Raw genomic sequence first — 72,089 nt, forward strand, 5'->3', positions numbered from 1 at the left:
AGGTCTTGACAATTCCTAATTAAACAATAATTTTAAATCTAAGTTATATCTTCTAAAGGTATTATTTTCACTACATCTGGTTATCTAACAGCAATCTTAAAGCTAGGTCCCATTATTCAGGGGGGGGGGGGAGTCCTGACAACTCCTAATTGAATCCTATCTTAAACATGCAAACTTTGAAACCAACTTACATTCCTTTATGCTAAACTATGCTATTCATGATTGTTTGAAATGTAACTAAGACACATTTTCCAGGAGGGTCCTGAAAGTTTACGATCAAACCTATTTGGTGCTTGCTCTTCCCCTACGGAGAGTTCCTCCGAAACAAAAGAAATTTCCTGCCCCTGTTTCAATCAAAGGAAAATCTTGTCAGTTTAAAATGGTGGTTAGTTGATGGCATTCTTGCTGAAGGTCTTTCCGCTGCCGTGCTTTGTTTTGACCTGCTTCCCCTGAACTGGCCCTGAACCGCTTGTCTTTCTGACTGGCTTTCAAACCTCATGACCTTTAATGACCCGAGTGTTCTATACCCAAACCGTTTTTTTACATCTCTGATCCCTTTATCCGAACCTTTGCATCTCCCATGAAATTATCAAGTCATTCCACCGATGAAACTTCTGGTGATTCCTTATATCCCACTTTACATCATGCTATCTTTGGTATGTTCTGGCCACACTGTGCTTTGCAATTTCGGAAGTTGGTAGTGAGATTTGAAATCCTTTCTTATTTGCTTTGAACAAGACTGACATTGAAACATCTTAGAGAAACAAAACCCCAAAAGAAATGAAATGAAATGACCTTAAGAGTTAAGGATAAAGAAATCCAAAACAGGACGACTTGCTAAAAGGAAAAAAAAAGAAAAGAGACTTATCTGAGTGAAACAGCTGGTACCATTGATCATGACATGCATTTTGGATTAACCGGCCCAGCCCGTCCAGCCAACCAACTTTCAGTTGCCATACTTTGTTGCCCCGGAATTCCACAACCTGATTTCTTCACCCAAACCTTAACCTTGTTTATCCTGCGGTGCCCGGAAAGGTTTTCACCCATAGACCTCTCTCATTTGTTCAACTCTCAACTCATTTTCGCCTTAAGGTGCCCGTGAGGGTTTTCACCAATAAGACTCTCTCATTTTTCATTTTTCTTAGCTCCCGTCGCCTTACAGTGCCTGTGAGGGTTTTCACCAATAAGACTCTCATTTTTTATTTCTCTCAGCCCCCGTCGCCTTACGGTGCCCGTGAGGGTTTTCACCAATAAGACTCTCATTTTTCATTACTTTTCCTGCTTGGACCGGAGTGTTGCCCCTGATATGAATCACCTCTTCTTGCTCGACTTGGCATTTCTTGAAGACTGATCAGAAGGTCTTTCTTTGGACCGTAATGTGGGCTTTTGGATAGGGTTAGAAAGAAAGGGTATTAAACGCTCAAAGCAATTCAAATGGGTTCAAAATTACAACTTTCGGAATCCGATTTCTTACAACAACCACAACTTCTGCCCCAGTTTCTTACTTGGGGACTTTTGAATTTTTATTTTGATGGGACCGAACCGTGAGGCTGCCTACGTAGTCGAACATAGTTCATGTCATAGAAATTACTTTGTTGTTGTGATTCTTCTTTTCTTTTTCTTCCATTTCTCTTTCTTTTGTTTTTTCTTCTTCTTTTTTTTTCTTTTTTTTCTCTCTTTCTTTTCTTTTTCTATTTTCTTTTCTTCTTCTTCTTTTTTTCTCATTTTCATTTTTCTTTTCTCTCTTTCCTTTACTTATCATTTACGCTTGCGTTTCTGATCTTTGCTACTGATTCCAAAAGAGGGGTATGAAAGGAAATAAACAAGGCTCAAAGGGGGTAATCGAAGGATAAAGTGTTTAGGTAGCAGAACAAATTGCCTTCGTCATTTCAATCTCCAAAACATGCCAAGTACAAACAAATACAATTTAACCAGAGAAAATCATACATAATATCTCTTGACCGCATCGGAATTGATGGCCATTTCCACATACTTGCCTTCTAGGTCTGTTAAATACAAAGCACCATTGGACAACACTCTCGTCACGATGAACGGCCCCTAACAATTTGGGGCGAACTTGCCTTTGGCCTCAGCCTGATGTGGAAGGATACGTCTCAACACTTGCTGACCCACTTCAAACTTACATGGACGCACCTTCTTATAATATGCTCTTGCCATTCTTCGTTGATACCACTGGCCACGATACACTGCTGCCAATCTTTTCTCATCGATCAAACTCAATTGTTCCAGGTGGGTTTTGACCCACTCGTCATCATCATATTCCAATTCATCATCACACTCAATTTCTTGTATTACTATTTCAGAATTAGATTGGCTTTTAGGACTGGGCCGAAGATTCCTCATGCATGTCATGTCATTGAAACCAGCATAGAAAGAACTGTACAGGAAAGAAAAGAAAAACAAAAATAAAACTATCAGGAATGAAGAAGAAGGGAAATTACATTTCATTGAAATTAAAGATAACAAGGTTTAACATATCCAAACGGGCGGAACATAGAATCTGAATTGTAACCCTGGAATAATCTAGAAAAACAGAAAGAAAATCAAAGCCGACTACCAAAACTCCCTCCGAGTAGGGAGAGGAGTAACTTCCCAATTGTTAATCTTTGCACTTGGCCCGACAAATTGCACATCCACCTTGCGAGAACCCTCTCCAACTTCCAAAATGTTCACATCGTCGAACAACTTCTCGAACCTTTCAATCAACTCCTTATCAAGATCAACCACAGAACTAGGAACTGTTGTTAGTGGGCGCTTCCCAGCGCCTGGCTTGACAATGACGGGATCTGTGTGGGCACCCTCCACAATCACGACAGGCTTGTTCGCCACTCCTGGCACAACCACTTTTGCCCTTTCTTGTTTCGTTGCAACCTTACTTGAGGACTCCTTCTCAACTACCCCAACTGGTTTACTGTCTGTCCCCTTCAACTTGATCTATGACTTCCCACTTGTTGACTTTTCACTCCGCTTGACTTCACTGGACCGGATCATCATTACAGTCTGCGAGGGCTTTTTAGGCTCTCCTCCTTTATGCACTATCTCAATCATATTGTTCTCATGATGGGCCAGCAACGAATTCTGGTTGATATTGGGCACCTCTGGGATTTGAACCTCGATTTAGGGGTATCAATGAGCTCTTGAATAGCTGTTTTCAAGTGCCAGCATTTCTCTGTGTCATGCCGTGGAGCACCTGAACAATACTCACAATTCACCGAGTGGTCAAGATTTCTCGGGGGAGGATTTGGCAGTTTAGGCTCAATCGGATTCAACATACCCAACTGTCTCAACCTGTGGAATAGACTAGTATATGATTCTCCCAATGGAGTGAAAGTTTTCTTCTTCTGCGGCCTCTCATTCTTGAAGGCTTGATTTGGTCGGAAACCTATTCCAGGGGGGTTTCTGTAAGCTCTTGGGGGTGGATAGGTGTTTTGTGGAGCTAGGTAGGTATTCTGTGGGGTTGGCGCACGCCATTGTGCGTGGACAGGAGGTTGAGTGTATGTTTGAGCGTGATGGATAGAAAAATAGGGATTTGGCGGTGGGTAGTAGTGTTGTGGTGGGCTATATGGAGTGTGGGGGTAAGTTTGGTGGTGGGGTCGAGGCTGGTTATAGTAAGGTGATGGGCCCCTGGTCCAAGCTCTTGACTCAATTGTTGCAACGTCCTCTTTCTTCTTCTTCCCAGTACACCCCCAATGCCGTTTTGAATGGCCTGGGTGGTCGCCTTAATTGCTGAATAACTCATGGTTTTATTAGATTTGAATCCTTCCTCTACCATGCTCCCCATTTTTACCACTTCATTAAAGGAATTTCCTACCGCTGACACCAAATGACCGAAATAAGTGGGCTCCAAGGCCTGCAAGAAATAATCAACCATCTCACTCTCTTTCATCGGGGGTCAACCCTCGCTGCTTGCTCTCTTCAACGGAAGCCATATTCTCTGAAATTCTCCCCAGGCTTTTTCTCAATTTTTGTCAATGACAGACGGTTTGGAACAATTTCAAGATTATACTGAAAATGGCATGCGAAGGCTTGGGCCAGATCGTCCCATGTGTACCACCAACCATGATCTTGTCGGGTGTACCATTCCAAAGCTTAGCCACTTAAACTTTGACTGAAGTACGCCATCAGTAGTTCATCTCTCCCACCTGCTCCTCTCATCTTGCTACAAAACCCTCTCAGGTGTGCCACTGGATCACCATGCCCGTCGTATAAATCAAACTTAGGCATCTTAAATCCTGCTGGTAGTTGAACATCTGGGAACAGACACAGGTCTTTATACGCCACGCTTACTTGACCACCTAGCCCCTGCATATTCCTGAAAGATTGCTCCAAGCTTTTGACTTTCCTAATCATCTCCTCCTGCTCGGGATTCTTAGGAGGCTTCTCAGTTTCTGTCGAGAGATCAAAATGAGGAGTGTGAGAACATGGTTCTGGCACTTTGAAGGTAGGTTCTGGTGGATAATAGTGGTTGTCGTGAGTCTGGAACAGAGGCTCACTGGAAGATCGGTGTAATGCAGGAGGTGCCACAAACACAGGAGTGATTGGTGGAGGAGGGTATGGGACTTGTTTGAGTGGTGGAGCTGGTGGTGTTTGGGAGGTAGTGCCATAGCATTGTTGGTAGGTGGGAAAGGCCGGGGATGAATTCACAGTAGGAGGGTCCTGAGCTTGAGCCAATGGTGGGATATAAGCAGGTTGGCGGGATAAACCGGTGGTGGGTGCCCCTTTGCCCAGGCCTGGTACATTTCAGCCATTTGCTGCTTCAGCTTATACATCTCTTCTTTCATCGCATTAACATCCAATTCTTCCACCTCTTTTGACGGGTCGACAATACTCGCCTCTAGTTCTTGGTTGGCCATGTTCAGCTTGTCCTTGGACCGGGTGTTGTAGGAGTGAGGTGCCAAAATGCCAATCAACTAACCACCTGCCTGGACTCAATACATCAACAACAACCTTGTTAGCGATTAGGGCTTTAACAGATTGGTAACCGCACATTTTGGGGCATGAATGCACCTAAGCAGTTAACCGTTTCTATTATGCATTTGATCGGTTGCATGCGTCATCCCGGATTCCCTTATTTCCATTTGCAACTTCTTTTCTTTTCCCCTCTTTCTTTTACTTTCTTTTTTTCTCTTCCTTTTTTCCCTTTCTTTCTTTTTTTTTCTTTCATTCCTGCCTTTGCTTTCTCTTTGTGTTTATTCTCTCATTTCTCCCTCTTACTTTGCCATTGTTTCCTTCTCTCGGTTTCTTATTTTCTTTTCTTTGCTTTTCCTCTCTTTTTCTTTGCCTTTCTTTTTCCTCTTTCTTTTCATTTGGTTATGGTCGAATCCTATGGAGATTGCCTACGTATTATGACCCCGCCTGAATCAGACCAAGCGTAGTTCTTGGAGACATAAATGAAAAATAAATAATAAAAATATTTTGGGATTTTTCATAAAAAACAAATGCTTTGATTACAAAATTAACAGACTCAAAACTAACAGACCCTGAAAAGATGAAAATATAGACTCAAAAGGACTAACAGACTCTGAAAAGATGAAAATACAGACTCAAAAGGACTAACAGACTCAAAACAAATTGACAAACTTTAACAGCAAGAAAGTACAGACTCAAGCAAAGATCACGAATACATTAATGCCTCGCATGCTCCTAGGGCCCGCGGGGCATCATTCGGCCTCGCCACGGGCCTAAATGCAAGATCCCTTTGAAGCCTCTCCAAGTCACTCATTATCTGTCTGACAAATGTCATCTCTGCCGCGAAGAAGGTGGTGCGGGTCATATCCTCACATGCTTGGCATTTCACAACAATGTAGTCTACAATGGTTCTGATCCTCTCTCGGATTTTGCCCTTTTCCTTAAGCAATCGCCCTATCTGTTGACTCCGGGCTTCTAACACTTGAGAGTCGTAAAGGTGTTGATTTTGCAACTGCTGTATTTCTTCCTCCATCTGAGCCATCAAATCATAACAGTGTTCCCTATCAGCCTTGAAGTCCTTAGCCTGCTTGGCTCCCTTATTCTCAAGAGTAGTTACTTTTCTCCTCAGGCTGGTGATTGTCCCTTCATAGTTCCTTTTCATTTGCTGCACAAACCGTGCCCGCTCTTCTGCCTTCTTTTCCCATTGTGCCCGGATTTTTCAACAGTCTTTTTCCTCTAGAAAGGCAGCTTTGGGTTCTAACTCAATGACTTGTCGACTCAAATCTTCATCGTGTGGGATGGTCTGGTATCGGCCTAACTGGCGTAGGACTCTATGTGGAGCATAAGGCTGGATACTCCGAAGACCCATCAACAGCAGAAAACACTCCTCAGCCGACATATAGATTACTTCTCCAACCGACAGCCACCCGAACGTCCATTCGATTTTGTCTGCAGTCAAGGATCTCAAGTGAGCATGCCATGCTTTTGTACCCTCCGGGAACTCATAACCCTCTACCCGCTTTTCATGTTTTTCAATGCTCTCGAGGCCAGTCATACCACAATTCAAGTATCCGGGATGGTGGCAAAGATGTTCCACCATCCATAGTTGTAACAGCATATTGCACCCTTCAAAGAACTTTCCCCCTTCAAAGTCAGCTATCCCCACGAGTCCCAACTCTATATTCCCGTCTTTTCTGGGGCAAATCAAAATACCCAGGAACGCCATTATAAAAGCTAATCCTCTCCGAGCTTCCCACTTGACTTGGTTTCCCGCGTGAGTAAGATCGGTATCTGGCATCTCGAAGCCACGGGGATTCCCGTAACGTCGGTACAAAAAATAGAAGGTACAGAATCCTTTGGCCAAGTTTCCATCTCGGATGTCCCGACTGATGCTTAACATGTCCAAAAATTTGTGAGGGGTTACTGTTCTAGGTGCCACCGGGTATTGCTTTCTAAGATTCCCCTCGAAACCGGCGTAGCCTGCTATCTCTTCCAGTGTAGGAGTTAACTCGAAATCAGCAAAATGGAATACATTGTGTGCTGGGTCCCAAAATGGTATCAAGGCCTCAATTATGTCCTCTCTCGGCTTAACCTTCAAGAGCCCGATAAGACCACCCAACGCTTTTGTCACAACTTTCCTGCTGTCATCCCCCAAATCATGCCACCACATATGTAGCTCCAAAGGGATCTCTTCACGGACTGAGAAAGGTTTATTTTGATTTGCGCTCATCCTGCACATTTGTTAGGGTGATTTTAATTAAAAGAAAATTATGACTCATTTTGACTCAAGAAAAATGACCATTGTTTTCAAAATTTTCACGAAAATGTCCGGCTTTGCCAATACGGCCTTTCAGCACTTCGAAAATAAAGATTTTAAGGCTGTGTCGGCTAACCGGCCAAAATCTTGAAAAATGACCAAAGACGGCTGTTCTTGCAAAAACGGCCTTCCGGCGCCCTTTTGAGGGACATTCGGCTATTCTTGACAAGAATGGCATCACCTTACTTATGCGTAATAAAATTTTTTGTTCTTTTGGGCTATTTTTCAAAAAGGAAGTTGGACCCGATGGGGGTTGCCTACGTATCTCACACCCTGTGAGAATCAAACTGGCGTAGTTCGGGCAAATAAAACAAAACCAACTATTTTTGAAAACAAAACCTTTTTCTTCTTTTTTAATTTTTTCATTTTTCTCAAAAATTCGGCAGAGTTTCAGTACCATTTGGACATTGGTTTTTTCTTTCAAAACAGGTGATTAACTCACTTAACCCTTACACTGCTATTTTCTTTTTCTAACTTTCTCCCATCATTCAAAAGTCGGTCAGCATGCAAACCCGAAGCAAATAAATGCACCAGTAGCACGTAAAATATGCATCAGGATAGTCTTTGATTATGGGTACACCTGTCCTAGACGGACCCAACCCTTGTGTTGAGTCCCCTAAGTCAAATGCACATGATGCAAACAAACGTTCCTACTAGGGATCCGGCATGTGGCTTTGTTATACTAGGTTTAAAACCTGGGTTTATTGTTCTAGACCTGGCTTACCCGAGCGGACAACTCGAGCCGGGGGGCAGCGTACCGGGAATACAGAAGCTTCGCCGGCTTTGCAACTTGTCCGAACCTCGTTCTAAATTTGGGAATTGACTCTAACAGAACAGAAGCTACACGAAGTGCACCCTTCTCCATGATTTAGAAGACTCAGAGAGAGGAAGGGTTTCGGAGCAGTTTATATACAGTTCAACAATATCAAAGCGGTAAAAAGCAACATTTAGCACATTAGGCTCAAACATGTGAATAAAACCAGATAATAAATAAAGCCAAATATAACAATTCATCTAAGCTCGAATTCTGAACCCTAAACCAGAGATTCTGGGTTCTGATCCCTAGCAGAGTCGCCAGAGCTGTCACACCTCCTTTTTCCCACACCCCCGTAAGGGGTATAATAAAAGGGAGTTTTTTCCAATTAAAGGACAATCGAAACGGGATTATATTATTAAGAGATTCAGAGTCGCCACTTGGGAGATTTATGGTGTCCCACGTTACCGGTTTCATATCCCGAATCGAGGAAAGGGTTGACTCTGTATTACAGTCCGCGAACCAGAAATTCGGGTAAGGAATTCTGTTAACCCGGGAGAAGGTGTTAGGCATTCCCGAGTTTCGTGGTTCTAGCACGGTCGCTCAACTGCTATACATGGCATAATTATCTGATTTTAAGAATATTTTGAACCTATGTGCACTTTAACTTTTAACCGCTTTTATTCATTTTTTAAAGAAGATTTTAACGTCGTCTAAAATACGTCTTTGGATCACGTCACATGAAATACACCCGTAATCCGAAACATATTTCATTCAACGTTATAAGGATTTGGATTTGGGTCACATGAAATGCACACCCGAGTTTATGAAGGTAATATTATTAAGGTTCGCGCCTAAAGCAACTACGCGTTTTAGCTTTGCGAGGGCCATGGAATTTGCTAAATGGCACGCCTCGGGTTCTAAGGTTGAGTTTAAAATTAAAAACGAGGGCCACACAATTGTCATTTTTGGTTTGGCATGGCGCACCTCGACTATCTAAAAATATTTATAGACTTAATTTTTCAGGGCCATAAATTATAACTTGTCGAATATGGCCCGCCCCAAGCCTAAACCAAAGTCCAATTAACTAGCTAAGGCTTAACATGTTTTGAATTCAAAATAAACAGACGTATAAGCCGGCCTCGAGAATCAATAAAATAAAAGTAAAACCAGCAATGGGCTGCGCGAGAAGCCCAACTGACCAAAAGGTCCAGTTGGCATTTACACAAGCCTGTTCGTCTAGAACCCAAAAGAGAAAGGAGCTTGTAACTGGAACATCAAGATAGCATTGGGCCAAATCTATAGGGCCTAGTTTGTGATCCAACTGGTTCATTATACAATAAAACCAACCGCTGACCATACATAGCACACATTAGCAGGGATTGCGATTATAGAAATTGGAGACCAAACTTGTTATGCTAATATGAGATTCCTTAATCAATACCAACAAATATTATTCCTAAATTTGATTAAACAAAGAACAAACCAAAGAAACTAATCTGTACAGAAGCTAAACACCTGACAAACAAATCAGCTTGTGGCTACCATGAATACATGAATGAACCCTTCCTAATGACCAACTTGCGTTTAACAATATACCATAACACTTTTAAAACATGATAGGCTATCATTATCAACACTTGTTCTAATACAGAATACCATACAAACGAAGTACCTATTTTAACCAATCTTAAAGCTAAAGTTGCATATTGAAGAAATAACTGCTGAAGTTCCTGACAGTCCCAAATTATCATACATTAGCTACATACCCTAAACACAAACTTAGCTAGTAATCCATGCTTGGTCAAGTCTTTGCCTCAACAGTCCATAATTCAATTATAATATAGTAATCTAGCTAATCCAACTGAGGAGAACCACACCACATTGAATCAGATGATCAAACATACAGACATCATGAAGAAAAACTATAAATAAACAACATAATCTGATACAATGCTTCAAACTCTCATTTTCATTTCGCTTCTTCACTTCACAACCAAAGAGTTACAGAGTTGTGTACCTGGAAATGAGAGTAAAGAGGTAAGGTCCAGCAGTAGTAACAACAGGATCCCAACAACAAAATAAACCACGCAACAGCTTTGAACCAAAAAAAAAACTGATGCCCAGCAGTCACAAATCCACAACCAGAATTTCAAACCAGCTTTTAAAAATACCAAACTTAAATCATCTCAACCCAAGTAGCTCAGAAACCAGTTCAGGAATCAGAAATTGGAGACATCACAAAAGGATTCGATGGAACAGTAATTTCAACAAAAACTCCAAACTAAAACACCTTCTAAAACCCACAAACTCACACTGAGATTATTCCATTTCAGCTCTGAGGCTATTCAGAGAGTATTTTAGAGGTTGAAAAGAAGTTGAAATTCACTCAAAATCCAATGAAACAGTATTTTTCAAGGATTTTTTTACTATTTTTTTTTTTGTTATGTGCAGAATTTTCTTCTCTTAGGTCTCTTGGGTCTCTTGGCTCTGCCTTAAAAGGCAAGGAAAGGATGCCTTTATAGGCAAGGCAATAGGGCAGCCCTTAGGACTTTAATTTTGCATTCTGCCCCCTTTTTAATTTTCAATAGCTTAACTACCCTCAGTCAATTTTCCTTTTTGCCTAGCTAACCTCAGTCCACTTTCAGTTTTGCAGGCAACTCCCCTTACCCAGCTTCCTAGAAGCTTCCCTATTCAGTTTTTGACAGATCCCCTTAACTAATTACCCATATTACCCCTTAGTTACCCTGAATTTATCCCTGAACCTCAGATTGGTTATGGGTCGAGTTGACCCTGGGCTGACCCATTTACAAATCCAGCCCAAATCATAAGCCTGAGCCTAAAAGCATGAACCCCAGCCCAAGCACAAACAGATTAACTGAGGAGAAACAAAACAAAACAATTCGAATAATTTCAAAATTCAACTAATGAACTAGAATTAATAAATCGTAACTAACCTAATTATCATACTAATTAAAGAAAAGGGTTTCTTAAAACTAAAATGCATCACAGGACTAAACTCAAGCAAAAGAAAAATGGAAACAAAATCCAGAAGAAGCGACTGAAAAAGAAGATAGAAACACCAACGCGGGAAAACTGGGGAACAAAGAACAAAGAGAAGCTGGAAATACCTAACAAATGCCTTGAACCATGAAAGATGGTGATGGACCTTCGACTCCTCACGTTCTTGGGTCAATCTAAGGCTAATCGTGGGTTTTTCATCAAAACACATGGATAACCTCAGGATGAACCTAAAACTTCGAAGAAACCCCGATTTGGAAAGTTTGAGATTTTTAGGGTCAAGTTCTGATTCAAATTCGAGAAGCTCCAGGGTGATTCGAGGGAAAAGAATGACAGATTTGGGATGAGGAAGGCTTGGGGGTTCTTTGGTGTTAATTTGGGGTTGAACAGAGGTGGCGCCGTCACCCGGGAAAGTTGGGCGGCGCTAGGGTTCCAAACTTCGATCTAAATCCGAGCAATTCTGGACGGATTTGAGAGGAGTTGTTCGGAGATTTGGGATTAGGAGGTGAAGGAGATTCAGGGGTGTGATTTTTGGTAAGTTTAGAGGAGGCTGGGTGGTGGCCGCCGGTGAAGAGTGAAAGGGCGGCTAGGGTTCCGTCTCTGAGAAGGGTGAATGAGAGAGCTGAGTGAGATAGGGGGGGTAGCGTTAGGACAGTCTTATACCAAAAAGACCTCACTTCTCAGCCGTCCGATCTCCTTACCTCGACGGCTGAGATCAAATTCCCACTAAACGGGGTCGTTTGGACATGGGGCAGGGGCGGACCGGGTATTGGGCCAGGCATTTGGGTGGTCTGGACGGGTATTAAAGTTGGGTTTTGAGCAAAATCAATTGGGCCTGTGGGATTTTAAGATTAACAAAGCCCAAAATCTGAAATTTCCAATTCCCTTCCCTTCTCTAATTATTTCACAAACTAATTTCAAACTCTTTTTTTTTATTTCTTTTAACATAAAAATAAAACTTAAATTAATTCTTAAATCAAATTATCCTATCAACTTAAACTAACTAACTTTAAATAACAATTACCACAAATAATTAAAAGCCAAAATTAAAAAAAAATACCCGAATTCAAAGTTAAAAATTAAAAGGTGCAAATTAAACTATTTTTGTGATTTTCCATTTTATAAAAATAACTTAATTACTAATTAATTCTTAAAATGCAAAATTAAATCCTAAATGCACATGCAACACCTTTTTTGTATTTTTCATTAATTAAACAAAATTAACATGCACAGACAAATGCAAACACTCGACAGAAAATGCCACAAAGATTCACAAAATTGCAAATAATGGAAAAATTATTTTGTTTTGAATTTATGGGAGTAATTCATATAGGGCAAAAATCACGTGCTCACAGTAAGAACAGGCAAAGGACGTTCCATTGGGACAGATACGGGGAAAGAGGCAAGAGGTACTTCCTCAAACACCAAATCAAAGCCTTCATTATCAAACCCACACGAAAAAAGTTGTTCATCAGAGTCACAAGCTGCCATGGGAGTCTCTTCGTCAGAACTCACTAAAGTGGCTTCAACAAGCTCGGTCACGGGAACAGAATGAGGAGGAGTAACTTCGTCATCCGAAATGACGCGTCTTCTAGCCCACGACTTTCTAACTAAAGAACTTCCATCCCGTTCCTCCTCGTCTTCAGAATCCTGGGGTCTGTCAGCTTTCCTTTTCAATGAAGAACTCAAGATTATCTCCTGAGCTCTTGCCAAAGAAAATCTTGAAGCTGCGATCGACTCAGCACTTATACCACGAATAGGAAACCCTGATAAAAAGAAGGGTTTCTAAAGAAAGAATGAATAAAAATAGAAGGAAAAGAGTGAAATCTTTTACCGTGAGTTTTAACCTTCCAACCAAATCTGTTTGAGAGGTACTTCCAAGATCTAACTTCCATCGGAGCAATGGTAAACAATTTCTCTACCCAACTACGGAAATTGAAAATCTCTTCAACAGTTCCCATGGTTGCCGAAAGAAGAAAAGCAAAACAGTCACGGGAAGTACAAACTCTTTTATGAAAAAAAGAGAAGGGAGAAAGTTGTAAATAAAACTTATGTGCAAAATTCCACTTTTCAGGGAATGGCATATTTTCTTCACCCACTAACCCTACCATAGGAGAAACAACAGATCGGGCGTACCAGCCACGATCTTTATCGTCCTCAGAGCTGACTAAAACCCTCTTACTCCTCACCACCAAAGTAAAGATCCCATGACGGAACAACTTAGGGGAGTAAAGGTGGATTAGATGAAAATAGGTGAAAGGCAATTGAGCCAAATTAGCCAAGTATCTTAAACATGCAACAACCCTCCATACAATAGGGCCAATTTGTCCTAAACACACATCGTAAAAGCGACAGAATTCACTAATAAGCGAGTCAATAAGGGTCTAAAGTCCAATGTAAAGGGGTATGTATACACAAAAGAAAAACAACCTTGAAGGAAGTGATCCTTTGATTTGCATTAGGGATCAGAATTGGGAAATCAAACCTCCAATGACAATCTCTACGGACAACAGAAAACCTTCAGTAATATGTGAAGGGTAAACATCGACACGATCATGAGAGGACATAAAAGAAACCTGGTTTCTAATTGATTCTCTATCAGTATAAAAAGAAAGTTCAGAAGGGATAATTTCGTCTACTGTAGGTTCACGAACTGGTTCATTGGAATCCCTACTTCTGGCAGAAGACCTATGAGGAAGAGAAGCCCTAGTTCTAGAAGATGAAGGAGGAGTGGAGCTAGGTAGAGAAGAAGAAGAACCTCGAATGGAAACTGACCCTAAACTACGTAACCTACCCCCTCTCCTGCTCCTTGTAGGAGCAAGGGGAAGTTCATCTACGATAAGAACTTTTTTGAGGATCAGGGTTTGAAGAAGACATAGCTATACGAAGAAGAAAAGAAGATTGAATAGTCAAAGATGGAAAACTTTTCTATGAAAGAAGAGACAAAGGATATATTTATACTCAGAAGCAACCGTCAAACAAAAAGGTAATGATGGGAACGTCATAATGAAAACCGTCACTTCGTGATTGATGTAGCCATAAAAAAGCCCTAAAAGACGCTGAAGGGTTGCAGAACCAATCAAAAGCTGCCACGTGTCACATGCATTAAATGGAAGTGACATGCGAAGCGTCAGTTCTGGAGAAGGTATAATGATACGTGGAATGGCGGCAAAAATTCCCGCTTTAATGAGATCCACTTCACAAATATTCAATTGCTGAATAAATGGCAAGCGGGGGGACTATCTGTATTGGGAAAAATCGAGTTAACATGTGGAATAAATTATGTGCTGACATGTCAAGACACGTGGATCAATAAAAGAGTGACAGCTAGCAAAGAGTATTCAAAGAGTTGCGAGCTTTATTAGGTACGGGCAAAGATACAAGAAAACAAGAAGGAACAGTTTCTCGGATCTCTTGATAATTTGAAGAGATATCGAAGGAATGAACCTAGCTAGCAAAAAGGTACAGATACGTATTATCTGTAATTAATGAGCATCAATGATGGGAAACGTTATAGAATCTTCACGAAACAGTTACGATTATCAATTATAACGTACATTAATGTCATTAATTGCTCAAAATGACTCTATTATGAGAGAAAAGAAACATAGTGCTTAGAATTAGCTATAAAAAGAGAGGAATAATATTTGTATGGGGACACGGATTATTATGAGAAAATACTGATTCACTTTGCTTTATCTCGCTCACTCAGTTGTTTTTTCGATTCAATTCTTTTTTATTACATAATTATTTTCTTATTTGATTATCAGTAACCCGAGTTCTTCTAAAATTAGGCTTTGACCGAAATTCTTATTTTCTGGCCAAACAAATTGGTTCCGTTACCGGAAATCTGATAATCTTTTTACTTTCCAAATCCATTATTCTGCCAAAAAATCATGTCGAACGTTAACGACAACAACCAACAAAACCTACAAAACCAACAAATCAGCAACAACAGTTGAATCAACAAAATCAACAAGGAGATGGAACTCCAATCTCCTCACCATGAAACTCTCCTTGTCAGTCTCGAGAAGGGACACCTGACAGATCTGAATCGCATATGAATGACCAGCGTGGGGACGATCAAGATATCGATGCATCTTTGAAACAATTAATTGCAAAACATGTCAGCAATACTCTTCAAGCTTTTGTTAGTGGGTTGCCAACCGTACCACCAACTCCACCTCCAAACAACACCGCGACCATAGAGAATCTGCGTTTGGGACTCATTAACTCAGGCAGCGGAGGAACTCCCAGCGAATCTCGTGATGGAGGGTCAGGTAACCTAGTTAATTCTAATTTACAAAGTTTAGTACTAACTTTGCAGAAACAGCTCAAGGAGCATAGCGATAGCATAGAGCAGATACCTAGAGTGCCGCTTGTAATCAAAGGAATAGCTATGGATAAATACTCTCAACAACCTTGGAAGCCAAGTGCCGCTCCTTTACCAATTCCAAAGAAATTCAAGATGCCCGATATTCCAAAATACAATGGAACAACTTATCCACGGGATCACGTAACTGCATTTACAACCAGGGTAAAGGGCAACGATTTGACCAAGCAAGAAATTGGATCAGTATTGGTCAAAAATTCGGAGAAATACTTACGAAGGAGCATTAACATGGTACTCTCTTTTACCTGAAAATTCTATTGATTCTTTTGTCGAGCTTGCAGATTCATTTATCAAAGCACACTCGGGAGCTCAAAAAGTTAAAAAATGAATGGAGGACATTTTCAAAATAAAACAAGGAGATACGGAGCTGCTCAGGGAATTTGTAGACAGATTCCAGCGTGAAAGGATGATGTTGCCACGTGTACCTGATAACTGGGTGGCTATGGCCTTTGCCAGTAATCTAAATAAAAAAAGCTCGGAAGCCACAAGCAGACTCAAAGAAAGTTTGCAAGAATTTCCATCAACAACTTGGAATGATGTTTATAATAGATACAACACGAAGCTGCGAATAGAAGAAGATACTATCATTCAGTCTCGGAAAGATGAAAGGGTGAGTTCAAGACGAGCTAAAACTGAAAAAAGATCCGGTAAGAACATGTACGAGCCTTACATGGGGCCGACAGGAAGGGATTCGCGTTCAAAATGGGAAAACCCAAGGTATGATCCTAGACCAAGAGATAGAGAGTCGGGTTCATCATCAAGGTTCGGGAAAGAACGTAACATGCGAGATACGCGAGATGGTGACAGAAGCTCGAAAGCAAAGATCGGAGGCTATAGTTTTAATGTTAGCACATTCGAGTTGGTGGTTGTTTTAAGAAACATGGGAGACAAGGTACGGTGGCCAAAGGAAATGAGATCAAACCCAAACAGGCGGAATCCCGATTTTTGGTGCGAGTTTCACAACGATCATGGTCACAAAACGACGGATTGCAGATTATTACAATGTGAAGTAGAAAATTTGTTAAAAAAGGGTATTTAACTAAATTTTTTAGTGAAAAGGGAAAGCAAGCATATATGAAGAATAGGCAGGAACCGCCAAAGCCTCTTTCACCAAAAAGGACAGTTAATGTCATAAGTGGAGGGGAAGAGATCAATGGCGTAATATACACGGCTGCAAAGAAAGTGTCAAAAATTACAGTTACCCACGGGAACCGAGTTTGACAGGTTTGGAATAATATAGTATCACATTTGATGATACAGATGCAAATGGCGTGCTAACCCCGCATAACAATGCACTGGTAATATCTTTACTTGTACATGACACTAATGTAAAACGAGTTTTGATTGACACAGGTAGTTCCGTAAATATCATTATGTTAAGAGTGGTAAACGAGATGCGAGTCAATGATAAGATGATACCCAAGGCACATACCTTGTCTGGTTTTGATAACTCGAGCGTCGTAACAAAAGGGGAAATAATACTCACCAAATTCGCTGAAGGAGTAGTCAAAGACACCAAATTTCAGGTGGTGGAAATGGATATGGCTCACAATATGATTCTCGGCAGACCATGGATCACGAAATGGACGATGTTCCATCTACTTTACATCAAGTTATCAAGTTTTCATCGCAATGGGGAATACGAAAAATCTGTGGTGACCAACAAGCTTCTCGAAGCATTAATTCTGTGCAGATACAAGCGCAAAATGTGACGAAAAATAGCAATCACAGAATTCAGTTAAGGATTCAGCAACACGAGCCTCAACTGAAGACGGGCAAACAGAGTTAGATTTGAGGCCTGATACTATTCAAGAACCAGAAGAAAAGGAAAACATCAAAACAACGATCGAGGAACTGGAAGGTGTGGTATTATTTGTACATTGGCCAGACAGAAAAGTCTACATTGGAACCAACCTTAGCCCAGAGATGAAACGTAAGCTGATTAATATTTTTTTAAAGGCTAATGCAAATTGTTTTGCTTGGTCCAATTAAGATATGACAGGTACACCACCGAAGGTAATGACTCACAAATTAAATGAAGATCCATCGTACCCACCTGTCAAACGAAAGAAAAGGAAGCAATGATCCTTCAAGAATAAGGTGATTCAAGATGAGGTGCAGAAACGTTTAAAAGTCGGGTCCATTCGCGAGGTAAAGTATCCAGATTGGTTGGCTAATACTGTAGTAGTACCCAAAAAAGAATGGTAAGTGGCGAGTTTGCGTAGATTATACTGATCTAAATAAAGCTTGCCCTAAAGATTCTTTCCATTATCGTACATAGATCAACTAATTGATGCTACTGCAGGGCATTAACTATTAAGTTTTTTAGATGCTTATTCAGGATATAATCAGATTACAATGGATCCTCTAGATGAAGAGAAAACTTCCTTTATCACAGACAGGGGGACTTATTGTTACAAAGTTATGCCGTTCGGCTTAAAGAATGTTAGGGCAACATACCAAAGGCTAGTGACTAAAATGTTTCAAGAACACAGAGGAAAAACCATGGAGGTGTATATAGATGATATGCTGGTCAGTCACAACAAACAGGGGATCATATTCAATATTTGACTGACACATTCCAGATTCTTCGCAAATTTAACATGAAGTTAATTAAATCCCGATAAATGTGCATTTGGCGTGTCATCAGGTAAGTTCTTGGGTTTTCTTGTTTCTAACCTTGGCATTGAAGTAAATGCGCGCAGATTAAAGCTATTGAGGAAATTCCGGATATACTCACGAGCAAAAAAGAAGTACAAAGGCTGACAGGAAGAATAGCAGCCTTGGGAAGATTTTTTTCCAAGTCGCTAAAAAAGTGCTTCAAATTCTTTTTAGCCTTAAAAAAGCGAAATCAATTCGAATGGTCTGAAGAATGTCAACAAGCGCTTGAAAAGTTAAAAGCGTACCTGTCGAATCCACCATTGCTAGCCAAACCAAAAGATGGGGAAAAATTACTTATCTACCTTGTTATTTCAGAAGTAGCGGTAAGTGCCGTATTAGTACGAGAGGACCAAGGTAAACAATCTCCGATTTATTATGTTAGCAAGTCTTTATTAGATGCTAAGACTCAGTATCCTCATTTAGAAAAACTTGCGCTATTATTAATTATGGCATCTAGGAAATTAAGGTCATATTCCCAATGTCATCCTATCTTTGTGGTAACCGCATATCCCTTACGTAATATATTGCATAAACAAGAGTTATCGGGTAGATTAGCCAAATGGGCTATAGAGTTAAGCAAATATGACATTACATATCAACCTAGAACTGCAATAAAGTCACAAGTTTTGGCAGATTTTGTGGCAGATTTTAGCCAAAGGATACAATTGGAAGCAGAAAAAGACTGCAGGTATTTTAACGGGTCTAATCTAGGTACTTTACCTTATTTACTGACGGTTCATGAAATTTAAAAGGAGCAGGTCTAGGCATTTTCCTGGTACCACCTGCGGGTGAATCCATACGACAAGCCATAAAATGTCATCCTATCACTAATAATGAAGAAGAATATGAAGCTATGATTGCAGGTTTAGAAGTGGCACGAGAGCTCGGAATAAAGCAGCTCATAATCAAAAGCGATTCGCAGCTCGTAGTTAACCAAATTCAGGGGACTTACGCAGCTAGAGAGGCTAGGATGTAACAATACCTGGAAAAGGCACAGGATTTAGTTAGACAATTCCATACTTGGAAAGTCACGTATATACCAAGGGAAGAGAATGCTGAGGCAGACGCTCTAGCTAATCTTGCATCCGCTGCATAAGTAACAAATGAAGAAAATACTTCCGTGATTCATTTGTTTCATTCAGTACTTGATCAAGATAAAAACGAGGTAAATTACAATAATCTAACTTGGGATTGGAGAAACAAGATTGTCAATTTTTTGCGATATGGAATACTACCTGAAGATAAGAAGAAGGCTCAGGCACTCCGCCAAAAGGTTGCTCGTTACTGTTTAAATCAAGGCAATTTATATCAAAAAATGTTTGGTGGTCCTCTAGCAAGATGTCTCGAGCCTTCTCAAATGGAATATAATGAAAGAAATACACGAGGGACATTGTGGAAGTCATGCTAGAGGGAGATCTTTGGTAAAAACCATAACTAGAGCTGGCTACTACTGGCCAAAAATGGAAGAAGAGGCAGAAAATTTTGTGGCTAAATGTGACAAGTACCGATGATATGGCAACAACATGCATCGACCAGTCGAATTATTACATCCAGTTGTGGCACCATGACCTTTTATGAAGTGGGGGATGGATATCGTAGGACCACTACCACAAGCAAGAGGCAAGGTAAGATTTCTGTTAGTACTCACCGACTATTTTACTAAGTGGGTAGAAGCAGAACCTTCAAAAAGGTACGAGAAAAAGAGGTAAGAGACTTCATCTGGCGAAACATCATATGCCGATTCGGGGTGCCAAAGGAGATCGTGTGATAACGGCCCGCAATTCATAGGTGCACAAATCACAGAATTCTTCCAAAGTTGGCAAATAAAAAGGATTACCCAGACACCTTATCATCCGGTGGGCAATGGACAAGCTGAATCGACAAATAAAGTTATTATCAACAACTTGAAGAAATGATTAGTAAAATCAAAGGGAAATTGGCCAGAGGTACTCACTGGAGTCTTGTGGGCTTACCGAACAACAGCAAAAAGAAGTACGGGAGAAATACCATTTTCATTGGTATACGAAGCTGATGCCTTAATTCCAATCGAAATAGGAGATCCAAGTACGAGATATACTCAAGCTGCTGAAGAGTCGAATGAAGAAGAGATGCGGGTAAACCTGGATTTACTTGAAGAAAGAAGGGAAACTGCATTAATAAGGATGGCAGCGCAAAAACAAGTTATTGAGCGGTATACAATCGGAAAGCTCGTCTCAGATACTTCAAGATTGGGGACTACATACTCAAGAATGTTTTCCAATCCACGAGGGCAGCCAATGCAGGAAAGTTAGGTCCAAATTGAGAAGGGCCTTACAAGATTCATGGTATCGCAGGAAAAGGTGCATATGAACTTGAAACATTGGATGGCAAGATTCTACCTTCAAATTGGAATGTTGTTCATCTAAAGAAGTACTTTTTCTAAGGGAAGAAATACCAACGTTCAGGTATCCCCACTCATTATTTTTATTTTTGAATTGTTAAAATTTTACTAACGATTTTAGATGATAGAAAAAAAGCTAGCCCGCACTAAATGATGAATTTCGACCTGAAAGGCACGTGGAAGGAACATAATTCCCGGTCTAGGGTTACAACTATTCTGATGCAAATGTAATGGGTTAAGCAGTCTTCATCTAAAATTGTACCTCCGAGTCCAATATGTTTTTTCTTTTCAGGAAAAGGACTGCTGTGAGCACCTAATTTTTGACTATATTTGAATTTTTCACCACTCTAAAGTATGTAATATTTTTAAGTTTAATCTTAATATTTTTAGTTTTATTTCACCTTTCTTATAGGTTTATTTAGATAAACTGAAAATTACAAAAAAAAGTTACATATTTTTGGAGTAATAGTGTTATTTTCATTTTTATAAAGAAAGAAAAGTTTCAAAAAAAAAAGATAAGAAGGAAAACTTCAAAAATATATATCTATATTTACTTAGTTTAGGATTTATGTTGTAGGCTTTAATAAATATCAAATAGTGTTTAAATTACTTTAGCATAACTATCTTATTCTCTTTTTAATATTTCACATTATTTAGATACTCCCTCCGTTTCAATTTATGTGAACCTGTTTGATTGGGCACGGAGTATAAGAAAAAATGAAGACTTTTGAAATTTGTGGTCCTAAACAAGTCAAAAAGGGGCCCAAAGTATTTATGTGGTTATAAAAGCTTCTCATTAAGGGTAGAATTGTAAGTTTAAGCTAAATTGTTTACAAATTTAGAAAGGAGTCATTCTTTTTGGAACGGACCAAAAAGGAAATAAGTTCAAATAAATTGGAACGGAGGGACTAGTATTTTTGGGTAATCTAAAAACAAAAAATGAAAAAAAAAAGAAACAAAAACGGAAAAAAAAAAAAGCAAAACAAAAGCAAGAAAGGAAATTGGAGGTGGTCCCATCTTCCCACTTTTTCCCAATATTCACGTTACTTTCCATTTGAAAGATTCTTTCTCATAACAAATTTTATTTTTCTTTATCCCAATTCTAATAGTGGGGACCACAAGGCTTCTTCCTATCTATTTCCTTCTTTCCAAAATATTCACACTCACACACATTATATAAGAAGGAAAGCAAAGCAACGGGAAGGGGGCGAAAAATCAGGAAACGAAAAAGAAAAAAAAACCTAATGGCAAAACTCTCCCTCTTCGCTCATCTTCCTCACTAATCCACAACATCTTTTCACCATTGTTGCACCATGGAAACCAGCTGAACCAGCTCATAACTATCCTCATATCTGGCAAAATCAGCCACGTCCAGCACCCTTGTTTAGCCCGTTAACACAGCTCCGAAACCTCAGCCAAACACCACCATTTTATACCTGAAACCAAGCTCGAAACCAGCAAAAACACCATGTAGAGCACCATTGTTAGCTGCCTCTTTGAAGTAAAAAACCAGTAGCTTTTTAGCTGCAAAAAACCACAAAAAAATAGCCTCCAAAACAGCAAAAAACGCAGCTGAAATCTGTCAAAAAATGCAGCAAAACCAGTTGTAAAGCTGCTGAAAAACAGCCCCAAAATGACCCAAAATGGTAGCTGAAAATCTGCTCAATTCCATCTTTGAAACAGCTCTCAAAATTTGCCCGAAACTCCGGCAAAAAACCAAAAACGAGCACATCGTCTTCCTCCACCAAAATAGTTGTTAAAACAGCCACCAAACCAGCTCTGTTCTACCATAAAAATGCAGCAACTTCACTCACTGCCGATGCTCTTTTGAGTTGAGAAAGTCCGACGAGGCCGTCGAGGTTCGAGTGTGTCCGACGAGGTTCTATTGTTTTGAGGGATCAAGGTTAGAGTTTTCATGTACCCAAGCAATATATATAAGGTATTCTTTATACTTGTCTACTGTTTTAACTGAATATTATGTGTTTATGTTAGTGTTTCCTATGGCCACTGTGTCCATCAAATTTTGTGCTTAAGTTTCTATTTATTTGGCCATTGGCTTATATTAATCACTTTTTCAAAATTATTAGTACTATTATTGCTATCATTATGTGATAAATATGTTTAACTACTGTAAAACAAATGAGAAATACGTATGTATTGGGAAAAAACTGAATTTAAATATTGAAGATGACATGTCATGACACGTGGACCGGTCAAATAGTCAAAGCATGACAAACAGTTAGAAGACACGAGCAACAATAGATGCGGGAGAGAAGATACGAGCTATTATCCAGATGAAACGAGACTCGTACCTGTTCGAGCCATTTAAAGCTCGAAGATCAGAAGGAATTGAAGATATGAATCTGATAGCGTAAAAGAGTCCAAATTCAACATTAAATGCCAAATACGTTAGAGAATTTGTTTTCAATAAGAATGATTAAATAATGTTTCTTTTAATGTCATTTACTGCTCGTAATTGTCTCATTAAGACAAAGATATTACACTTTCTCTTAGAATTGACTATAAAAGGAGAAAGTCACAACATTTGTAGGACACGAAATATCATTTCGATTATACTGAAATATACTCTTATTCATTGCTTTATTGTTGTTCACAAAATCTCTTATTTCTTGATTATCAGTAACCCGATTTCTCTATTAAATTCTAGCTTTAACCAAATATTCAGTTTTATGGTTAAACAAATTGGTTCCATTACCGGGAATCTGATAATCTATTCTCTTTAAGTTATATTTTATCTGTTATCATCATCATGTCGACCAACAACAACAACAACAATAACAGTGAGAATACCTTGGGAAACCATGAACATCAAGTCCATCAAAATCAAGGTGATTTACAAAACATTAACGTGGTTCCTCCCCCTAAAAATTTACCACGTCAATCTCGTGAAGGCACTCCTACTCCTGAATCCCGGGCTGTTGAACAAGAGCAATCTGAATATTTTGAAGGAGCAGATGACGCTTTACAGAAAGTAATTGATGCACGGGTTAACAAAGCTCTTCAAACTCTTGTTAGTCGATTACCTGTTGCACCGCCCACACCTACGCCTAATAACAACACACTGGAGAATCCTCGTTCTGGCCTTATCAATTCTGGAAATGAAGGAACCCCCAGTTAGCCACAGGAAGGAGAACCAGGTAAATCAAGTAATTCTCATTTGCAAAATTTAGTACTAACTTTGCAGAAATAGCTTAAGGAACAAAATGAGCGCATCGAGCAAATCCCTGGTGTTCCTCCTGTGATCAAAGGAGTGGATGTGGATAAGTATTCGCAACAACCTTGGAAACCAAGTGATGCTCCCCTTACAATCCCTAAAAAGTTCAAAATGCCTGAAATCTCAAAATTTGATGGCACAACAGACCCACGTGATCACGTAACTGCATTTACTACAGGCGTAAAAGGCAACAATTTGACCAAGCTAGAAATCGAATCCGTGTTGGTCAAAAAATTTGGAGAAACACTCACCAAGGGTGCATTAACCTGGTATTCTCTTTTACCTGAAAATTCTATAAACTCTTTTGCTGAGCTTGCAGATTCTTTTATCAAAGCGCACTCGGGAGCTCAAAAGGTTGAAAAAAGAATGGAAGACATTTTCAAAATTAAACAAGGGGACTCTGAGTTGCTTAGAGATTTTGTTGATAGATTCCAACGTGAAAGGATGACTTTACCCCGTGCACCTGATAATTGGGCTGCAATAGCTTTTGCAAGCAACTTAAATGATAAAAGTTTAGAAGCCATGAGAAGACTTAAAGAAAGCCTTCGAGAGTTCCCTGCAACCACTTGGAATGACGTTTATAACAGGTACAGTACGAAGTTGCGAATTGAGGAAGATACCGTACCTCAGTTTCATCATGAAGAAAGAAGCAATTCCAGGAGGTCAGAAACCGAAAAAAGATCAAGTAAAAACAGGTACGATCCATATATGGGACCTGCAAGAAAAGACTCCCGGTCAAAGGAGGATAATCAACGATATGACCAAAAATCGAGGAACAGGGAATCTGGTTCTTCATCTAGGTTCAGAAATGACCGAAACAGACAAGAGTCGCGAGATGATGACAGAGGTTTAAAAGCGAGATTCGGTGGGTATAATTTCAATGTTACTACCTCTGAGCTCGTAGCTGTTTTAAGAGGCATGGGAGACAAGGTACGGTGGCCAAAAGAGATGCGGTCAAATCCAAATAGGCGCAATCCAGACCATTGGTGTGAATTCCACAATGATCACGGGCACAAGACTTCAGAATGTAGATTCTTACAAAGTGAAGTGGATCATCTATTGAAACAAGGGTATCTCACTGAGTTATTTAGTGAGAAAGGGAAATAAGCCTATATGAAAAATAGGCAAGAGCCACCAAAACCCCCATCACCCAAGAGAACCGTGAATGTTATAAGTGGGGGAGAAGATATTTATGGTGTAACATATACGGCTTCCAACAAGGTTTCGAAAGTAATGATTACACACGGGAAACGGGTACGGCAGGTTTTAGAAAATGAAAGTATTTCTTTTGATGATGCGGATACTGAAGGAGTGATGACCCCCCACAACGACTCACTGGTAATATCTTTACTTGTACATGACACTAATGTAAAACGAGTTTTGATTGATCCAGGAAGTTCCGCAAATATTATACTACTGAGGGTATTGCGTGAAATGCAAGCTGAAGACCAAATGATACCGAAGGCGCATACCTTGTCCGGATTCGATAATTCAAGTGTGGTAACAAAAGGAGAGGTAGTTCTAACAACTTTTGCTGCAGGTGTTGTTAAAGAAACTAAATTTCAGATAGTAGATATGGAAATGGCTTATAATATGATCATGGGGAGACCTTGGATCCATGATATGGAGGCTGTCCCATCCACTCTACATCAAGTTATTAAATTCCCATCTCCATGGGGAATATGCCAAATCAGAGGCGATCCACAAACATCTAGAAGCATTAATTCCGTTGCAGATTCAGTTGTTAATAGTGGAGACAAATAGCAATTACAGAATTTATGTGAGGGTAACACGGAGTCAACCTCACCTGAGCAAAAGCAAACAGATGTAGATTCGAGGCCTGACACCATTCAAGAACCAGAGGAGAACGAAAATATCAAAACAACGATAGAAGAGCTAGAGGCCGTGGTGCTGTTTATACATTGGCCCGAGAGAAAAGTATACATAGGAGCTAATCTTAGCCCGGAGGTAAAACGTAAATTGATTGAATTTTTAAAAGCTAATGCAGATTGTTTTGCTTGGTCCCATTCTGACATGACAGGGATACCACCGGAAGTCATGACACATAAGTTGAATGAAGATCCATCATATCCTCCCGTCAAGCAAAAGAAAAGGAAGCAAGGAACTTTCAAAAATAAGGTGATTCAAGAGGAAGTTCAAAAATTGCTAAAAATTAGTTCAATTCGTGAGGTAAAGTATCCTAACTGGTTAGCTGATACTGTTGTGGTTCCTAAGAAGAACGGTAAGTGGCGAGTTTGTGTAGATTACACAGACCTTAATAAAGCCTGTCCAAAAGATTCCTTTCCTTTACCACACATAGACCAGTTAATTGATGCTACTGCAGGGCATGAGCTATTAAGTTTTTTAGATGCATATTCAGGCTATAATCAAATCAAGATGGATCCAGGTGATGAAGAAAAAACTTCTTTTATAGCAGACAGGGGGACTTACTGTTACAAGGTAATGCCTTTCGGTCTTAAGAATGCAGGTGCAACGTACCAAAGGTTGGTCACACAAATGTTTCAAGAACATTTAGGTAAAACCATGGAAGTATATATAGATGATATGCTAGTTAAAACTCAACATTCAGAAGATCATATATCACACTTATCTGATACGTTTAAAATTTTACGAAAATATAATATGAAGTTGAATCCAGAAAAATGTGCATTTGGAGTGGCGTCAGGAAAATTTTTAGGTTTTCTTGTTTCTAACCGTGGAATTGAAGTGAATCCTGCACAGATTAAGGCCATTGAAGAAATTCCAGATATACTTTCTAACAAGAAAGAGGTTCAAAGATTAACCGGGAGAATTGCAGCTCTGGGAAGATTCATTTCCAAGTCTTCAGAAAAATGCTTCAAATTTTTCTCAGCTTTAAAGAAACAGGATCATTTTGAATGGAACGAAGATTGTCAGCAAGCACTTAAGAATCTGAAAGTATATTTGTCAAATCCACCGTTGTTGGCAAAACCAAAGGTAGGAGAGAAGTTACTCATTTATCTTGCCGTGTCAGAAGTTGCGGTAAGTGCTGTTTTAGCTCGGGAGGATCAAGGTAAACAATCTCCTATCTATTATGTAAGCAAGTCTTTGCTAGATGCAGAAACACGGTACCCGCAATTAGAAAAATTAGCGCTAGCCTTGATTATGGCATCTAGAAAATTAAGACCTTACTTTCAATGTCATCCCATTGCTGTGGTTACTGCTTTTCCATTACGAAACATTTTACATAAACATGAATTATCAGGTAGATTAGCGAAATGGGCTATAGAATTAAGTGAGTACGACATCACTTATCAACCTAGAACTGCTATAAAATCTCAGGTATTAGCTGATTTCGTAGCTGATTTCAGTCAGGGGATGCAATTAGAAGCTGAAAAAGAATTACAAGTTTTTAACGGTGCAAACCCGGGGACTTGGGTTTTATTCACTGACGGTTCATCTAACGTAAAAGGCGCAGGTTTAGGAATAGTTCTCGTACCACCCACGGGTGAAACTATTAGACAAGCTATAAAGTGTCATTCGATAACTAACAATGAAGCAGAATATGAAGCTGTCATTGCAGGTTTGGAATTGGCTCGGGAACTTGGCATAACCCAGATTATAATCAAGAGTGATTCACAACTTGTTGTTAACCAGATGCTGGGGACTTATGCGGCCAGGGAATCACGAATGCAAGAATACTTAGGAAAAGTACGTGAATTAATAAAGCAGTTTCAGATGTGGAAAGTTGTGCAGATACCAAGAGATGAGAATTTAGAGGCAGATGCTTTAGCCAATCTCGCATCTGCAGCAGACGTGGCAAAAGATGCAAATGCTTCAGTTGTACATTTATTCTATTCCATTCTCGAGCCTGATAAGAATGAGGTAAATTTTAATAATTTGATCTGGGATTGGAGAAACGAGATTGTTGCTTTTCTGCAGTATGGAACCGTACCTGATGACAAAAGGAAGGCACACGCGCTTCGTAAAAAGGTTGCTCGTTACTGTTTATATCAAGGAAACCTTTATCGAAAGATGTTCGGTGGTCCATTAGCAAGGTGTCTTGGACCTTCCCAAACAGAATATGTAATGAGAGAATACATGAAGGACATTGTGAAAATCATGCGGGAGGAAGGTCGTTGGTAAAAACATTGATTCGAGCTGGGTATTATTGGCCTAAGATGGAAGAGGAAGCAAACAGTTTCGTGTCTAAATGTGATAAATGTCAAAGGTAGGGGAATAATATGCATAGACCAGCTGAGTTACTGCATCCCGTCATAGCTCCGTGGCCCTTTATGAAATGGGGGATGGATATCGTAGGTCCATTACCACAAGCAAAAGGTCAGGTGAAGTTTCTACTTGTACTTATTGATTATTTCACTAAATGGGTAGAAGCAGGAGCATTTAAACAGGTACGAGAAAAGGAGGTCAAAGACTTCATTTGGCGTAATATCATATGTCGATTTGGTGTGACAAAGGAGATTGTTTGCGACAATGGCCCTCAATTTATCGGAGCTCAAGTCATTGAGTTTTTTGAGAGTTGGCAAATTAAAAGAATCATATCTACACCTTATCACCCAGTAGGCAATGGGCAAGCAGAATACACGAACAAGGTCATTATTAACAACTTGAAGAAAAGGTTACAAGATTCAAAAGGTAATTGGCCTGAGGTATTACCTGGAGTATTATGGGCTTATCGTAAAACGACAAAAACAAGCACGGGAGAAACACCATTTTCAATGGTTTATGGTGCAGAAGCCTTAATCCCAGTTGAAATAGGAGAACCGAGCACACGATATGCTCAGGCAACGGAAGAATCAAATGGTGAAGAAATGCGGGTAAACCTTGATTTGCTCGAAGGAAGAAGAGAAGCCGCATTAATAAGGATGGCAACACAAAAGCAAGTGATCGAACGATATTACAACAGGAAAGCACGATTGCGATATTTCAAAACTGGGGACTTCGTGCTTAAAAGGGTTTTTCAATCTACAAAGGCAGCCAACGCGGGTAAACTAAGTCCAACCTGGGAGGGACCCTACAGAGTTCGGGACATTGCAGGAAAAGGAGCATACGAATTAGAAACAATGGACGGGAAGGTGCTTCCCTCACATTGGAATGCAGTTCATTTGAAGAGATACTACTTCTAAGGAAAAACCCACGGTCAGGTATCACCACGTTAAATTATTTATTTTTTGAATTGTTAAAATTTTACTAACGATTTTAGATGATAGGCAAAACGCTAACCCGTACTAAATGATGAGTCACGACCTGTAAGGCAAAAGGAAATAAACTAAAATTCCTAGCCCAGGGTTACAATTATTCTGATAGAAGTATACACGGGTTAAGCAGTCTTCATCTATAATCGCACCCTCGAGTCCCGTATATATTTCCTTTTCAGGAAAAGGACCAGGTTACTTCACCGCTCAAACACTTGGGGGACTACATATTGTACACATATACGTGCGGGAAAACAGATATGTAGATGAAAGTTGAAAAACAAAGAGACAAGTGTCGAGCAGAAGCTACGGAACCTCAACATTTATCATTGTGTTCTTTCCCATCAACAAATGAGGATATAAAACATTCATCATAGTGCTCGAACTCATGGGAACAATAGAGTCACCTCTCAAACCCTTCCTAGTACATGAAGATAGGGTCATGACGATATACTGAAACGGGTTATAAGAAAAAACCTTGTTTGAATTATATTTATTTTGCAAAAATCTGCTACAAGAAAAACAGTTACGAGAAAGTTATAGATGTATTTTAATACATGTAATATTCAAAAGCTTGTCAAAGTTCGTGAATAAAAACTTGTCAAAGTAGTTCCAAGCGAAACATGTGTGTTCCTATTTCTTTCATCGTATTGTAACACCATTATAAAGTTGAGACGTCTTCTTCATTAAGTGTCGATATATATAAAAGGGCCCTCTTTTATAAGCCTCATGTTAATAAGTCATGAGAAGGATCATAAAGCATTTTCAAAGTTTAAAAAATGCTAAACTATTCTATAAGTCCTAAATAGATAAGAAAAAGGCAAGAATAGAATATTTTGAAGTACTAATAAACTTCTTTATATAGTTAAAAAGACTAAGTAAAAACTTAGTCAACAAAAAGAAATTTTTACAAGTGCCCCATTATGATAACTGGAGACTTTTTCCACCAATCAACAAAGCAAATAAAAATAAAGTTTGAAAACATAAACTGGTCACTGAGGTGCTGGAGCATCAGAAGTTGTGATATCAGCTTCACTTTCAGGAACGGTAACTTCTAAAGAAACAGCAACAGAAGCGGTTTCAGCTGGGATTGAAATGGTAGATTCTTCGAGGGGAGCAAGAGCCACGGAAGCGTCAGTTTCCTCAAACCGATTCATAGATGTTTCACCCTCGGGAGCTGGAATAGCAACATTTTCAACTTCAATTGTCACAGCAGCAGCTTCTTCATTTAAAGGTTCTTCAGTCACGGGAGCTTCATCTGCCGGAGAAGGAAAGTCAAGTGGTTGTTGGGTCATCTCAATGGTTTTCAAAACCTTGGCCAATTCCGATTCTAAATCAAAGTTTTCTTGTCTGGCCTCAGTTAAAGCATCACGACGAGAGTTTAGAAAAGCCCAACTCACTTCTATATTAAAATTCTCCTCAAGAAGCTCATAATCCCTTTCCCACATAGCAAGATCATTCTTTAACACTTGATTTTCAGCTAAAGTGGAATCAAGGGTGGCTTCAAGGGAGGCATGAGAACTCTCTAATGCATGAACCTTATCAGAGGAGATCTTCAAATCAGCTTGAGCTTGAGTCAAGTTTTGTACTAACTCTCCTGCATATTCTTCTTTCTTGTTCAAGAGTGCTTAAGTTCTCTGATTTCTTCACTTGACTTTGATAATTGCTCTGAAAAGGAACACTCGAGGCGCTCCTTGTCCTTCTCGGCTTTACTAGAAGAAGCCTTGGCCTTCGCTAAATCCGAAGTCAGAGTCCGCTTTTGCTGCTCCAGGTTACGGTTGCTTTCTTGCAATTCTTTTATCGTGTCTTGAGCATTTTTAAACTGTTCCTTCCAATTAGTTGCCTCCAGCTGGGCTTCCTTAGCTACCCTCTCAGCCTCGAGAATAGTCTTATCAGATTCACGAGCCTTCTTTTCTAAAAGGAAAATTCTTCCCATCAACTCCGTGCCAATAAGGTTGGCCTACAAAGACAACTCATGAAGATAAGAATCTAGAAATAATAAAAAAAAACTTATTAGAAAGTAAAGGGAGAATACCTTCAACGTAGAATGAACTATGTCATTCATCAAAGTTAAGCAACTGTGACTGTCCATCTTTTTCTTCTCAATATCTCCAATTAAAGGCTTAAGCCAGACATCTGCTCCACCAGACTTCCTTAAAAGACTGTTAGTAGCAGGAACCTCAAGTGTTACACTCCTCATAGCTAAACTTCTGCTACTAGAACCCTCCTCTGCATGCTGAACAGAGGAAGGGGGAGCTATAGAAGGAGGAACGGTAGAAGAGGTGAAAATAACAGGAGTCGAGGGAGTCGAAGCAGGTAAGGGAGCAGAAATTGGCAAAGAAGCAGGAACAGATAAAATGGGCAAAGATGTACTTGAAACTAAAGAAGGAATAGGAATGGAAGAGGAAAGAGGAACCTCATCTAAAACCGGACCTAGATCACCACTTTCGAAACCCTCAGTGAAGAGACGTTGAGTGGATTCAATGGTGTCCCTGGGAATGGTTTCATCATCGGAAACAATATTAACCGGAGAGGAGGCACGGGTAGGAGAAATTTCAGCTTCATCTTCGGAAATGATACGTCTCCTGACTCTAGGTCTAACTGCCAAAGAGGTGTCTTCATCTTCATCATCCTCGGAATCCTCTTCAACAACTTTCCTCTTTGACAGCGTAGCTTGTGCTCTCTCCAAAGAAAGAGGAGTACCAAAAGAAGCTCGAAGGGCAATAGCTACTTCATCTGACATCCCTCGAATAGCAAATCCTGACAGAAAGAAGGATAAAAAGTTAGAAGAGGGGAAAGAATTTAACATATGGGAAACAATAAGAGATGCATACCGTGAGTTTTTACTTTCCAACCATGTTTGTTAGAAATAGATTTCCAGGTTCGTGCCTCCATAGGCACGGCCTTCAAGATAGCATCTACCCAACCACGGAAATTAGGAACGGGTTCCACATCTCCCATGGTTGCTACAAAAAAGCAAAAAAGAATGAAATTAGAAAAGGAGTTGAAATAAAACAAACACGGCAAGAAAGAAATACTTACGTGCAAGGTTCCATTTCTCAGGGAAAGGAATATTTGATTCACCCACCAAATCAACCGTGGGTACCGCAACATAACGGGTGTACCAGCCTCGATCTTTATCATCTTCAGGGCTTACCAAAACCCTTTTACTTCTTGCGGTTAGGGTAAAAACACCATTGCGAAACAGCTTGGGGTGGTAAAGATGAATCAGATGAGAGAAGGTAAAATCAACATCAGCCTTTACCGATACATACCTTAAACAAGCTACTGCTCTCCATACGAGAGGGCCAATTTGAGCCAAACAAATTTTGAAAAAACGACAAAAATCGAGTATGACTGAGTCGATAGCAGGAATAAATCCCAAAGTAAAGGGATAAGTATAAACAGAGGAAAAACCAATCCTATAAGAAGATATTCTCTGGTTTGGGTTAGGAATAGCTATATGAAGGTCATCTCTCCAACGACAATCTTTTCGAACAGTGGAAATTAAGGGTTCAGTAATTAAAGAAGGATAAGTGTCAGCTCTCTCTAATTTAATTACTTGGTCACGAAGGGATTCTTTATCATGCTCGAAAGATAAATCAGTTGGCACTATTTCTTCGACCAAAGGTTCTTGCATCGACTCAGAAGATTCTTTGCCTTTAGAGGAAGATCTATTAATGAAAGAACCTCTAGAAGTAATACCAGAGCTAGAAGAAGGAGTGATGGAACCAGAGGTACCACCACGAATGGATCCAAGGCCACGAAGCCTACCCCCTCTACCCCTTCTATGTCTCACAGGGGCATTGGGGAAACTGTCAAGAATTGGGACTCTCCTAGGGTTGGGATTTGAAGATGACATGGTAGAAAGGCGTGAACAGAGGAAGAAGTGAATAGAAGTAAATAGTGAAATATTAGGTAAAAATTTGTGGAAGGAGGATTAAGTTTATATAAAAGCAACCGTCAAAGATTAAGAAGTGTAATGATGGAAAGCCTATAATAAAGGCAACTATCACTTCGTGAATAGTGGAGTTGAAGAAGCCTTGAAAAAAAGGTTGCAGAATTACAAAGCTAATGAGAAGGAGATACGTGTGTGATGCATTAAATAGAAAAGACAACTGAAGCGTTAGTACTGTCATAGCATTAATTATGGTGAAGATTCCCTTTTTAATGAAGATCCACTTTCCAAATATTTAATTGATAAATAAATGGAAAGTGGGGGGACTATCTGTATTGGGAAAAAACTGAATTTAAATATTGAAGATGACATGTCATGACACGTGGACCGGTCAAATAGTCAAAGCATGGCAAACAGTTAGAAGACACGAGCAACAATAGATGCGGGAGTGAAGATACTTAAAGGTACGAGCTATTATCCAGATGAAACGAGGCTCGTACCTGTTCGAGCCATTTAAAGCTCGAAGATCAGAAGGAATTGAAGATATGAATCTGATAGCGTAAAAGAGTCCAAATTCAACATTAAATGCCAAATACGTTAGAGAATTTGTAATTAATAAGAATGATTGAATAACGTTTCTTTTAATGTCATTTACTGCTCGTAATTGCCTCATTAAGACAAAAGTATTACACTTTCTCTTAGAATTGACTATAAAAGGAGAAAGTCACAACATCTGTAGGGGACACGAAATATCATTCCGATTATACTGAAATATACTCTTATTCATTGTTTTATTGTTGTTCACAAAATCTCTTATTTCTTGATTATCAGTAACCCGATTTCTCTATTAAATTCTAGTTTTAACCAAATATTCAGTTTTTTGGCTAAACAATTCCTGAAGCTGGAAATGTTGCACGTGGTCCACATGTTGCTTTCTTTCTTTCATTTCTTGCAAAGGGTAGTTTGCAATTTGCAAATGATAATAACTGTCCAAACCTTGGGTTAGTGCAAGTGGATGACAATAAGTGATATATTTGGAAGGTCATTTTAATTTCTTAACATATCTTTCAACAGAAACAGAGTGGGAGTTGGGGCCGGCTATTTTTGTCCTACGACTCGAAAGGCAACTCTCCATTCACATTCTGCTATCCTTTTGTCCTACAAAGAAACTGAATTGGTTAAGTTACATATAGAATATTTATATACTCCGTGTCTTTTTCAAGTACTAGTTTATACTCAATTCGTATCAAATCGAACATCTTAATTTGACCTATCACATGTATGACACGTCGAGCTCAAATAGACATTGTGTTCATATCTAGAAAATCGAACATGTAACGCTAATGAATTAAAAATGCATCAAATAAATGAACGTGCAAGAATAAAAGCCGGGTGTCCAGATTATAACGGACACAAAAGTTATCTGACATCCATTACTATGCTCTAAAAGATCAACTAGACATTACAATTAATTAGGTAAAAAATTAATTATAACTAGTGGATACGGAAGATATAGTTTTCAATTTTAGAAGTATTAGCTTTTGGAAATTCCCTATTTATGTGACTCACTTTCCTTTTTAGTAGTTTATTTTAAAAATAATAATAATAATAATAATAATAATAATAAGAAATAGTTTAACCTTAAACTTATTATTTTACCATTAATGAGATGATTTATAGCCACATAAATATTTATGGCTTGTTTTAAACTACAAATTTTATATATAAAAAATATAATTTGGAGTCCAATGAAACTGTGTCACATAAAGTTGGAGGGAGAGTAAGTAAGAAGGAATATGTATAATAACCTTTGACTTGACAACTACCGGTACGTTGGATTCCCAAAGATTCGCTAGTAAAATTGGTGGTGTAATATAGGAGTAATATAGATGCAACACGAATTAAATATATTATTTTATTTGTTTCAAATGACAAAGATTGGTTAGTGGTAGCCTAAGTAGTCCCAGTACTCCAGATAAAATATATATTTTCTTTTTGGTCCGTTCCAAAAAGAATGACCCCTTTTTAAATTTGGTAACAATTTAGCTAAACTTACAATTCTACCCTTAATGAGAAGCTTTTTATAACCACATAAATACTCTGGGCCCCTTTTTGACTTGTTTAGGACCACAAATTCCAAAAGTCTTTATTTTTCTTAAACTTCGTGCCCGGTCAAATAGGTTCACGTAAATTGGAACGGAGGGAGCAACTCCTTGTCCCAATTTATGTGTTATATTGTTTTATTTTTAGTCTAGTCAAAAAGAATGTCATACTTTGTTATTAAGAAAACAATTTCACTTTTAAACTTCCTACTTTACCCTTAATGAAATGACTTATAACCACATATTTTAGAGGTCTTTTTTTTTTTTTTTGGCTTAAACTCGACTCAAATAGTGACACATAAATTCTGGAGTACATATTATATTTAAGAAAGGAAGGAAGGACGGAAGAAAGGTGCAGAAACTACAAAAGAAACACTCGCAAGTTGCCGCATCAGCCAGCAGAAAACCGCACGAGCTAAGACACACTCTAGACTTTAATAACTTCACTTATTCATCTATACGGCTTACTTACGCGTGTCAAATTCCAGCCTGTTCCCTGATATTCCTTTGTGGTATCAGACTATTTAGCTACAATGCTTCACTTATTCATCTATTATATATATATAGAAGCGTTCATAATCCTAGTATCCTACTTTTTTAGAACCCAAGTTTTCACATTCCGATACCCAAAAATAGCAAAAAAAACAACCCGCGGGGTATAATATATATATTAGTATTAGTAACTCCCAAGAATGGATATTTCTCATAGCTATTGTTGTGACCCACTTCCTACAGCATCATTATCACCAGTGTCTAACAATAGCAGCTCCTGCATTAATAGAGCTAGAGCTGATCTTTCTGAAGAGGAAGTGATGTTAGCTTCGAATAACCCCAAGAAGCCAGCAGGGAGAAAGAAGTTTCAAGAAACTCGACACCCAGTATACAGGGGAGTGAGGAAGAGGAATTCAGACAAATGGGTTTCTGAAGTCAGAGAACCAAATAAGAAATCAAGAATATGGCTTGGAACTTACCCCACTGCAGAAATGGCGGCTAGAGCTCATGACGTGGCGGCTATTGCATTAAGGGGTCGTTCTGCTTGCTTGAACTTCGCAGACTCTGTTTCGAAGTTGCCTATCCCAGCTTCTACCGACGCTAAGGATATTCAGAGAGCGGCGGCGGAGGCCGCCGAGGCTTTCCGACCATCTGATCAGTCAGAAAGAGTTTCAGGAGAATTTGCTGAAATGCCAGAAAGTAATAATTTTTTTATGGATGAGGAAGCGCTCTTCTGCATGCCGGGATTGCTAACAGATATGGCCGAAGGACTAATGTTACCTCCACCTAACTACGTAGAAGTTGGAGATAATGTGGAAGCTGCTGATATGACTCTATGGAGTTATTCTGTTTAAATATATAGTTCTGATTATTGCTTCTATCAGACAATCTAGATGTTCTCCCCTATAACTACAGTTACTTAAATTACTGTAGGATTTAGAAGATAGTAGTTTCGTACTCGGTATTTGGATGGTACGGATTTACACATGTTATAATTTAGTACTCCCTCCGTTTCATATTAGATGAGGTAATTTGACTCGGCACGGAATTTAAGAAAAAAAAAAGACTTTTGAAACTTGTGGTCTTAAAAGCTTAAGGGGTAAAAGGTTTGTGGGGCCATGACATTTGTGTGACTATAAAAACTTCTCATTAAGGGTAAATGGGTAAAATGAAGAGTTTAAAGTTGAATTATTTCCAAATATAGAAATGTGTCATTTGTTTTGAAACAAACTAAAAAAGGAAGTACCTCATCTAATATGAAAGGGATGGAGTAATAATTAACAATGTAGATATGAATGAAATATGTGCGCAAGAATATAATAATTAGCAGTTGTTTCATCTATCTTAGAATATTCAATATTTTTTGCCTTTCTAGATTCAGAATTTGTAACCTTTTACTAATATACTAGAATGTATTTTTTTTGGCCATTTTCAAGCCAATGTAGGCGAAAAATATGCAACATGTTGAAGGTTAATTCCGTTGCTCACATTTGACACAGAAAATCGTGGTCGAAGTTGATACTAGCTTTTTTTCTTGCTCACGGAAGAATCCAAATTTGTAGGTTAGTACAATAATATTGATATTAATATCCTAGTCCAGTAGAAGAAAAAGGGGGGAACAACAAGATTCCTATTTCCTAAAACTGTTACACGTGGTCCACTCGTTTCTTTCATTTCTTGCAAAGGTGGAGTTGAATATGATATTAACTGTCAAAGGATATTATAGTGCGAGTGAATGAGTGGCTGTAGTTCAGTGAGACAATATGGATGGCTTCAAATATTTGAAAGGTCAATTTTCTAACTTTAACCTTCAAACATGAATGCATTCGGACTCTCCTAGGATACTACTGAGATTTGTAATTGAAAGGAACTAATGCTTCACCTTATACTATCTTCTTCTCGAAATGTGTATAGCTTCCAGCTCATGTCCGTTATTGATCTTGACTTCGAATATTACTGTTTGGCTCAAAAGTTAACGATATACTTTGTAAGCGATAAAACAATCAAAAATAGAAAAGGGGTAAATCGTAATCAAATATAATAAGCCTAGAGATGCAAAGATGATAATATTGTTGTAGATCTGATATTGCAAAGCGATAATGTTTACCAATAAGATATTTTCGTTAGAGGTAGAGATATAGAGAGAGAAAGCCAGAAAAATGAGAGAGTTGTATTAGATCCGATCCCCCTTTTACAATGTGGAGGTCTCCTTTATATAATAAGAGACCTTCCTCGAAAGTATCAAAAAGTCACAAAAAGAGGTAACGTCTCCCTATCGTGGGCGCTGAGTTCTAAACGATGTCGCTTTTGTCCTCACGGCCGAGTCGTACCCGCTACGTTGGTCGGCGTACACTCATTGGGCGTACCCACTGGCGTAGAGATACTGGGGGTCAAATTTGACCCTATACAGTTAGTCCCTCCGCTCGTTGGAGACGCGTTCGGTGGGCGTCTTCGACAGGCAAAAATACGAACCTCGGCTTAGGAGAATTTGACCTCGACCAGGGGCGGCAATATGAATGAAGTGAAACATATGACGTTGTTGAGCCGCTGACGCGTGGCTTCCTTTCTGGAATGATGTCATCGCCTGTATGCATCATCATTTTATTTGCCCCCGAGGCGGTTCAGAGGATGAAGTGACGTTTTGGTTTCCGGCGCACGTTTTGAATCATGACTCTTCGATTCCTGTGCAACTTATCCTTATAAGTAAGAGAGAAGTTTGATCTGATTCCACTTTCAAGCCGCTGAAAAGTATTTTCTGATACACTCCTTTACCGTCCTTTCTTGCAACCGTTATTTCGTGAGGGACTCTCCCACTTCTGTTGAAACCACACTTCCTATTGTCAGTGCTTCATTTCTCAAGTACCATAATCATGACAAAACGCGGACAGAATAATAAAAAGGCCAAAGATAATGCTCCGTCTAGGGTTCCGCCATCTTCCGGTGGTGAAGGGGAAAAGGCGGAGAAGGCCCTTGTTCCTCTCAGCGCAGACAGTGTCCTTCCGAAGGAGACGCACGTTCGCAGGGATTTTCCAACTAAAAGCCCTGATCTTCCCTGGGAGCACAGCGTTTTACTACAATCCCATTTAGATGATCTGCGAGAGACGCACCATATTCCGGACCACGTGGAAATGGTTCCGGCCGGGACGGATTATGCTAATGTGCACCGGCCTGGATATTGCACCTTCTATGAGTACCCGTTCTTGATCGGTTACGCCCTTCCAGTCTACCCTCTGGTGGAGGAGCTTTGCCGTTTTTACAATGTGTGTCCGGCCCAGCTCACTCCCTATACTTTGAAGGTGTGCCGTATCATGACCACTTATGCGGCCAGGGCCGGGTGCAGCGTCTCGGTCCACCACCTCTTACAGTTGTTCAGCGCTGGTTACCTGAGGCTACAAAGGGCTTGGTTGTTAAAGCCGATGATAAGCCCAACCGCCGCTTTTGGCGTAAATATTTCTACATCAGGACGGAGCACCTGGTGTCGAATCCCGAGGGGTTCCCGGAAAGATGGAATCCAGAACATAAGTATTTCTACTTGTAGATTTTAGTGCTGCTTGCGCCTTCGACCATACAGCCATAGTGACCTTTGTTTTTCTTTCCTCTTTTTTATTCGCAGCAAGGGCTTCTCCACCCCAGCTTGTTGATGACATTAAATCGTGGGTGGAAAGAATAATACCCTATGCGAAGGAGTGTCGTACCTGGGATGCATTTCTTCGGCAGTACGGCCCGTCAGGTAATTTTTTGGCTACGGTTTGGGGATTCCTTACGTATTTGTTATGACTTATTCGCGTTGGCAGGTCGGAGCGCCCCTAAAAAGAAGAAAAAGAGCGTCGTCACCTTACCTGGGGCGGGTACTGATTCTGAAGATGGATACATTCCCTGCGGCTCGCCCAGTGATGGTGCCGCGGAGATTCCTCAACCACTGCCTGTGGCGGCGTCCGCAAGGGGAGCGACTCCTTCGACACCATCCCCTCGGGCTGTGGAGGAGACTTCTAAGAGCAAGGAGATGCCGGAAAGAAAAAGACGTCGGTTGATAACCGGCAAGGGGATAGCCACGGCAGATGAGGGGGCGAGCGAGCCCCGTCGAGAGTCAAGGCCATTTTTTATGGCGGACGCCATCCGTTCCGGGAGGTCGGCTCCTCATAGGGGGGCCGTTCTTGACGCCAGGTGAACACGCATTCCAGAGAGCGGCTCGTCGGCTGCCGTTGGGGAGGCGGACGATGATGCCGAGAGGGCGGGCCCTGAGGTCGCCCAGGCAGATGCAGAAGCGTCAACGCGGGATCCGGCCCGTGTAGGGATGACGGTAGGTAGATCCAACCGTCGAATTCTGGATCCCGGGGGGGGGTATAACCTGTTGCAACACAGCGAGCAGGCCCCAGCAGATATGACCCTGCTATGTGCGGCCGCTGAGCGTGAAACGTTCAAGGGGTTAGCGACGGGGAACTATCCCGGAGGGTTGCCGGTGCGGCCTTACAGGTATTTTTCGATTCTCTTCATGCATCGTAAAATAAATTTTGATGCATGCTGACTTGCCTTTCATCCTTTTCCTCTTTTTTAGACTCTCATTTTGGAGATAGAGAGGGGGCAGCGAGCGCAAAGGAAGGCAGCCACCNGATTTCATCTTCTGCGGCCAATGCACCTTGGTGCCTAGCTTCTCCAGTGCGTACACTATCTCTGAAGGAGATACACAAAAGTTATGGGCAGTTAATAAAGGGGGCGTACCTCTTTCGTTTCGCAGTGGGGCGACGTGTCGCTGTGGTGCGTCTGTATGCCTTGGTGGCGGATGGGAGGATCTGGTGTATGGCTGGTGTCGATCTCTGTTGGAGCGGGGGAGTTGTTCCCGTCGACCTTCGTTCCGTCAATCTCTCCTCGTTTCTGAGTGTATCGCTGTTAGCCGTTGGGTCGGCCCATTAAGATCATCCTCGTCCGCTCGTACCTCGGCGCAATAGGCATTGTGGATTTCCTCCCATATGGTAGGGGGATATTTCATGAGGCGGCTCAGCAGCTTCTTGGTTGCCCTCGAACCATCTCTGCTTAGCCCGTTCTGGAAAGCGGCGACTGCCATACCTTCCGATACGTTTGGTAGACTCATCCTTACCCTGTTAAACCTTGCCAGGAAGTCCCTGAGTCCTTCTCCTGCGTTTTGCCTGATGGCGAAGATGTCGTTGACCCTGGCCTCCGCTTTCTTCGCGCCTGTATGGGCTGTGACGAATTTATCCGCCATTTCCTCGAACGTTGATATTGCCTTAGCCGGTAGCTGAGAGTACCATGTTAAGGCCCCTCCTGTCAACATCTCGCCAAACTTCTTCAGCAGTACCGATGGTACCTGTTCTTTCGATAGGTCGTTGCCCTTCACAGCGGTGACGTAGTGGATCAGATGATCCTCGGGATCTGTGCTTCCGTCATATACCCTTAAGTAGGGTGGCATCTTGAAGGTTTTTGGGGTGGAGTGAGGAGCAGCTTCTTCGGTGTATGGTTGTTCAACGAACCTTCCCACGTCGCGTTTTGGTAGCAACTTGGGAGCACCGGGGATCTTGTCGACCCTCTCCTGATGTTCCTTCATCTGACCACGGAGCGCCTTGTTTTCATTTTCCATTTCTTCCATCTTCTTTAGGATGGCTGTTAGCGTGCCATCGTTGGTCTGTGTCTCGATGGGTCTGTTATTTACTAGTGTAGCTTCCGGTCCACCCACGGCAGCAGTGGTACCTACCGTTGGTGTACATACGATGTTATTTTGCGGTGACCTCTCAACCAAGCCACTTAGAGTGCTTGTTAGCCATCTTTCCAGTAGCTCTTTGACCGCTGAGGGTGCTTCCGTAGCCGCAGATGTGGAAGCTCCTTTTTCGTGCAAGATCGTCAGGCCTTCAGATGGGGAAGGTGAGATCTCTGCACCTGGTGTGATGCTAGGGGTTGCATTCAGGATGCTACCGTCACTGGCCTCGTTGAGAGGGCCCAGGAGATTGGTAGTGACACCCAATATGGCTTTCGATCTTGTGCTATTTTCTGCCATTTTTCTATTTTTGTGTAGTGTAGAGAGTGGTAGTTGGTTGATCTCTAGGTGGATACTATGATTTTGATTCTCGAAATCCCCACAGACGGCGCCAAATTGTTTGGCTCAAAAGTTAACGATATACTTTGTAAGCGATAAAACAATCAAAAATAGAAAAGGGGTAAATCGTAATCAAATATAATAAGCCTAGAGATGCAAAGATGATAATATTGTTGTAGATCTGATATTGCAAAGCGATAATGTTTACCAATAAGATATTTTCGTTAGAGGTAGAGATATAGAGAGAGAAAGCCAGAAAAATGAGAGAGTTGTATTAGATCCGATCCCCCTTTTACAATGTGGAGGTCTCCTTTATATAATAGGAGACCTTCCTCGAAAGAATCAAAAAGTTACAAAAAGAGGTAACGTCTCCCTATCGTGGACGCTGAGTTCTAAACGATGTCGCTTTTGTCCTCACGGCCGAGTCGTACCCGCTACGTTGGTCGGCGTACACTCATTGGGCGTACCCACTGGCGTAGAGATACTGGGGGTCAAATTTGACCCTATACAATTACTTCCTCCTCCTATTTGTTATTACAATATCAAAATAACAACATATTATATTGAAGTTACAACTAGTTTATACACAACATATAATTGAACATCTTACTTTGATTTGAAACGTGTTTGACAAGTGGAGTTCAACATGCATGGTGTCCGTTGCTAGAAAATAAACTCTACACATGTAGGTTAATTAAGATGTATATACTATTTGAATACTTTATCGTGGAATGGAGACACAATTAGAAGGAACAAAAAAAAGAAGATGAATTGGGCTAAGAAATGTTTTTCTTTGGCCGAATTTACAAAAGATACTTGAGTTTGAGATTGTGTTTCCAGCAATTTTTTCAAGACACTTGAACCAAGCTACTCAAAACAAATATTTCAAATATATTTAATCGTTGACGACTTATATATGTGACATTTGGTTTGCTTAGTTTGATAAAGTGCGTGTGGTTACACACTTTTAAAAATAATATTAAATACTAAGTAATTATCTATAAATCTCATGATAAGCATTAATTAGTAATTTGGTAATTATAGTGACTGGTAACATTCTGAAATAAGTTAAAATTCACTAATAATACTAAAAAGAATTTATATTATCGGTGCAAATAATTTAAATTTAATATCTTAAACAAACAATTAGTTCTGTTTTATCAGTTTCAAATGTCAAATATTTGTCGGTAGCAGCGTTAAGTAATCCTACTACTCTAAATAAGCTATATTCCAAAAAAGGAAGGAAGGCAGAGAGGCAGAAGTAGAAAGATTCACAAGTTGTCACATCAGCAAAAACCCACACGAGTCGGACACACGCTTAAGACTTGGAATTTACTTTTCTGAAACCAATCCACTTGTCCCATAAAACAGCTGGGCTTAGGATATTTCTAAAAAATATCCAGCCTGTCCCCTCCACTTACCTACCGTGTTCGTTCGTCCGCGTTATTAAACTTTTTAGCTTTAGTGCTTCACTTATCATAGCTTACTTGCCCTTATATAGACGCCCGCCTTTCATATTGACCAGAAAGAAAAAAACTTCCAACTGACCAAACATCCAACACTACTAGACTGTATTTTTTACTCTCTGAATATATATATATATATATATATATACTAGTGATCAAGAATGGATATCATTCGAAGCTATTACTCGGACTCACTTACTGAATCTTCATCACTTTCTGATAGCAGCAGCTCCCCATGTAATAGAGCTAATCTTTCTGATGTGGAAGTTTTGTTAGCTTCGAATAACCCCAAGAAGCGAGCAGGGAGGAAGAAGTTTCGAGAAACTCGACACCCAGTATACAGGGGTGTGAGGAGGAGGAATTCAGACAAATGGGTTTGTGAAGTCAGACAACCAAATAAGAAATCAAGAATATGGCTTGGAACTTACCACACTGCAGAAATGGCGGCCAGAGCTCATGACGTGGCGGCTATTGCATTAAGGGGTCGTTCTGCTTGCTTGAACTTCGCAGACTCTGTTTGGAAGTTGCCTATCCCTGCTTCCTCCGAAGCTAAGGATATTCAGAGAGCGGCAGCGGAGGCCGCCGAGGCTTTCCGGCCATCTGAGCCAGAAGCAGTTTCAGGAAAATCATGTGCTGTAACGCCAGAAAGTAATAAGTTTTTTATGGATGAGGAAGCTCTGTTTTGCATGCCGGGATTGCTAGCAAATATGGCGGAAGGACTAATGCTGCCTCCACCTCACTACGTAGAAGCTGGAGATTATGTGGAAGCTGCTGCTGATATGCATCTATGGAGTTATATTATTTAAATACTTCCGATTATTGCCTCCTTCGAATAATCTATATCATCATAAGTATATATAGTCAATATGCAATCAGAATGCTCGAGGTGAAGTTCCTTCAATTAGGATTTACTAGGAGATACTGGTACGTAGTTTCGTACTCAATATTTGGATGGTACGAATATACAATAGCATTGTAATTTACTACAACGATGTAAATAGTAATTAAGTAGTACTCTTATGCTCTACTACAAGTGTTTTGGCTAAATTCAGAACATTGACCCTAGTTAGCGTCACCAATTTTGGGATAACTTGTCAATTGGATGACTTGGTTTAGGCAAGTGAGGAAAGAAAAAAAGCTTTGTTATTTCATGCCATTGTATTTGAACGAAAGTCCTTTTCTTTCCTGAGCCGAGGGTCCATTGGAAACAGGTTCTCTGCCCTTTCGGGTAGAGGTAAGGCTTGTGTATGTATTTACCCAGACCTCACTTTGTGGGACTATACTGGGTAGTTGTTGTTATTGTATTTGAATGAAATAAGTGGCCCAGTAATTAAATCTAGGATCTATTTCATCTGTTTTGGAGTATTCAATAATTTTCGCCTTCCAAGATTGTTATATAAACTTTGACTAATATTTGAAAACTGTACTTGTTGTTTTGCTACTTTTGATATTTATAAGAATTTACTTCTAAATACTTTTTCTTTGAAGCTTTTAGTATCTAAATTTAATTTTTTTAACCCGATCTTAAGCTAAAATTATGCGAATTGCTGAATTTAAACTACTTACAGAGTGAATTGTACTGGAAACCATTCTCCTCCTAGTAATTACTCCCTCCATTCCAATTTATGTGAACCTGTTTGACTGGGTACGGAATTAAAAAAAAAATGAAGACTTTTTGAATTTGTGGTCCTAAATAAGTCAAAAAGGGGCCAGAGTATTTGTGTGGTTATAAAAGCTTCTCATTAAGGACAGAATTGAAAGTTTAAACTAAATTATTTCCAAATTTAGAAATGAGTCATTATTCTCGGAAAGGACCAAAAACGGAATACGTTCACGGTGGGAGTAACCAGAAGTTCACTAAAGCACAAAGAGTCTCTTAACGTCATCTGTTGGGAGACCTTCATAGTCGCTGATTTACAACCACAGAATATTGTCGTTGGTGGGACCTTCATAGTCCACAGGAGCCAAAAATATACATGGACGACAACCAAAGAGGCATACGCCCCAAAAGAACAATGCTTTCATGTTTCCACGCCTTATTTGCATACGTGTGGCTGTCCAACGGGACGGGGCCAGACAAAATGATATTTAGTCAAAATGGTGGCGGGACGGGCCTAAACGGGATGAAACGGTAGGCTCATCCTATCCCGCTAACAAACGAGATGGGACGGGACTATTCGCGGGCCTCAAGTGGGCCTTTTTTTTAAAAAAAATTAATTATTTAAGCATTAAGTTTGGCAACGGCTAGTATTTTGACAGTGACTAAGTTTTTAAAGTTTTCAACGGCTAATTTTTTGACTTATTTAATAAACTTAAAACTTAATCAATTATAAAGATGTTACACCGCATATTTTTGTACGTGAGAGTACGTCGTAAGTCAATTGATGTAAGCTCAGAAATAATATTATATTTGGAAGCATATAAAGTAAGTTAATCATATTACCTTGGAAGTTACAAATATTTAAGATCATGAATAACGAGTATCAAGAGGGTTGGAAAGCTTAGAAGCTAAACCAATTGAAGAAAATAAGTTTCGTCGAAAGTCGACAAGTTTGGAATGTTATAACATGTACTTTTGGGTGAGACTAGGGTTCCTAACATGATAAAGAGGTTATGCTGAGCTATTTTAGTCGTATGATAGTCATGTGCTACGTTTTGAAGTCAAGCAAGTTATGGAACAAAGGTTGGCAAAGGTCATCACAAGTTATATTCATAATGTGCTAAAAATTAGGTCAAATGTAGCTGAGCTTTATCCCGATATCCTTGGAATTATTGGATGATCTACCTACCAAATTGAAGATATATGAGTCCATTTTCAAACTCATTAAACCGTTTATCGATACGACGTCGAAGTGGAGAGATATTCGCGTTTTCGCGAGACTGCGCAAGCAGCTCCCTTGGGACACACTTAGGTGGTGCTCGGCCTACTTCACTTTAAAAATGATTTGGACGCCTGTTTTCTACTCTTTTTTAGTCAACTTCATCTCCAAACGGTTAAGTTGTTACGATGATAAACTACAAGATAATACTTGGATTAGCTTAAGTCACTTCTATGGTGTTGTATTGCCATTAAGGGCTGTTGTAAGCTAAATATAACTTGAATTTTAACTTGAAGCTACTGTAGGAGGTATATATATTGCGTTCTTGCATTTTCTTAAGTTTATCTTGATGTTGATTAAGTTAAATGGATGGACTAGACATGAACTAGTGAATAAAGTTACTAATTGAGGATAGTTGGAGTTTTGGTTGTTTTTGTTGTTATAAATATATGGTGTAAGGCTGGAATCATTGATGAATGACTTCATTATCATGTAAATGATATTGTTAAGTTGAATTAAGAAGTCTATAATGGGTGATATGGGGTATACGGATTCTAATTGGAGCTTGCCGCACGTCGTGAAGTAGTTGTGACTTGTTGTTGCTATATGGTGTCTTGTTATTGATATTTATATGTTGTTCGATTTCTCTGATTGTTGTTGTTGGTATATGGTATTGGAGGAGTCCCTTGTTACAGGGGAGATGCTGCCCAAATTTAAGTTGCAGGTTTAAGTTGCAGACTTAGCCTTTACTCAGCACTGATTTTGAATCTCCTTATGCTATGGTAGATTAAGTTGAGTTGTTTGAAGAATTATTTCGAAAGTATTAAGGAATCAACGGAGTTAAGGTATGTTAAGGATATCTCTTCTTTTCTTTTGGCATGATCCATATGATACCACGAAACGAGCAAGCACGCAACTTTCATAAATGATTCTATTCTTAGAAGTACTAGGGTTGCCTATGTTCTTGATACCCCATATGTGCTACTACCATATTGTTTATTCATGGTTCTCATGACATTCCGAGAGATCTTATTAACATACTTCATTATGCATTTCATTCATTTATACATGTATATTATCCCATGATCAGATGGCATTATATACTCGTATAGTATATGTATATGGGGTATGGGGAAAGGTTATGGAGTTATATACGTATCATCACCTGATCAACTGATATACATTGATGATTTCGCCCACAGAGGCCGAGATGATATGATGGGATGCCCTCAGAGGCTTGATGATGCTATGTACGCATATACCTATGCATGATATGACATTTATACACATGCATGACATTTTAAATGTCATGATTCATAGAGCTATTCAGACTTACAGGTTGAGTTCATTACTCTATGTTTCTTTCATGTCTTTTATATACTGCTTTCATGCCTTACATACTCGGTACTTTATTTTTACTGACGTCCCTTTTGCCTAGGGATGCTATGTTTCACGCCCGCAGGGTCCCGATAGACAGGTTGACAGTTGTCTTAGTAGGCTATTAGCTCAACGGAAGGTGTTGGTATACTCCACTTGCTCCGGAGTTGCCTATTTGGTCAGTATGATTTGGACATGTATTGATTGGTATGGAGGGCCCTGTCCTCATCTTTATGACAGTTATGTACTCTTAGAGGCTTGTAGACAGATGTCATGTATATGGATACTAGTATGGCCTTGACAACCAATGTTTTTATTGTAGAAATGATCATGTCGGCCTTATAGACCCGTATGTCATATGTATAAGCTTATATATTATGTTGGGTCGTCCTATGTCTAGTATTCCCTTATGTTTTATTTTGGTTATTTCATGACGGCCCTTCTGGCCCATTTACCCATAATGGTATGATAAGAAAGATATGTTACGCTAGTACTCGAATGACTAAGGTACCGGGTGCCCGTTGTGGCTCTCTGATTTGGGTCGTGACAAAAGTGGCATCAGAGTAGTTATGTCATAGGGAGTCTACAAGCCATATCTAGTAGAGTCTTGTTTATGGGTGTGTTGCGCACCACACTTATAAGCAGGAGGCTACAGGGCATTTAGGATTGTCACTCATTCTTCCTACTCTAGATCGTGTGGTAGAGCTCAGTTGTAAGAATTCAAACTTCTAAATTCTATTTTATTCGTAATCAACGATACCTCATCCAAACAGACAGTTGGTAAGAGATTGAATGTGGTTGTGGAAGAGTTGAGTCAGATGAACTCAATTTTGCATCATGCTTATGATGAGTAAATGTGAGGTCTTCAGCGGATTATGTGTATACGAAGATGTGTAAGCTTCTTGATAAGGAGCCCTAAGGCATGAATATCTATCCACCCATATAAAAGCAATAAGAGAATCAGAAGGTAGATACAAGTATAAGAACAAGGTGAAAAAGGGTACGAGATGCCCAATTAGTGAAGATTATCAGTATTTACAATTCAGGTAGAGAAATACAAGCATTCTGAGTTACTTTCAACAGTAACAGAGATTTATACAATTGGCCACACCCATCTCAGTTATGCCCTATGGGAGCTAACAGATATAGTTTAAGAGAAAGATAGGATATCAGGATCCAGTTAGGGTTAGAGTAACCCAAAATGGTGGATGAATTGTTATCATTACCTAACATTTCCGAAGGATAGTGCAATCGTGGTAATAGATCTTCTTGTGAGACACTCAGATGATGCACTCTAGAATAGTACAGTCAGATATGAATACAAGAATGTTTAGAAATTTTAGAAGATAGGTATGGAATCCTTGAAGGGATAAATATTTACCATAGTATGACTCCCGCCTCTAGTAAGAAAAAAGAGAAAGTTAGGCATCCCGAAGAGCCAATGAGATGAAGAAAGGGGAGCTAAAAGTGAAAGAATGTTTTGTTGAAGTTTTCAGAATAAAGTGATACACATAAATATTAGCCGGAGAATAAGAAGAGAGTAAATGAAGTATTATGAGTAAGATGTGATAAATGGGTGAAAATGGTAAATGCAAATATGACAGAATGACATAGTCTATAGTCAAGTGAAGGAAAAGACAAGAAGTGACAGGCCTTGAGACAATACAAGAGTATAAGCCCTAAAGTCATATCCTCATTTCGAGATATAAGTTGGTGAGTCCAACGTGATTACCATAAGGAAAAGTTAGACCCCCGGAGTAATAAAAATTAATATGGGATAGTGAACAAGATAAACTGAACATGAATTAGGGATAAGAAGATTTGATAATAGTCGACACCGTTACAATTTTAGAGATAGCGTTGTGGCAATAATCAAATGGACAATAAGAGAATAACCTTTAAAGTTCATTCAAGAAAACGCTTTTCTAAATCAAGCACTGTGAGCAGAGTTAAGCTTAAGGGACTAAGTGTGCTAGTTACACTAGATGTCACCTTTATGCGTAAGAAATTCAGTTATCCCTGGTAAGAAGGGTAACCGTAATGCGAGTAAGGGTCATTGATGATGTGAAAAGACGCCAAAAATGAAGAGGTAAAATATCTACAGGTAGATCGTCGTAGCACTAAGTCTTAGTACTCTCCTAAAGTGGGAGATGGTATGATATGGTATTAAGTCGAAGTTAGTTCAGGTTATTATGGAATAATAAAGGAAGATTGTGGTAGAAAGGCGAAAGGAATGAGATTGCATTTATTCAGATCCTACAGATATGATACGACTCCAGAACATTATGCAAGCACGACGCCGGAGAGAAGTAGTAAGGGTTCTAGCACTAGATGTTATTGATAAATAAGTGCAAATGAACACTTGATACATAAGGAACCAGTGCGAGGGGTAAGCTAAGATAACAGACATAACCCAAGAGAGATTACGCAGAATATATATGAGAATGGACCAACAAGTAGTTACTAGTTGATTCTGGAAAAGCCTAGTTATGGCTAGACCAGAGGATACAGACAAATCAGCATATTGTGCAAGATAAACATAGTGAACCCCAACATAGTGAATGCAGTCTTGCAAATATGACGTCGTAATCCTTGATAAATATTCAGATAGGAGTTGGGTTAGTTAAAGGTACCATATAAGTGTTACAGAAATAAAAGGGAGTGCCACTTAGAAGACAGTCAAAAATTTCAGTTAAGAAGCATCCCTACGAGCACAAGGGCGTGGAAGAAAGTAAATAGGGATAATTATAGCCGACCAAGAACATCAAAAATTCCATCAGGTATATGATGTAATAAGCTCGCAACTTTACAAGAGTCAGAGGGTCTCCCCTAAGTACTACAACGAAAGACTAGCTAAGGAAATAAGGAAGAAGGCTTCAACCTAAGCATAGTGACCTAAAGAGGAAATGATCTTGTAACAATAGTCTCACTATAACATTGTATGCACTCCATATGAAAGTGGCACATATTCTGGCTAATGAACGGGAATAAGAGAAAAAAACCAAAAGTGATATTTGAGATCATATGAGTTACAGGAAATTCAAGTATTCGTGGGCAATAGGATAATCCAAGTATTCATGCAACAAGTGGCAGAACGACCAGGAAAAGTAATTGCTTACATTTAAAGATGATTGGGAAGGCATGAAAGGAAATCTATGGTGCTAGCAATTTAAGTTATAAGCACATACTATAACTTAAATCCAATTATTATTGGAATTCTTGCACAAATAGCCGTCCATATTCTTTGTTTATATTTTCTAGTCATATACATAGATTATACATAATTATACATATATTATACCTCCACCGGCTATTTCGAGTTTAAATAGTTGAGTGAGCGGCTATTTGGGTTAATTCTTCATTATTTAAAACAAACAATTACTTCCCCGTCACAATGACATTCTTTCATTTTTAATTAATCACTCTTGAAAAAAATGTCACTTTTATTATTTAGAAATAATTTATTTCTAATTCCTGCTAACCCCTAATAAGTTGATTTACAATCGCATAAATATTTTTGTCATAAATTTTAAAAATTTATTTCCTCGTTAAATTTTGTAATGAGTTAAATACCGTCACATAAATTGAAACATGGGGAGTAGTTCCTGATTTTGATCATTTTCAAATGTCAAAGATTAGTCAGTTCAGCCCAAGTGATCCGAGTACTCTAGATAAGATATTTTCCAAAAAAGGAAGGGAGGAAGAGAGGCAGAAAGTAGAAAGATTAACAAGTTGCCACATCAGCAAAACCCATACAAGGTGGACATTTACTTTTCTGACATCAGTCCACTTGTCGCATAAAACAGCTGGGCTTAGGATATTTCTAAAAATAATTCAGCCTGTCTCCTTACAGCCCTTCAATTAACTCGCGTGTTCTTTCGTCCGCGTCATCAAACTTTTTTTAGCTTAATTGCTACACTTATCATAGCTTACTTCCCCTATATACAGACGCCCACCTTTCATATTGACCAAAAGAAAAACAACATCCAACACTACTATACTAGACTACTTCACACTCTCTCAATATATATATATATCAGTGATCAAGAATGGATATCTTTCGAAGCTATTACTCGGACTCACTTACTGAATCTTCATCACTTGCCGAGAACAGCAGCTCCCCATGTAATAGAGCTATTCTTTCTGATGAGGAAGTTTTGTTAGCTTCGAATAACCCCAAGAAGCGAGCAGGGAGAAAGAAGTTTCAAGAAACTCGACACCCAGTATACAGGGGAGTGAGGAAGAGGAATTCAGACAAATGGGTTTCTGAAGTCAGAGAACCAAATAAGAAATCAAGAATATGGCTTGGAACTTACCCCACTGCAGAAATGGCGGCTAGAGCTCATGACGTGGCGGCTATTGCATTAAGGGGTCGTTCTGCTTGCTTGAACTTCGCAGACTCTGTTTCGAAGTTGCCTATCCCAGCTTCTACCGACGCTAAGGATATTCAGAGAGCGGCGGCGGAGGCAGCCGAGGCTTTCCGACCATCTGAGTCAGAAGCAGTTTCAGGAGAATCATGTGGTGGCACTACTCATGAAACGCCAGAAAGTAATAAGTTATTTATGGATGAGGAAGCTCTGTTTTGCATGCCGGGATTGCTAGCGAGTATGGCGGAAGGACTAATGCTGCCTCCACCTCACTACATAGAAGTTGGAGATTATGTGGAAGCCGCTGCTGACATGCATCTATGGAGCTATACTATTTAAATACTTCTGGTTATTGCCTCTTTCGAATAATCTGTTAGATTAGTTAGTGTTGGATGGAAGTATTTGAGAAGAGGTTGTTTTATCCTTCATTGGGAAAAGAAAGAAAAGAAGATGCGTTTAAAAGCACTTCTTTGTGTTATATAGTTTGAATATTTTTGAGGGTGTTTTGGAGAGAAATTGAAATTTGACTATATTAATAATAGTCAAGATTGGGCAATTGGACTTTGGGCCAATTAAGTAGCCCAGTATTAATATTTTAGTCACCCATTATTTAATTAATTAAAAATCTTTTTGTCTTTTTAATTTCAGAAAACGTTTTAACAACTCTCTTTTAAATTCAAAAGATGGTGACTATTGGTTTTAAAAGGTGCCTGTTATGAAGAGATGAGTCTGTTAATTCCAACAGACTCCTAGAGGTATTATAAATACCTATATCATCTCCAAAACAAAATCATCTGAAACTTTCATCTCTTTCTCTTCTACTTATTTTCTACAACTCACAAATATTCTATTCTTGTGGGAAATTCGAGTTAATTGCTGAAACTCGTATTTAAGAGGCTTTGTAGAATCTTGGAGGAATTCTGCCATAATCTCCGCAGCAACGAAATTGGGAGACTTAAATTCTTTAAGGACATTGACTACACTATCAAGGCCTAATTATTTCGTCCCATATTCTACTATTTTTTTTCTAACAATATTAAGGAATTTAAAACAACACTGCAATGGAGGCTTCTGGTAGTGATTCTGGTTTCAACAAGATGTTCGAAGTGTTCAAACTGAATCGATTTGATGGCTCGAATTTCACCCGATGGAAAGACAAATTGTTGTTCTTTCTCAAGGAGTTGATAATAACATATATGTTGAGTTCTGATCTTTCTGCAATGCCAGAACATACTGCTGAATATTCAGACGAAATTAATGTGGCACGCAAAAAATGTGAAGTTAATGAGGTGCGCTGTAGAGGTTTTATTTTAAACTCATGACTTTCTGATCGTTTATATAATTTGTTACGTCCTCTCAAATCACCACAAGAAATTTGGAAAGCGTTGGAACACAAATATACTGTTGTGAAACAAGGAACGGACATATTCCTTGGAATGAAATTTTTTAAATTTCAAATGATAGATGGAAAATCTGTCATGGAACAGGTTGATGAGTTGCTCGTCTTGATATCCAGACTCAAAGATTTTAAAGTCGATGTTTTTGAATCTCTTCAAGTGGCTGCTGTACTTGAAAATTACCAGCCACTTGGAATGACTATAGGAAGAAATTATTACATTCTTCCGAAGACTTTAATGTAGACCAGTTGAAAAAGCATATTCGGATTGAAGAAGAGACAGGGAAGCGTGAAAATAAATATGCTGCAGAAACTGGTTCAAAGGTGAATTATGTTGAGTCTAGTAAGGAAAACAATTCTGGAAAATCTGGAAACAAGGATGGAAAGAAGAGAAAGTTTGAGGCTGCTTCAAAGGAAAATTCTTCTAACATTAAGAAAGGGCCGTGTTATACTTGCGAAAAAATGGGCCATTTTAAGAGAGATTGCAGATTTCGTAAGAAGCAGAAAAATGAAGAAAATGCTTGACAGAAGAGGGTAAGTAGTGTTGAACAACAACAAGCTTCTTCTTTGGATATCGTTGCTATTGTTTCTGCCTTTGCTAATTTGAATTTGAGTATGGTGACTGAATGCAACATGGAAGCAACTATAAAATCTGTAGATTGGTGGTATGATTCCGGTGCTACAATTCATGTATGCAATGACAAGAGTTTCTCCAAACATTATGAAGTTACAACAAGTGATGAAAAGGTTTTAATGGAAAATCTTGACACCGCCAAGGTCTTTGGAAAAGGAACAATTGAACTACAATTCACTTTAGGAAAGAAGTTAATTTTAATGAATATTCATCATGTACCTGATGTTAGGAAGAATTTAATTTCTGCAAGTTTATTATGTAAGAAAAGCCTCAAAACTGTTATACAGGCATAAAAGATTATTTTCTCTTAGAATGGTGTATTTGTAGGACAAGGCTACTCTTTTGAGGGCATGTTCAAATTGAATATTAATAAAGTTGATGTTTCTGCTTATATGATTGAGTCATCTATTAATTTATGGCATGCTAGACTTTCACATGTTAATTTTCGGTATGTTAAGTTTATGTCTATAAATATATTAATTCCTGTTTTTGAGTATAATGATAAAAAATATTAAATATGCATACAAGTTAAGATGACTAAGAAATCCTTTCCAAAGAATGAAAGAACAAGTAATTTACTTGAGCTTGTGCATTCCGATATAAGTGAATTGAATGGTCATTAACTAGAGGTGAAAATAGATACTTTATTACTTTTATAGATGATCATTCTAGATATACACGTGTTTACGTAATGAAAATAAAATATCAAGCATTTGATATGTTTAAGAGTTACAAAGCATTGGTTGAAAATCAACTGAAAAAGAAGACTAAAATCCTACGTAGTGATCGAGGAGGCGAATATCTTTCCAATGAGTTTTCTGTATTTGTGAAGAAAATGATTTGATTCACCAAGTTAGTGCATCGTATACCCCACAATAAAAATGGTCTTGCTGAAAGAAAAAATAGAACGTTGGTAGATATGGTTAATGCCATGCTTTTACATGCAAAATTACCAACGTATTTGTAGGGGGAAGCTTTGTTAATGGCTCGTTTTGTGCACAGTTGAGTACCTTGAAAGAAATTTAAGGTTTCACCATATGAATTATGGGAAGGAAAAAAGCCTAACTTAAATTTCTTAAGGGTATAGGCTGTTTAACTTATTATAGAATTCTAGATCCTAAAATAACTAAGTTAGGACCTAGAGGAATTATAAGCATATTTGTAGGATATGCTGAGAACTCAAAGGCATACAGGTTACTGGACTTTGAGTCTAAATATATTGTGGAATCTAACGATGTTGAGTTCTTGGAAACAAAGTTTATTGGCGATTCTAATAATTCACATGAGAATACAGAAATTACTAAACAAGATGGTAATGCAGCAAGCATTGATGATAATGCAGTAACTCAAGAAAATTGTGCAGAACCTAGTTCTTCTTCTAACAATAAAAGAAAGGCAATTGAATCTCCTATAGAATCAAGGAAAAGTCAAAGAGTTAGAAAAGAAAAAAATATAGGCGCTAACTTTATTTCCTCTCAAGCACTAGTCTTTCTGGTAGAAGGAACTAGAGATGAAGTATTAAATAAAATACCCATTATTTAAATTTAGGAAAGGATTCTAAAACATATAGTGAGGCTATGGCTCGCGGGACTCCGCTTTCTGGAAAGAAGATGAAATGGAGTCTCTTTTATCAAATGGTACATGGTATTGACAGATTTACCTTTTAATACTAAACCTATTGGGTGTAAATGGGATTTTAGAAGAAAATATAATACTGATTGTTCGCTACAAACTTTTAAAGCTAGACTAGTAGCCAAAGGATTTAGACAAAAGGTAGGAGTAGATTATTTTGACACATATGCTCTTGTGGCAAGGATTACCTCAATAAGAGTATTGTTTGCTTTATGTATTAGGACTTGTGTGCAAAATTTGAGTTCATTCCGAGTTGATTTGATATGTTTCGGCGCGAGTTTTTGGAGTCGAAAGTTCGAAAGTTCATTAAGCTTGATTTGAGGTGCGTTTCGTCGTTTCGATGTTGTTATGCATGATTTGAGGCAACGAGTAATTCCGTGTTATGTTATGAGACTTTAGGTATGGTCGTACGAGGTCCCGAGGGGCTTGGATGAGTTTCGGATAGGTTTTGGCTGTATTGCGCTAGTTTTTCATATATTTCGACTTTGTTTCTTCAAGCATAAATGGTACCACATTAAACAAATGAGCTCCAATTTCTGTTTCGATTGATGCATTAGATCAGTATCGTAATTACTGAGCCATAGCAAAAAGAATCGTCAAATATGGACATCGTATGAGGATTTTATGGTCATTTTACTAAGAATTGGGTTGCTAGATTTTTCAGGTTAATTATAATATTGACACTGGCTTCGTATTTAAAAATCTGCACTATATGCGAATATTGAAACCAACATATCTCCTTCATTATAAGGTCAAATGGAGTGATTCGAAAGCCTAACTTGACAGAAATTTCACAAGGAATCCATTGGAGGCATCAAAAGTGAGTTTTAGAATCGTTTACCACACAAAACGATGTAGAAAAGCTGAGCAAAAATATATAATATCGAAGGTTTGTTCATTTGGTCATATTTTGAGTTGGGGAGCTCAAATTTGGACAATTTTGGAGGCGATTTTCACCATATGGATTGGGTTTCGAGCCGTTCGGAGGTCGGTACGTGCGGGATGGCATGTAGGAGCATCGTTTGGCTTGCTCAGTATTGGATTTGGCTTGTTCTAGGTAAGTAACACTTCTAAACTAAGTGCTGAGGGTATGAAACCCCGAATTACGTGTTATATGTTTGGTGTTGAGGTGACGCACATACTAGGCGACGGACGTGTGGGCGAGCACTATGTGAATTGTGACTCTGTTATTCTTGTGGTACTGTGTAGTTATATGTTCTTATCTGTAACCATGAAATCTCTACGAATTAGAGCTATTGAGGTGTGATCCATGTTAGAAACCATGTCTAGGATACATGTTTATTCTGTTGGGACCGACTGAGGTCATATTGCTGTTGAATTATTTGTTTAAGTTGCAATATCATACTCAGTCGTGTTTATTCATTTCATATCAAATCTTAGTCCCTATTGCTATTTATTAACACATCATATCATCATTTTGGGCTAGTTTCATGGAATTTTGAGACCGAGAGACTGTGGAGATTGATGACTGTGAGGCCGAGGGCCTAATTGTGAGGATATTGATACTACAACACGTGAGTTGTCCGTGCAACATGTGAGTTGTCCGTGCGGATCCAGATATTGATACTATAGCACGTGAGTTGTCCCTGTAGCACGTGAGTTGTCCGTGCGGATTATAGCGCTTGGGCTGAAGGAGCCCCTCTGGAGTCTGTACACGTCCCAGTGAGCACGATTGATTTATATTAAGAGATGGATCATCCATGGGCATGGATCTTTCCCGAAGCGTTTATATTTGGGGATGGATCTTCCCCGGGCTGGATTGGCCTTATACAGTACTGAGTGACTGATTGACAGTTGCTTTGTATATATTCGAGATGGATGATTGGCCATATATAGTACTGAGTGACTGAGCATGTTGAGTGATTGAGCATGATGAGTGGAAAGTGTGAGACAGTGAGATTGAGTACTTTGAGAGTGTGAGTACATGAGTTCATCTCTGAGATACATTACATTGACATGCACACATGATATACATGCATAGAAATGCATACATGCACACATGATATACATGCATAGAAATGCATGCTCCTCATGATGTACGGTATCACGTCATTCATGGCTTCGCACACATATTGACATATAGGCATATAGATGTATTTTCCTCATGCCATTTGAAAATGAAACACTTACCTATGGAAAGCTTTTTGAAAAAAATTACAATTTTTCAAACTTACTCGTATTTTAAGCGATTTCGGTAAAATATTTGGGGTTCACTGATATACTTGAAAAACGGATATATTTTCTGGAACTGTGAATGAGCTGAGCGTTTTATCTCTGAGTTACTTCCTTTGTTACTTCCATTATGTTATTATGAACTGTTGTTGGCTATTGGTGTTGAACTCCGACCTATGTTCCAGCTCGTCACTACTTTCAACCTAAGGTTAGGTTTGTTACTTATTGAGTACATGGGGTTGGTTGTACTCATACTACACTTCTGCACCTTGTGTGCAAATGTTGCCTGCTGACGTTGCTGTGATCGACGGGAGCTGGATTTGAAGACGTACGTGCGTTTCGATTGTAGCTGTCTCTTATTCATGGTAGCCTTCGATTTATAAAAATATATTTATGTACATTTGAAATAGATGAAATATTTATTTCATACCATCTTTGTAAATTCTAATCTTAGAAGCTCATAATTTGTACTACCAGTCCTTGGGTAATGTATCAGATTCATATATTTTCTTTTATTTAATTGTCTTATTAACTTCATTAGAATTGGATAGTTGTTAACTGGCTTACCTAGCAGTTTGGGTTAGGTATTATCATGACTAGTTAGATTTTGGATTGTGACAAGTTGGTATCAGAGCTCTAGGTTCATTGGTTCTACAAGTCATGAGCAAGTGTCTAGTAGAGTCTTGCGGATCGGTATGATAACGTCCATACTTATCTTCGAGAGGCTAAGGACATTTAGGATATACTTCCCATCTTTCTTTTCTTGTCATGCGACATTGATTCAGCCTGAAGCGTAAATATTTGAATTCCTTCCATGCATTTGCATGCGCATGTTAGCACTCGGTATCAGCTGTGCATCGATGACTTGTGATTCCATGGATGAGGTGCGAGATGTGATTTCTTTATGCTGATTATGGACTAGTCCGGAGGACTTGAGGCCGAGTTTTGACTGTAGCTTGAGCACGTGGATATCAGTTGTGTGAGCACATGCTTTTGGACTTATATGCCCGGTGGTGTCCCTATGAGAAGAGTTTTGTGACTCGATGAATGGTTGGATGGATATATGATGAGTATGATGTGGCTGCGGGATGTGTTCAAACATATTGAATGTGACGAGAAGAGGTTTCTTGTGATGTAAAAGGGACTATTGGGTTCTTGATTTATGTCTTGATATGGCGTATATTGTCTAGTTATGAATGTATTGGAGGATCTTTCATGTTGTTTAACTATGGAACGAATTAGTTCTCATGCCTTGTTGGTGAGCTCAGACTTAGGGAGATTAAGTGATTGCGTAGTAGTTGTGGCTGTGAAAAGGTATAAAGAGATATCAGTTTGAGGCCAAGCAGGTGTGTTATAACCTGCGGGGTAATCTACGGATGTGTGATCCTTATGATTTTGTGTGGAGAGTTTCTTTCTACTAGTAGGTTATATGTGTTGCGATTTGAGTTTGGATTGGCTGAGAAAGTTGACCTGACCGTTACGAGGATGAATGCGAGATTTGCAGATGATTTGAGGTATTAGATAGTTTATGTTACATGAGCTTATGAAGGGCTTAGTTGAATCTCACTGCGGTATTATGGCAATAATGGGGTATGACTATTGTAAGTTATCAAATGTTTTATTCCATGGCCTAGAGCCAAGTGGGGGAGTCTGCTATCGACGAGTTGATTGCACGGTTATGTGTTGTAATGGTTTCAGTTTGAGGTATACTTGTGAATCAGTTATGACTTGCAGAGGTTGAGATCGAGGATTACTCGAGCAAAGGAATTTCTGGATACGGGTTATGTTACACTTTATTGGTATATGGGAATCATGGAGTGATTGAGTGGTTGTTCGTGAAGGAAGTAGTGCGCGTCGAGTAGGAAATTGCTCTGTTGCTTAAAGCTGTGGATTACTTCTCGGGTGTTGTTGTGCTAATGGAGCACAGGTGGTTCGGCCCGTTTTGTCGGTGCAATTGAGATTTGAGCAGAGTGTACGACTCCCGAGAAAGTTCTAGTGGGTTCAATATTTATATGTTGCAATTGAGAGTTTTCCCGGATTTGTATATGGTTAGAACCTGATATTTACATTGGATGGTATCTCGACTCGCGGTATTTCTATATCATTATGGATTATACATTTCAGTATCAAGGAGGTAAAGGAAATATTTTTAGGTTCACATAAGGTCTCTTCAGAGTAGGTATATCACTTGTGGTGCTTTGGGGTGCTTAAGAGGTAATTCAGCAGCTTATGGGCCTTAGGGCGGTGTGGTTTTTTGCTAGGATCTCGTGGGGTGAGTTTTGGTTAAGGATCGTGGTGTTATGACAAGGAGAAGTGTCAACTTGAGGGTAATTCGGAAGGAACTCGGAGAAATAGGACAGCTTGGTAGTAGGTTGGATCAGCACGGTAATGGGTGTGATTGGTTCTTTGGGTGCTTGTAATATTGTGGGTTTCTACAGGTGCTTTGTGGAAACACTCTTGGGTTTTGCGACCCACGTGGCTTGGTTGAGTTAGAGAGATTCAATTCTAATGGCTTGATTATGTGCAAATGGGTTCCGGAGAGTTCTTGATGGTTTCTACCATGATTTGATATGGATATTTCCTAATGGCGTGAGGAGCATGTTGCATGTTATGATTTTCTCCTAGATGAGATCAAATGGAAGGTATCTGACTGATCGGGTATGTATTCTTCTTGTGACTCAAAGTTGATTATGAGATTCTTGTACTTTTCATACGATAGGAATAATAGATGCGGTGTGTTGTGTGGGATGGAGATCTGCATGTGCAAGGTCACGGTTCAATTTTGAAGGGAAGGTCGTGAATTCTTAGACAGCATAAACGGTTTTTTATGTTTAGATGAATGCTATAACTACTTGGTATTGCTTGAGAAGGGTGCGCATTTCAGAAGGCGCATTGTATTTTGACTTGCGGATACTTCATTGGTATTGCGGCACTCTCCTGGTTGATCGACTGCTGATTTTTAGATGTTGTTATGTGGCACGGAAGAATTAAAGAAGTATTCCTCGTGGGATTATCATGTATGAGAGATATGTTAGACATTCAGGTGGTAGAGATGGGATCAGATATGGTGATACGTGTGTTCTATGGATTTGGAGACCGGGAATTTTGAGAAGCATGTTATTTCGTGGTTGTGGACTATGAAGATGTGGCCAAAGCTAGCCAGATGATAATATGTGTTATGATTCAATCATTATGGACTATCTAAGGGTTATTTATCTATTTGTGGGTGACCAGAGTTGATTTGGGGCCATTGGTAGGCTCAATGAGGATGTGTAGTCCACACCGGGTCGGATTGGTTGACTCCGTACTGCTACGGTTGAGGGATGTGCCATTCAGTTAGAGTTGAGCTTATTTGTGTTCTGATATGTTCTTTGAATTAGCTTTCTATGCTATGAGGGGTTGTGATTCATTGGTTATATACACAGATGGTGCGGTTCTATTTGGGCCTTATGACAAAATTTGAGCGAGATGGGTATTAGGGTGTTGAATGGTAGATTGCGCCTTAGTTATGGTCTTTCCGGATTGTGGTATATTGTGTTATTTGCTTCTCTATGATTTTGGTCATGCACCTGGGGTACTTGCTGTCGAATTGCGCGTGGTTATTGATATTGAGCATGGTGGCTTGGATATTTCATATGGACAAGTGATTGGATGGGGTCACGCGTTGCAGCGGAGTTATGTTGAGATATGATCCTTTGTGTTGGATTCCTGTGTTATGGTTCTACGGTGTGTGATTGATTTTCAGCATTTCGTTGTGGCGGTACTTGTTGAGCTTGCGGGACGGTTCTCTCGTTTGAGTCATTTTTCATGTTTGAGTACACTTGAATTCCGGCGTATTGGTGCACGGATTGCACGGTTTGTGTTTTAAGGTTGTATTGGTGTGGCCTGTCAGTAGGTAGCTGTATTTGTCAAGCTGAGGTCACCGGACCTAGAATGGGTGCTAGCGGATTTGATTGCGGTATATTTAGAAGGCCAATATAGATGATCGACTTAGAAATTTGCTATAGTTCTTGTCGAAGGATAGGGAGCTCCATGACTTGTTGATCTAATGAATGGTTATGAGTTCTAAATGTTTCTTTCATCATCACCAGTGTACTAAGGTTTTAGAACGAGGTTTTGTTTGATATGATGTTTTTTACCGGAATTGGGTTGTTTTGAGTAGCTACTGTGATTGGAAATTTCGCTATGGGTAATTGAGTTATGTGATATATCCTGTGATTGTGTCTTAGGTTATGGTTATGGCTTGATATAGCTTGTTCAGACTTATACAGTGTGTAGATTGCTACATTTGGTCCTTGTAGGAAATTCTGGTTGTTGGAAATTAGATTATGTGGTTTACGGGCTAAGGTTGAAGTAATGATCTTCAGTATGTTGTGTTTTCGGGCCTATATGGAATAGGGTAACGTGGGTTCACCCTCGGGTATGTACATGGTAAAGTTATATGGCAGTTTGACGGCTTAGGAACAACTCTTGGCACGTCCGAGGACAAAAGTATGTTTAAGTGGGGGAGAATGTAACGATCCGACCGGCCGTTTTGAGCATTTCCACTTCGCTCGGTAGTTTGGATGCACGAGTAGCTCCGCATGATGTATTAGGACTTGTGTGCAAAATTTTAGTTCATTCCAAGTTGATTGATACGTTTCGGCATGAGTTTTTGGAAGTCGAAAGTTCATTAAGTTTGATTTGAGGTGCGTTTCGTTGTTTCGATGTTGTTATGTGTGATGAGAGGCCCCGAGTAGGTCCGTGTTATGTTATGGGACTTTTGGTAAGGTCGTACGAAGTCCCGAGGGGCTCGGTGAGTTTTAGATAGGTTTGGGCTATGTTGCACTCGTTTTTCATATACTTTGACGTCGTTTCTTCAAGCATAAGTGGTACCACATTAAACAAACGAGCTCCGATTTCTGTTTTGATTGAAGCATTAGACCCGTATCGTAATTATGGAGCCATAGCAAAAAGGACATCATATGAGGATTTTATGGCGATTTTACAAAGAATTGGGTTGCTAGATTTTTCAGATTAATTACGAAACTGCCAATTGCTTCGTATTTAAAAATCTGCAGTATTTTCGAATATTGAAACAAACATATCTCCTTCGTTATAAGGTCAAATTGAGTGATCCAAAAGCATAACTTGATTGAAATTTTACAAGGAATCTATTGAAGGCATTAAAAGAGAGTTACGGGATAGTTTAGCACACAAAACGAGACAGAACATTTTGGGCAAACATACTTAATATCGAAGGTGTGTTCATTTGGTCATATTTTGAGTTGGGGAGCTCGGATTTGGACAATTTTTGGAGGCAATTTTCACCATATGGATTGTGTTTCGAGCCGTTGAGAGGTCGGTACGTGCGAGATGGCATTTTGGAGCATCGTTTGGGTTGCTCAGTATTCGATTTGGCTTGTTCGAGGTAAGTAACACTCTAAACTTGGTGCTGAGGGTATGAAACCCCGAATTACGTGTTATATGTTTGGTGGGCGTGTGGGCGTGCACTGTGTGAATTGTGAGTCCGTTATTCCTGTGGTACTGTGTAGTTACATATTCTTATCTGTAACCATGAAATCTCTATGAATTAGAGCTATTGAGCTGTGATCCATGTTAGAAACCATGTCTAGGCTACATGTTTATTCTGCCGGGATCCACTGAGGTCATATTGCTGTTGAATTATTTGTCTAAGTTGCAATATCATTCTCATTCATTTTCATTCATTTCATATCATATCTTAGTCTCTGTTGCTATTTATTGACACATCATATCATCATTTTGGTCTAGTTTCATGGCATTGTGAGCCCGAGAGACTGGGGAGATTGATGACTGTGAGGCCGCGGACCTGATTGTGAGGATATTGATACTACAGCACGTGAGTTGTCCGTGCAACACGTGAGTTGTTCGTGCGGATCCAAATATTGATACTATAGCACGTGAGTAGTCCGTGCAACACGTGAGTTGTCCGTGCGGATTATAGCGCTTGGGCTGAAGGAGCCCCTCTGGAGTCTGTACACACCCCTAGTGAGCGCGGTTGATTTATATTGAGGGATGGATCTTCCCTGGGCATGGATCTTGCCCGAATGATTTATATTTGGGTATGGATCTTCCCCGTGCTGGATTGGCCTTATACAGTACTGAGTGACTGACTGACAGTTGATATGTATATATTCGGGATGGATCTTCCCTGGGCTAGATTGGCCATATACAACACCGAGTGACTGAGCATGATGAGTGGAAAGTGTGAGACAGTGAGATTGAGTACTCTAAGAGTGTGAGTACATGAGTTCATCTCTGAGATACATTGCATTGACATGCACACATGACATACATGCATAAAAAAGCATTTTCCTTAAGATGTACGGTATCACATCATTCATGACTTCTCACACATATTGACATATAGGCATAAAGATGTATTTTCCTCATGCATTTTTAAAATGAAACATTTACCTGTGGAATGCTTTTTGGAAAAAATTACACTTTTCAAACTTACTCATATTTTCGGCGATTTCGGTAAAAGATTTGGATTTTCACTGATATACTTGAATAGCGGATCTATTTTCTGAAACTGTGAATGAGCTGAGCATTTTATCTCTGAGTTACTTCTTTATTACTTCCATTATATTGTTATGAACTGTTGTTGGCTATTGGTGTTGGACTCCGACCTTTGTTCCATCCTAACAGGAGCTGGATTTGAAGACGTACATGCGTTCCGGTTGTAGCTGCCTCTTATTCATGGTAGCCTTAGATTTATAAAAACCTATTTATGTACATTTCGAACAGATGATGTATTTATTTCATACCAGCTTTGTAAATTCTAATCTTAGAAGCTCATGATTTATACTACCAGTCCTTGGGGTATGTATCAAATTCATATTTTTTTTATTTAATTGTCTTATTAATAACTTCATTGGAATTGGATAGTTGTTAACTGTCTTACCTAGCGGGTTGGGTAAGGTGCCATCACGACCAGTTAGATTTTGGGTCGTGACAAGACATCCTAGAGTTTAAACCTCAAAGTTCAAACTTCTGGACATCGTTTCCTAACTTTCAAAAATTGTGTCTAGAAGTTCGAATCTTATGTCCTGAATTTTAAATTAGTAGTTCAAAATTTCAGGACACTTAGTCCTGAATTTCAAATTAGTAGCTCGAAAATTCAGGACACTTAGTCGTGAAGTTTAGGAGAATTGGCTAGTCTTTTATTACATTATAAATTATGGATATAGTTTAAATAGCGAGCTTAAAAGTGACTATTGCTGCGCTTCGCCCGATAAACAATGCCAATAAATTTGGTTAGAGAGAGTAACTATTAGTATTTCTGTCATGACCCAATTTTAGTTTAGGTTGTGATGGCGCCCAGTACCATTGCTAGCCAAGCCAACTGTGAACAATCTAGTGATTTCCATTTTTAATAAGTTTTTCAAGCAGCTTCCTTAAATTTAAAGAAATTAATGAATAACGGATTTTTAAAGTAATCAAAACGAAAGCAGCTGAATAAAATCATAACCGTAGAAATGCAACCCAAAATCATAAGTCTACTAGTGTGTGCCAAGACTCGGTGTCACAAGTGTATGAGCATTCTAGTAGAATAAATAAAATGATACTAGTCTACTGTCTGAAATGAAATAGACAGAAAAATATAACAAAAGGAAGACTTTGGCAGCTGTCGTGCGGCTCGGAAGGGCAACTCACTGTGTAGTCTTGTAGCGGGGATCAAATATGCGTGCCGGAGTGGTAACCAGATGTACCTGCCTCAGATCCTGCATATTTAAGTGCAGAAGTGTAGCATGAGAACATAAACAATATGTACCCAGTAAGTATCCAGTCTAACCTCGAAGAAGTAGTGACGAGAGGTCGACTTTGACACTTACTATGGGCTAACAATGATATATTAAAATTTCATACTAAGCATGGATTTCATGAATAATACTGAAAGCTCAATAACAGGAAATAATAAATTCTTCTTTCACAAATATTAAATCCCGAGTTTATTTTCATCATTTAACAGCTTGCATTTCAAGACATTTGAGCAATATCAACTATGAATAGTTCCACAGAATTATCATGCACAAATTATGCCGAGGTCGCCCGATCCAATATAATATTTAAACTGTGCACTGCCGAGGTTCGAACGGCACGAACCATAGATGCATCTATCTGCTACCGAGACGTTCGGACCGCTCCATAAATAGCAAATAATTTTAAAGAAAACACAAATTCTCATTTTTTACAGTCAAGTGTTCCATTCACAACTTCAAGCAAGTGAATTTAACCTTTTACAATTCTTTTATCAAATTCCAATATAACTTAAGCAATTAAATTAATAAGTAGGGCGCAAACATTTCAAGTATAATAATACGGGTCATAGACTACCCGGACAATAGCATAATTAGTAGCTACGTACGGACTCTCATCACCTCATACGTACTTAGCCCCCACAAATAGGTACACGTATTTATTTAAATTCACCTTTGGGTTTAATTCCATCTTACAAGGTTAGGAAAGAGACTTACCTCGTCTTAATGTCTACTTTCCGGTCCAAGATTTGTGCCCCAACCCTCAATTTGATGCCATATGATTTGAAACTAGCCAAATATTATATGAAATAATTAATACATGCTTAAAAGTTCATATTCAATCTATCAAAGTGATCTCCCAAGCCTATTTGAAGAATCCCAAAAATTTGTCCCCGGGCCCACGTGCTCGGATTCCGGAATTTTTTTAAGAAAGTTGTTACCCATAACCTCATGAACTCAAATAAATAATGTTCACTAAATTCCATAATCAATTTCGTGGTTAAATCTCATTTTCATCAAAAACATAGGTTTTCACCTAAACCCATAATTTTTACTAATTTACATGTTATAATCTACCCATAAACTATGTATTTAACTCACAATTAGTAGAAATCACTTACCTCCAAGTTCTAGGTGAAAACCCCTCTCAAGAAGCTCCAAGAATCGCCCAAAAAGTGAGAGAAAATGTGTTAGAAATGGCTTAAGTCCCGTATTAAATGAACCCTTCTGCCCAGCGATTTACGCACCTGCGGTGCCTTGGCCGCATCTGTGGTCCAGCACCTGTGACAAAATCCTCGCAAGTGAGCATCTCCCTTACCTGGCCAAGCTCTGCATCTAAGGACAAAAGGGCCGCTCCTGCGACCGCTGGACTCGCACCTGTAGTCACGCAGGTGCGCCAAAACTTCCGCACCTGCGGCTGGCTGGGCTACCCTCACTGTTTCGCTTATGCAGCTCGTGGCTCGCATCTGTGAGCTTGCACCTGTGGCTGGCCAACCGCAGGTGCGATTATGACAGTAGCTGGGAGCTCAGCTATTGCTCCCAATTCCAACTTGGTTTGAGCCTCGTCCGATTGACACTCGGGGCCCCCGGAGCCCCGCCTGAACATACCAAAAAGTTTGGAATCCTAAAACAGACTCGCTCGAACTCACGGAACACTCGAAACAACATTAAAACTAAGAATCACACCCCCAAAACCAAATCAATCAAACTTATGAACTTAGGGTTGTTCAATTTACTCCCAATGCGCCGAAACGTACTTAAACTAATTGGATTGACACCAAATTTTGCATGCAAGTCTTAAATGACATTACAGAACTATTCCCGATCACGAAATTCTAATTGGACCTCGATATCACCAAAATCCTCTCCAAACCAAATTTAAAGAACTTCTAAAACCTTCAAAGAACCAACTTTCACTATTAGGCGTCAAAATGCTCACGGGTCATCCAAAACCCGATCCGAACATGCACTCAAGTTCGAAATCATCATATGAACCTATTGAAAACATCAAATCCCAATTCTGAGGTCATTTACTCAAAATGTTGACCGAAGTGAAACTTGGCCCTTTTAGCTAGGGGTGTGCATTCGATTTATCGATTCGATTCTGGCCCTTATCGATAATTACTTATCGATTATCGATTTGTACATATGCTTATCGTTATCGTTTCAATAAGGTTTTTATTTTTTCGATTTCGATTTATCGATTTTTGGGGCTTATCGATTCGGTTATCGATTACACCAATAAAAAAATTTGCGGGATTCCACGGAAAGTATATCGCTATAAACACGCCTAACTAATATGGACAAAAAGAAGCTAAAATAAGACGAATACCGTTTATAACATAAAACTTGTGTCAACAAGCACATTCTTCAACGCCGCTTTTACTTTTCTCCCTCTCTCCCGCGAACTGCAAACCCAGCAGAGAAAGTGAACTCCAGCGAACTCCGGCGTACTCCAAGCCAATTCCCCTGGAAGCTCCTTGAACCATTGAAACGCCTCCTTCCTATGTCGGCACAGAAGCTGAAGTGGAGAATGTGTACCTTCTTCTTTCCAGAACTGATCCGAGATATGGCCTGGCCATGAAAATCCGCTGGCTAAGAAGCTTCAACTTCATCATGCAGCAACTGAATCACGAAATTCCAACTATAAATAAGAACTTTTGTAAGTTCTGGTCGATCTTATTGGTTTGGGTTTGGCAAATGGAAGTGTGATTAGTAACAGAAAGGGAACTTGGCGAAGGCGCAGTCAGGTTAGGGACTTAGGATAAAGGAAAGGGTATTATAGAATAAGGGTATATTTATCTTTTTAGTATATCTTATCGGTTTATCGATAAACCGATAACCGAAGAGGACAAAATCGAAATCGAAATCGAAATCGATAACTCAATAAGGAAAATTTCGAAATCAAAATCGAAATCGATAAATCGATAAACCGATATCAATAAACCGATAACAAATAATCGATTCGATTTATCGATAAACCGATTCGAATGCACACCCCTACTTTTAGCCAACCTTAAGGAACCAAGTGTTTCGATTTCAACCCGAACCCTTTCAAATTCCGTACTAACTATCCCCGCAAGTCATAATACAATAAAAGCACGTATGAAAGTTTTATTTAGGGGAACGGAGTTTTAGAAAGCAAAATAACCGGTCGGGTCGTTACAATTTTCTACATATTTAAAATGAAGAAAGATTTAATAAGCAAAATTTTAGTTGATTTCAAAGTCCTAAGATATTAAAAAAATAATTAAATGATAATCTTGTCCAAGGTAAAATATATGTTTGAAGGATAAAACAATAGATCAAGATTTCGCATTGAAGTTTCATTAAAAATAAAGATTCACAAAATTTAAATCGGCCTTTTTACTTCCTACATTGTTCAAATAAGGAAAGATTTTAAGAATATATGTAGGAAAATTTACTTAAGACTAAATTAAATTTCTTATAAATTACAGTATAATTTATTGCTATTAATTTCAATTTTTAAATTAGAGTATCATATATATATATATATATATATATATATATATATATATATATATATATATATATATATATATATATATATATATANTTGTAATTGAGCTTTGATTTGATATAAGTATATATTACAACAAAAACTTAAAGCATATTGTAATATTAATTATTACCATAATCTATTATTATTTTCAAATGTAGGCATGTCATATGTAAATTACTTTAAAGACTTAGAATAGATATATTTTCATTAGTAAATATGTAATGTTTGTGTTAGTAAGAAGCTGTATTAATTTACACAAGTAAAATAAGAAAAAAGTTTTGTAACCTAAATGTTAGGAGTTTATTCAAAGTTCAAATAAGGAAAATTTAATAATCAAAGTTTTAGTTGATTTTGAAGTGCTAAATAATAGGAAATTTACTTAAATTACAGTATCGTCCAATATAAAATCTATTCTTGAAGGGTAAAAAGACGAAAGACCTTTGTACTTTTAATATAGTATAGATATAGATATATATATATAGAGATATGGAGAATGCTTTGTTCTCAAATTTCCAAAAAACCAAAAGGTTCAATTTGTAATTTGTCGTATATATATGACAAGCTTTAAAGAGTTGTAATAAAAATAATCTTGTGTTTTGCTTTCAGTATTAGGTCACAGAAAATATTTTAAGATATTTCATGTATGTCCTCATTAATTAGAATAAGATACATGGAAACTTTTGAAGGACATGATTTCTTCATTTCTTGAGCTAGCTAACCGGAAACAACAGAAGATTCATTATTTTCATTGCCTAATAATATTTACGCATCTTTTTAAAAATTGTGTACTTATTGAAACGGGTATACGTGCAAAGCGCGTACCCTAAGACTAGTATATAAAGAAACAAATCTACAAAGTGAGACATCTCCTTCTCATCATTCTGCGTACTATGACTTCTTACCTTAGATTTTGACCGATACTTACATTTTAGAGATGCGTTTACTATGATAATTGATCATGTTATTGCATATTTTAATTGAAGGTGTTTGACTGAGATTAAACACGAAAATCAGTGAAGAAGTTGTATCTTAGATTGAGGAAAGTGGAGATCTTATATGCCCTGATTGTTTAGTTTCTAAATGCATGATTTCTACTTTTGCATAACCGCTTTACAAATGTATTTTGACTGTTGATATATATAGGGACGAGAGTATTCTTGGCGGTAACTATTTTTGAGATAGTATGCTTGTGCTTTCAGGCAATTTTAATTACTCCCCCGTTTCAAATTAGATGACACACTTTCTTTATTTATATATTCTAAAAGGAATTATACATTTCTACAATTGGAAATAATTTAACGTTAAACTTTTCATTTTACCCTAAATAAGAAGCTTTTATAACCACACAATTATCATGACTTCACAAAACTCTTACCCTTAAATTTTTAAGACCACATGTTTCAAAAGTCTTTTTTCTCTCTTAGACTCCGTGCCGAGATACGCTTAGCTACTACTATTATTATAGCATGATTATGACATTATGTTTATGATGATGTATGTCTATCTGTGTTCTATACTTTGAGCATGAGCACGTTAGTATGCACTATATAATGTATCACGTATATGCATGGCATGTACATAAATTAATCACACCAACTGCACTCATTTTTTTCATAAGACTTGTCGCGGACAATATGGATCGATGAGCTTCTTGGGTCCATATGACTTAAAATTTACTGCTCTTTGCAGATAATACAGTTGATAGTATCGCAGACGCTTGAGGATTGAAGAGTACGTATTGTACTGACGGTTTAGTTTCATTATAGAGAGTCAAGGCTCCAGGTAACGGGCTGATAAAGGATGAAAAGTGCATGTTTTAAGTGTGTTTGTGTGTTATTTTTTGTGTGAGTTGTGAGAGTTCACACCGCTTTTAAAGCGAAAATATGCTCATTACGTGTTTCTTATGTGTAGGTACAAACTTGTGCGGAAAAGTATCAAATAGGAGAAAAATTGGTGAAAATAGAGCTGAAGAGAAAACTCCCGGACATCAAATCGAGGTTCACTTCGCCAGATCGGGACCGGAGCAGAAGAAATCAGAAAAGTTTCGGACAGTGAAGCGAGGTTCACTTCGCCAGACCGGGAAGCAAAAGAAACCAAATTCTCCAACACGAAATAGAAGAAGGAAAATTCATCCCATACAAACTCTAGCCGCTATAAATACATCCTAAAATATGCTTTTAAGGGAGAGACACTACTTTGGAGAGAGAAGACGTTAGAGAGGAAAGAACACACTTGGAACAAGGAGAAGGATTCAACTTCACCTTTTCCCTATTTTTTCCTCTATTTCCATCATTGGTTATGAATTCTAGTATTATAGTTTTGCATACTATTATGAATAGCTAATTTGTTATCTAGGGTTCTGATGGAACCTTTTGGAGGATGAATTCATGTTATGTTTTTATATAATTGAGCCGTTGGATTTCTCTACTTGTTCAACTATGTATTTGTTGCTGTTGATTGAATGTCCGTCAATTGACTATGCCTATTTAGTGTGTACTGCTCGAGGGAGAGTACATATTTAGGTAGTTGCTGAATAACATCACCCCTAACATATGTGAGAGATCAATATGGAGGGTTTAAAGGCGGGATCAGAGATAACGAAACCTTGATGTGATCGTAGTGAGCGGTGAATTAGTGCCAGCTAGTGTAGTTTGAGAGAATACATCTAGTAATTTGTGATAGTTGCTCGAGAGAGAATTACGACAACCAATGTACTCATGATCAGCAGGGAATACCTAGGCGAAATTATAGGAAGCATAACGGAGATGATCCGACAATTGAGAAAATCTTAACTCTAGGCCTGTTTTATCTTGTCTTCAACCTTATCCTTGTTAATTGATGTTTTACAGCTTTTTTGATGTGTTAGTTAATTAGTGTAGAATAAAAAAATCACATTCTTTATAACTTAGAAATTGTTCGAGCTTGCCTTCTTAGTGATATTTAACAGCTATAGCTAAGTCTTAATTCTCTGTGGGATTCGACTTTGGACTTATAAATCGGATTATATTTGTAACGGTCGCTTAATTCTTTTTATAAGGCATAGTTGGGCGTGATCACATGCACACGAGCTAGAGCTCATCTTCTCCATCCATAATTTTATGTGAGCCCACTATATGTTCACTGGAGGCATAGTTTATTTTATTCTTTTGCACATTTGGGACGTGTCCCCAGAATTTATATTTCATTAGTGAATTTACGGGGAGAAATTCAAAAATAGCCAGATTTACCACTGGTCGTTGAAAAATAGCCAAGTTTCAAAAGTCATCGAAATTTAGCCACTTTAAATCTGAGCGAAAACACTGTTCAAAATCCGGAAAAATACGCCTGCAAATTTTACGGGAGTTCCAGTATAAGTATGCTTGAACTCCCGTAAATTTTACGGTAGTTCCAGGATAACTATGTTGGAACTCCCGCAAATTTTACGGGAGTTCCAGCAAGTATAATTGTCCAGTATAATATACTGGAGTTTGGAGCA

At 38.9% G+C, this 72,089-nt stretch overlaps 4 protein-coding genes across 4 annotated transcripts; 3 read left to right on the forward strand and 1 right to left on the reverse strand.

The window, feature by feature from the left end:
* LOC109232634 (ATP-dependent RNA helicase DBP3-like) lies at positions 29,878 to 33,296 on the reverse strand. The gene is made up of 7 exons (XM_019398391.1): positions 33,284 to 33,296; positions 31,589 to 31,645; positions 31,259 to 31,486; positions 31,065 to 31,141; positions 30,729 to 30,845; positions 30,536 to 30,647; positions 29,878 to 30,143 (listed from the first exon to the last, which is right to left on the reverse strand). Exons 1-7 carry the CDS (start codon positions 33,294 to 33,296, stop codon positions 29,878 to 29,880), a joined length of 870 nt encoding a protein of 289 aa, XP_019253936.1.
* LOC109232778 (dehydration-responsive element-binding protein 1B-like) lies at positions 35,484 to 36,379 on the forward strand. Its single transcript, XM_019398509.1, has one exon. The coding sequence runs from the start codon at positions 35,578 to 35,580 to the stop codon at positions 36,229 to 36,231; it is 654 nt and encodes a 217-aa protein (XP_019254054.1). The 5' UTR covers positions 35,484 to 35,577; the 3' UTR covers positions 36,232 to 36,379.
* LOC109232779 (dehydration-responsive element-binding protein 1A-like) lies at positions 42,959 to 44,078 on the forward strand. The gene has a single exon (XM_019398510.1). It carries the CDS (start codon positions 43,051 to 43,053, stop codon positions 43,693 to 43,695), a length of 645 nt encoding a protein of 214 aa, XP_019254055.1. The 5' UTR covers positions 42,959 to 43,050; the 3' UTR covers positions 43,696 to 44,078.
* Positions 51,135 to 51,791, forward strand: LOC109232780 (dehydration-responsive element-binding protein 1B-like). Its single transcript, XM_019398511.1, has one exon. The coding sequence runs from the start codon at positions 51,135 to 51,137 to the stop codon at positions 51,789 to 51,791; it is 657 nt and encodes a 218-aa protein (XP_019254056.1).

This window comes from Nicotiana attenuata, chromosome 9 (genome assembly GCF_001879085.1).
Source record: "Nicotiana attenuata strain UT chromosome 9, NIATTr2, whole genome shotgun sequence".
Classification (NCBI taxonomy): domain Eukaryota; kingdom Viridiplantae; phylum Streptophyta; class Magnoliopsida; order Solanales; family Solanaceae; genus Nicotiana; species Nicotiana attenuata.

Coding starts and splice junctions, on each gene's coding strand:
- LOC109232780 (XM_019398511.1), top strand. CDS start 51,135: ATGGATATCTTTCGAAGCTATTACTCGGACTCACTTACTGAATCTTCA.
- LOC109232778 (XM_019398509.1), top strand. CDS start 35,578: ATGGATATTTCTCATAGCTATTGTTGTGACCCACTTCCTACAGCATCA.
- LOC109232779 (XM_019398510.1), top strand. CDS start 43,051: ATGGATATCATTCGAAGCTATTACTCGGACTCACTTACTGAATCTTCA.
- LOC109232634 (XM_019398391.1), bottom strand. Junction 31,487..31,588: donor TGCCCTTCGAGCTTCTTTTG/GTACTCCTCTTT, acceptor CCTCTTTGGCAG/TTAGACCTAGAGTCAGGAGA. Junction 31,142..31,258: donor TATTCCTTCTTTAGTTTCAA/GTACATCTTTGC, acceptor CTCCTTCTATAG/CTCCCCCTTCCTCTGTTCAG.